This window comes from Cnephaeus nilssonii, assembly GCF_951640355.1.
Source record: "Cnephaeus nilssonii genome assembly, chromosome: 9".
Classification (NCBI taxonomy): domain Eukaryota; kingdom Metazoa; phylum Chordata; class Mammalia; order Chiroptera; family Vespertilionidae; genus Cnephaeus; species Cnephaeus nilssonii.
In genome coordinates this window covers 55,132,573-55,204,661 of record NC_137080.1, presented here as the reverse complement: position 1 = coordinate 55,204,661, position 72,089 = coordinate 55,132,573, and the positions used below count along the sequence as shown (strand labels likewise).

The 72,089-nt window shown below is 41.5% G+C and overlaps 1 protein-coding gene across 1 annotated transcript; it reads right to left on the bottom strand.

Moving 5' to 3' along the window:
• Positions 1-25,489: 25,489 nt before the first annotated feature.
• Positions 25,490-51,715, bottom strand: TBX18 (T-box transcription factor 18; the record flags this gene model as incomplete). The annotated part of the gene is made up of 8 exons (XM_079781579.1): positions 25,490-26,214; positions 27,720-27,814; positions 33,445-33,509; positions 36,571-36,738; positions 44,384-44,555; positions 47,807-47,908; positions 50,034-50,238; positions 51,418-51,715. 8 exons carry the CDS (start codon positions 51,713-51,715, stop codon positions 25,490-25,492), a joined length of 1,830 nt encoding a protein of 609 aa, XP_079637705.1.
• Positions 51,716-72,089: the final 20,374 nt, after the last annotated feature.

Sequence of the window (72,089 nt, the reverse complement as noted above, 5' to 3'; positions counted from 1 at the left end):
ATAGTGCAAAGTGATTACATGTATTTTCATAACAGAAATTAGACAAAAATGTCAATGGTGCAAGGCTAAGTTCTGCCTCATAGCATATGAAATTATGTAGGATTTTGTTACAAGTCAACCCTAGACAGGTAGGATATAAACTATCCCAAATTATTACATCCAAATATAAATATCTTTTATAATATTTTTGCTCTCTTTTCTGAGTTCTGCGGCCAAGTTAAGAATTGCTAAGAAACAGAAGGTGCTATACCAAATAGATTAAGTTACCAGAACACTGACAACTCAACTATTCCAATTAAAATAAACTTATTTTGGGGATATAAATGAATATCAAAATTACCCAGCATTTTAGCAAGCAGCTTGAGTCCAGTCACATTAAGGGGACTGATACCTTTGTGTTGCGTCAAGAAAAAATTACATGCAGCATCAGTCTGAAGGGACTGAAATAAATCAGTTTCTACTTGAGAACTTGCAATAAAATGGGAACTAAATGCAAGTATGGTGTATTTAAAAAATTATCTACAGTCACTTTCAGGTGAACTCCTGGGGGAGGCTGTAGTGACCCAGTCTACAGCCTCTAGTGAGTCACATTCTCGAAAAACTGGCAAGCAATGCTGAACTGTTTCTGGGAGAAGGAAAGGAAGCTTTTGCATAACCACAGTGAACTATGTGAAAGTGTGCCTCGAAGGAACTAAGGGGAAGTCTCTCCAGGGCTGGCACCAGCAGATAAACTTCCCATCTTTTTCCACTTTGTCACCAGTATCTACTGAGTTGGGCAGGTCTCACTTTTTGGTACTCTTAGTTTTGGCTTCTGCACCATCTCCTCTTTATAATGTAAGCTCCCAGAGATCTGTGGGTTGTTTGTGTGTTTGTTTTAATTTTAGCATGCTTCTAATCCAACACCAAAGATAAGGGTTCTGTGCAGAAATCTGAAAGACACAGGCCCAGTCCAGGGACTCAGCCTTCCAACCTGCATTTTGCAACTGACTCACTGTGTGGGCTTCAAACCATTCATCTCTACCCTTCCATTCATCTCTGAAGTGGGAGTAATATCAGCCATCCTCAATTACGGCACTGTTTCCTTTGTCATTAAATATTTATTAAGCATCCACATGCATGACACAATGTTGGAGCTATACAGGCTAAACCAGACAGGTGTTATTTCTGTTATTAGAGAGTTTTCATAAAGCAAAAGACAGGCAGGATCTGGACACATAAGTACAGGGTAAGAGTGCGCGGATGTGTGTGTGTGTGTGTATGTGTGTGTGTGTGTGTGTGTGTGTATGTGTGTACTAAAGAATAAAAGCTAGAACCATATCCCATTTGACATATTTCTAACTACATGTGTTTGCCTTGATTTTAGGTTAACTTTGGCCATTACTAAATGGAAATATATTTGAATTTCAAAAACTTTGGATTTCACACTAAAGCATAACTAGATTCGCCATCTTTTCTGTTTGCACCAAGGGGCAGTCACTAGCACATGCCCAGAAGGTATTCACATAGCAGGTACACAAGAAGAAAGAATAAGGAGTGCTCAAGCATTCACACCACCAACGAGTTCCCACGCGCTGGTGTTAGCTAAGTGCATCATACCGCTAGGGCATTATTCCTTTTGGTGCAGGTCATAATGAGAATGAATTATAATATTTTTCTGCTAAGAAAATAGTTTCTCTGGGCAGAAGAGGGCATTTAGAGATGTAGTAGCCAAGAGGGTGCAGAATGGAAGTGACTGTGTTAATATGTCTCCAGCTATGAAGCTCCAGTCCTTCCCATTAACCTTGTGTCAATCTGTACTATTAAGAGACAGTCAATTACGGGAGATACATTATAATTTTTTTACGCAAGCAATAGTTGGAAGTTTTCATCTGGGCCCTCGCTGCGTTTCCCTTGTTTGCTTAATCTAGGCTTTCGGTCTTCCTGAAAGATGAAAGCTTGCCATTTTAGCCCCAATGCCTCATAATATGTGCGTTAAACTCACCACCGCCTCATTATTTATTAATGTCAAGTTATTATACTTCAGTGGAGGATGGGGGCCGAAGCCGCAATGGTGACAGATGTTCCAACAGATCAGCTTATATAATGAGAAGTTGGGTCAAATCTGTCGAAAGGGGTGTTTTTTTAAAAAACACACTGACTTCAAAGAAATGAGTTGTGGCATCTGTAACATCTACGGAGCAGTGCCAGTGGAGGCAAGCGGGTCTGCAGCCGAGCGGTGCAAGTCATGCGATTATTGGAGCTTGCAGCGCAGTGACTGGAACAACATCTGGGCTGCAGCAAGCTGGCCAGGACATTTTAAAAGAGCTCCTGCGGTGCCTCAAACTTTGATTTTACAGAGCTGTGGGGAAAGAAACAGGCTGCATTCAAGAGCTCATGTGTTTTGGCTCACACATTTCTTCCTCGGTCACTGTGGAGGGCCCCACTCAGCAGGGGAATCTGAGGGACACTCTGGGACAGTCGTTCTCCATCCACTTTGCTAGCTCAGTGGGTTTGCGCTGGGGTCTGGGCAGGTGATCCTGAAAAGGGTCTAAAATAAGAAATACCTCTCACCAATCCATGAAAACTACTTATTCTTTCTCAGCAAGAATCTCTCAAGGGGTGCATCTGTGCAAGAACTTGACACCTATCAGTTGGTTTTGGATAGTGTTCGAATTGGAAACTAAATAGTGCAGTGTGTGTGTGTGTGTGTGTGTGTGTGTGTATGTATGTGAGTGTGTGTGTATGTGAGTGTGTGTGTGTGTGCGCGCGCGCGTGCGCGTGTGGTGAGGGAGTGAGGAGACTGTGTCCTACAACTGAGAATTAAGAATATATATTCCCAGTATCCCAGTCCCAATTCCCAGTATCAAGATGTTTAAAAAAACCTTTTCTCTTTCTAGAGTATACATTTATTCAACAAGTATTATGGTGAAATTACCATGTGCTACATACAGTAGAAAGTGTCCTGGGCAGAGAGAAGACCCGGGACTGAACCGCAGCCTGGCTGTTTGCCAGCTCCCTGCGCCCCACTTGCTGCCGAGATACTTTGGAAAGCATTTACAAGGTGCTTTGGAAACCCTGAAGTTCACTAACATAGACCAGGTGACGGGATGGCAGGGCTGAAGAACCCGGTTTCTGAAGCCAGAACCCTTGGGTGCAAATCCTGACTTTGCCTCTTACAGATTGTGTGACCTCCGGCACATTGTGCAACCTCTCTTTAATACTCGGCGTCCACCTCTATGGGGATGATACTAATAGTAAGAATAAGAACCTATCACAGAGCGTGTTGTTAGGAGCAAATGTGTTAATACATAGGATGCATTCAGAATTTTACTTGGCACACAGAAAGCATTATATAAATATTTGCGTCTTTAAAACACACATATGCGTGTACACAGCACTGCCCCCTACATACACATACATGAAAGGTGTTATTTTAGAACTGAAACCATCAGATGTGAAAACCAAAACTTTCCTCTCATTTCTGCATCCTTCTCTTCTCAGCCCCATTTGGCCAAACTCTGCCCTGCACTTCCTGACTCCCTTGCTTTTCCAACATTTTGTGTGTATCTTTTCATCAAGATAAGCTTCGTTTCCTGATTTTTTATGTATTATAAAGCTTGGAAGCTTTCCACCCCCAAAACACAAGCAGGAGCAGAACCCAAAGGGCCTGTTGTACATGCAAATTAGAAAAGGCAAAGGAAGCATGGAGCCTGGAGAGAAGCACTGGGTAGAGGAAGGCACTGGGGCTGAGGAACCTGAAGTTTAAGACTCTCACTTAGCAATACCTACGAACACTTAATGCTTGATAAAGTGGGCTGCGGGTGAATCAGACCTGGTGTGAGTCCTGGCTTGAGCATTCACTAACTGTGTGACTTTGGTAAATTATTTAATCTCACTGAGTATCAGTTTCCTCATCTATAAAATGGGAAATATTACTTCCCTCCCGGCACAGTTACATGGATTGCATTATTTAAAGTAGATAACGGACTTAATAGAATATTTGAAAAATAGTAAATGCCTAATAAAGAGCAGTTGTGATTATAAGCATTAGCTGTACCATTTCCAAACAGAATCCTTATCCCTAGAGAAATCCCTCCCCACCCCCCTCACTCCAAAGCCCATAACGGCACAAGTGTGACAGCCCTTAGTGGACTCAACTCACAACCTCAGATCAACATTAGGGAAGAGTTTGGAAAAAGGGATAAAGAAGAAAGAAAAAGGGAAACCTCCCAGCGCTCTGCCTGTCTTCATTTCACACCACAGATGCTAACGGTGCCAGAAAAAGCTGACTCCTCATTGCTTGATAGAAAGGAAGTGGGCTAAGAAGCCCTGGGCTGTTTACTCAGAAAAACAGAGACTTACCTATTATGCAATCAACATGAAGACCAAATTTCTAAGGATTTAGGAAAAAAGTATTGTTTTCAAAAGGTCAATGACCACACTTCTTTGTGAGTGGAAACACACACACACACACACACACACACACACACACATATACACACAAGTCAAATATGCCAACAGAGCAGGAGGAATTAAAGAACAACTTTTATAGGATCATAATCTTAGCTATCACATTTGTTCCAGTCTCTAACAGTGACAGTCCCTGGGACAGCAGCTCAGGTTCCCAGGCTTCAGGGCCTGCAGAATAATCCCAATGTGGACTCCCATAAATGAGTCATTTGGGGAACAGCACATTTTTCTTTTCTTCTTATAAATTCAGTAACAGCAGAAAGAAAGCATGATCTCTAGAAGCCACAGCGATAATCCTCCTTATCCAACCTATTTTCACTTCAGAAGGAAAGAGGGTGTCAGGGCCCAGAAGAATTTTTTTGAAGTTTATGATGGGTCAGCTAAACAGACAAGAGGTCCAGCTTCCCCTTTTTGATAGGCTCCCCTTTCCCCCACCCCCTTCCTAATGCCAACCCAACTTTACTTTTTATTGGATTTCCATTCGCTCAACATTCTTTATGGAGACTCACTTCCTGCGACTGACAGATGATGGTAGTTTAGTACTTTGAACATCACTAATCAACTTGCTGTATCACACAGGCTGGTCCCGTTTCATCAGAAGAAGTTACTGTCTTATCCTCCAGCCTGGAAACCTTGGCGTGAGACACTCTCAGAAAACCTGGATTGTATCTAAAACCATGTGGCAGAGAGAGAAGCCAAAGACAGGCCATCCTGGAAAACTTCCTGTCCAAGGGGCAGGGAACCAGCCGCAGGGAACAGCTCCATTGGCCAGCCCACTAGTGTCCACATTTCTCTGAGAAATTTCATTTGTTTCCATATCACTTGCCCTACCCTGACCCCTCTGCTTCTATTATAGTGACCAATAAATACAAAACCCAATCTCATATTGTATCTTCTTTCGAAAATGCATGCAAATCTAGCATACCAGATATACCTAATGCTTATTTATCATAAACCAGTAACCATTTTCATGGAGCATGAAAGAAACTCCTCTTTGGAATGGCAGCCCCTAGACACTGGTGGCTATTGAGCATTTTAAATGTGGGTAATGTGAGTGCAGAACTAGATTTTTAATTTTACTCAACCTTAATGAATTGAACTTTAAATTTAAAAATAAGCAATGTAAAATATTTTTTCAGTAAACACAACTTTATTGTTTTACACGAAAAGTTGGAAAATTTAGCATCCAAGTTGAGGCGTGCTACTGACATAAAATAGACAATGGAGTTCAAAGACTTAGTCCTCCCAAAACATAAAATCTCCTATGAATAATTTTTATATTAATTACAGGTTGAAATTATGACATTTAGGGTATATTGGGTTAAATAAAATATTTTACTAAAATTAATCTCCCCTGTTTCTTTTTAATGGGGTCACCAGAAAATTAAAACTACATATGTGGCTCTTTTTATATTTCTAAATGGATGCTCTAGAAAAAGAAATTATAAAGAGAATGTAAAGAGTAGTTTCTACATTGAAATGGGGAGGGAGAAGGATGAAGTGAGGAGAATGAGAAAATACTAATTGAGCCCATCTCACTAAATGCAAGAAAACAACTTTATCTGAGACTAAGTCACTGACTCCTGAATGCCTGCAGAGTTAATTTTCCATTCCATGTTTCTAATGAAAGCCTTGCACTGGCCACTTCTGGGTGATGAGAGTGCTCTGTGTGACAACTGACTACTCAGTGCCTAGACGTGGCACACTCCACTCCCCTTATCAAAGTGCTTACAACGGTGTAATAAACACACAGCTTACAGCAATGGAATGAAATGTTTCCCTACACGGTATCCATGTGGAGCTTAAATTAGATGGAAGGATTACAGGCAAAGTTTGTGTCGTAGCGATTCTTTAAAGTGAAACCGTAGATCAAAGTTCATCACTACCAAATATACAACTTGAGAACAAACTCAAGTGCTGCTATTAATCATGGTTTCTGGGGATTTGATGACACAGATTACACTGCTGTAAAGAATACTGCTGTGCATCACATTCTTGCAACTGTCATCAATGCTTCTGCCAAGTGTTCACAGAGCAGGAAGGAAAAGCTGTTCAGCATTGACTGTAGGTACTTCTCTCACTGAGCAAAAGTCTGGCAACAGGTTTATGTTCATGACAACCCCGCGAAGGTACCCTCAAATCCTCTGCTTTCTCAGAAGGAGAGGAAAGTCTTGGTGTGATTGAGAGGCAAAGTGGAGGGAGAACATGTGGGACAAGTAAATTGAGATCAGATATCACATTTAATTTCATTTCCATTTAACTCTCAATTGGGTACATCCTTCCACAAATATTCTACAGAATATTTTAAGTAAATTATAATAGGCCATATTTTAAAGATCCGAGGCTATGTAACGTTACATTTTTAAAATCTTCCAAACAGAAATGCACCTTCGAGTCAATGACATCTCACAGTCACTGCAGTACACAGGCATCATCCATGATGAGGTCATTGTCTCATGCACGCTGTGTGCCCATTCAGTCATGCTGGCCCTATTTTAATCACTGCCTTTGAGTTTTTTGCCCTGTCAGTGCAACAGGGGTTGAGTTTAACCACAAAATAAAATGTGTTTAAGAAGATTACATCAGGATAGGGCATTGAGACAAAAGGCTATTGTGCACATACAAAGACATGGAGAGAAAAAGATGGAGCATAAATCTGACATCAGTGAGGTCATCATTGGAGGAATGGCATCAGTTCCACCTTTTCTTATGAGCAACAACCAAGTGTTTTATGGGAACAGACAAGTAAAAGAAGTCACCATATAGATGGTTGGAGACATGTGCAGAAGGACAGCCTACTGCATATCAAACAATGCAATCAGGAATGCAGAAGAAATTGCAAAGCAGTGAAAGACTTGTGTGATTGGTTCATGTGTTGCACAGAATGATACACAAAGCCTTGCCTCAAGTATAATTAGCATCATGTTTTCTTCCCTAGTGGTTCAAAAAATGGACATCTTCGATTCCAAAAAATTCAATATGAAAGTAAATATACAAACTGAGAGTATTGAAGAGCGTGTGCCCTCAGTTTTTGGTAAATAATAAGTTGTCCCCTGCTCTCCCTTCTAACCAGGGGGTGCTTGGATAAAATTTATGTACTTCCTTTTTTTAATAATTGTTTTAAAATATGAATCACTTGGGCCCTGGCTGGGTGGGTCAGTTGGTTGGAGCATCATCCCATATACCAAAAGGTTGTGGGCTCGATTTACAGTCAGGGTCCATACCTAGGTTGTGAGTTTGGTCACCAGTCAGAGCAAATACAGGAGGCAACTGATAGATGTTTCTATCTCACATCTCCCCTCACCTCACACACACAAAAACAAAAAAATAAATAAAATATGAATTACTTGGGTTTTTATAGGTGAGCAACATTCAATTATAGAAATGATGAAATATCCCCTTGCCTGTATATAGAATACTCTTCCCTTTTTTCTTACTTAAGGTCTAATAGATATGGCCATAGAGATTTACTAAATAATGTTGATAGGAGGATGCCAGAAGAATTGATTGCTTGCTAGTTAGATGACAGATGAGACCCAAACCAGTTGCATTTGTGCATCAGGCTCATTAGTGTATCAGGCTTATGTTTTTAATGTCATCCTCTAGAGGTTTCACAAGAACCATTCTCCCGTCTTTTGTAGTAAAGCAGTATCACAAATACACTTGGCTTTCAGAAACGAAGAACTTGAAAAACCAGTGCAACTCATGTTAAATGAGGGGCAGCAGTATAGTGTGTCTAGTACACAAGTGTATGTGTTTATGGTTTAAACTTGAAACCAAGGCCAAGAGTGTCCTTCCTTTAATCACATCCCCCCTAGTACATGCTCTCATAGTACTATTCATGGACAACTATGGTGACTTTATATTTATTAGGGTTATTATTTGATTGTCCGTTTCCTCTGCTAGATCACGCAGGGCAGTTCTGTGACTTGAATGATGCCTTATTCATAAATGATGTTCAATAAATGTTTGTTAAAGATTGAACTAATAAATGCATAAATGATGGTAAGATTTATTTTTCTGAAAGCTATCAGGATTATTTTTAGTCTTTTTTTTTTACTAGAATTACTACAGTGCTATGAACATACTAACATTACACTTTTTAATTTTTTATTTTGGAAAAATATGTATAACACAAAATTAACCATTTTAGAGTACAGTTCTGAGGGATTTAGTATATTCACATGTTTGTACAATTAGCATCCATGTCCAGAACTACTCATCTACCCAAACTAAAACTCTGTACCCATTAAACACTAATTCCCCATATCTCCCTCTTTAGCTCCTAGCAACTACCACTCCACTCTCTGTCTCTTTGAATTTGACTACTTTAGGTAACTCATATAAATGGAATTATACAAGATTTGTACTTTTGTGTCTGGCTTATTTCACTTAGCATGTTTTCAAGGTTCATTCATGTTGTAGTATGTATCATAATTTCATTCTGTTTTAAGGTTGAATAATATTTCATTGTACGTTTAAACCACATTTTGTTTATCTGCTCATTTGTCAATGGACAGTGGGCTCACTCTACCTTTTGGCTATTGTGAATAATGTTGCTGTGAACATGGCTAAAGAAATCTGTTCGAGTCTCTATTTTCAATTCTTTTTTATATATATTCAGAAGTGAAATGTCTGGATTAAATGATAGTTCTTTTTTTTTTTTTTTTTTATACTACCATACTGTTTTCCACAGTGGATGCACCACTGTAACTTACAATGCACAAGAGTTTCAATTTTTCCACATTCTCACCAATACATTATTTTCTTTTTTTGTCTGATATCCATTTTAATAGATGTGAAATGGCATCTCATTCTGATATTGATTTGCATTTCTAATAACTAGTGATGTTGAACATCTTTTGATGTAATTATTGGCCATTTGTATATCTTCTTGGCGAAATGGCTATTTGTGACATTTGTCCATTTTTTAATTAGGTTGTATTTTTATTTGTTGTTGCTGCTGCTCAGTTGTGGGGAGTTCTTTATATATTCTGGATATTAATTCTTATCAAATATATGATTTGAAAATATTTTCTCCTAGTCTATAGGTTGCCTTTTCACTCTGTTGATGGTGACCTTTGATGCACAAAAGTTTTTAATTTGATAAAGTCCAATTTATCTATTTTCCTTTTATTGCCTAGCATTATGTTTCATAACACAATTGTTGTAAAAGCAGTTCTGGAATCAGATGGACTTGAGTTCAAATAGTACTTTTGCTCCTTTCCAGCTGGGTGGCCCTGGGTAGGTCAGTCTTATATAATGCATATTTATAAGATTATACTAAACTAGAGGCCCGGTGCACAAAATTCGTGCATGGGTGTGTGTGTGTGTGTCCCTCAGCCCAGCCTGCACACTCTCCAATCTGGGATCCCTCTCACAATCCAGGGCTGCTAGCTCCCAACCACTCTCCTCCTTGCCTGCCTGATTGCCCCTAACCGCTTCTGCCTGCCAGCCTGATCACCCTCTAACCACTCCCCTGCCAGCCTGATTGCCCCTAACTGCCCTCCCCTGCAGGCCTGGTTTCCCACAACTACCCTCCCCTGCAGGCCTGGTTGCCCCCAACTGCCCTCCCCTGCAGGCCTGGTTGCCCCCAACTGCCCTCCCCTGCAGGCCTGGGTCCCCCCCAATTGTCCTCCCTTGCAGGCCTGGTTGCCCCCAATTGCCCTCCTCTGCTGGCCAGATCACCCCTAACTGCCCTCCCCTGAAGGCCTGATCACCCCCAACTGCCCTCCCTTGCAGGCCATCTTGTGGCAGCCATCTTGTGTCCATATGGGGTCAGCCATCTTTGACCACATGGGGGTAGCCATCTTGTGTGTTGGAGTGATGGTCAATTTGCATATTACCTCTTTATTATATAGGATAATATTTGTTTGTATTTTGGAGATTAAAATATGTAAAGGCACTTTGGGATCACAATTCATGTTAAAAGAATATCAGGCAATGACAGCAATAATCATAAGATTTAGATCTCAAACTGGTAGGTTTTTCCTTGAGTGGTTGAGTGTCATCCCATGAACTAAGAGGTTACTGGTCAGGGCACATGCCTGGGTTGCAGGCTTGATCCCCAGTAGGGGGTGTGCAGCAGGCAGCTGATTGATGATCCTCTCCGATTGATGTTTCTATCTATCCCTCTCCCTTCCTCTCTCTCTCTCTCTCTCAAAAAATTAATAAAAACTTATTACATAAAAAAAAAAGATGAGTAAACTTTGGTATAAAGTAAACTTTTTCTTCAAGGAACAAGTTGATATAATTCGTCTCTTGATCTTCATTATGTCAACATATTTGTTCACCTTTTAAGAGGCATAGAAAAAATAATTCTCAAATGAAGACATGACTATTAGAAATAATTTCCCATAGCATTTTGACATTTTGTACACATTTTCCAGGGGGGTCAAAAGAGGGAAAGCTGACAATTTCATTTCTCCTCTTACTAATATCTTATAGAAAACTCTGTTAAATCAATTAAACAAGAAAACCATTAGATTGAGGGGGCTCTAATGCTGTGTTCACCTATATAAGCAAACTAAAATCTAAGCCTATAAATGTTTCAAGTTATGAAATCCAAAGTCTAAGGACAGCCAATCACAAATAGCCAGTTATGCTTTAGCTAATCAATTATTCTCTTACTTTACTTCCCTGTCTTTTCTCTAGAAAAGTCTGTCCCCAAGCTCCTGTCTATGGAGTGCTCAAACCACTTCTGATTTGGCATTGCCTATTAGAAATCGATTTTGTTCCCCCCAAAAAAACACAAAAACTCTTACAAAGTATTTAATATGCCTAATATTATCTCTTACCAAGTCTTAATCCTCCCAAGCCACCCATTCATGGTAGGGAGCTGTTCACAGGAAGCAGTAGGAAAGAAGGGAAGTTGTGTTGAAGGGTATCTTTTGGTGATTGGTCCTGCCAAACAATTGCTTTCCCTGGCAAGAGCTTCTCATTTTAATTAATAAAATTGGCAAAGAGCACCTTCTTTCTCCTTTTCTCTTCCTTCCCTTCTTTTCTACTCCCCTCCCCACCCAATCACGATTTCCCCGCCAGTCATTTCTATTGTCCAGTCTGCTTCCTTCCATGCTTCCAGACACCATTTGGGCATCAGAGGCTTAAGCTGTGCCACAGCTTGTCACTTAATGGCCGGATGATTGTGGGCAAGTCCTTAACTTTTGTGAGCCTCAGTTTCCTCATGAAGTGAGGGGGAAAGGCATCTCAGGATTGTGGTAAAGACTAAGTGAAAAAATGTATGTGAATATGCAGTATGTACTATGAAATACCACATAGACTCTAGCTGTTTTTTTTAATCCCTGATATGGGGGAAATTCTGCATTGATTTCCCCCCATATTTCCCTGGGAGGTATTGTCTTCTAATTCATTTAACGGGGGTAAGGCAAGAGAAAGAATCACATTCACCAAACAATGATTATCTAAGCTTTAGTTTGACAAAGGAAGCAGAGGAGGTGACACCAGACAACCTTTAAAAAAAAACAACTCCTATCTAATGAAAGAGTAATATGCAAATTGACCATCACACCAAGAAAAAAGATGGCCGCCCCCATGTGGTCAAAGATGGCTGCCCCCATGTGGACACAAGATGACCACCACTAGATGGCCGCCACAAAATGGCCTGCAGGTGAGGGCAGTTGTGGGAAGTTAGGGGTGACAAGGCTAGCAGAGGAGGGCAGTTGAGGGTGACCAGGCCGGCAGAGGAGGGCAGTTGGGGGGGACCAGGCCTGCAGGGGAGGGCAGTTGGGGGTGACTGGGCCAGCAGAGGAGGGCAGTTGGGGAAGACCAGGTAAGCAGGGGAGGGCAGTTAGGGGGGACCAGGACTGCAGGGAGGACAGTTGGGGGGGGCAGGCCTGCAGTGGAGGACAATTGGGGGTCCAGGCCTGCAGGAGAGAGCAGTTGGGGGGGACCAGGCCTGCAGAGGAGGGCAGTTGTGCACGATCAGGCCAGCAGTGAGGGCAGTTGGGGGGGAGCAGGCCTGCAGGGGAGGACAGTTGGGGGAGACCCAGGCCTGCAGGGTAGGGCAGTTGGGGGGACCAGGCCAGCAGGGGAGGGCAGTTGTGGGCGATCAGTCCAGCAGGAAGAGCAGTTAGGGGTGACCGGGCCAGCAGAGGAGGGCAGTTGGGGGAGACGAGGCCAGCGGGGGGGGGGGGAGGCAATTGGGGGGGGCCAGGCCTTCAGGGGAGGGCATTTGGGAGCCAGCAGTCCTGGATTGTGAGAGGGATGTCCGACCACCCGTTTAGGCCTGATCCCATGGGCTCGGGCCTAAACGGGCGGTCGGACATCCCTCAAGGGGTCCCAGATTAGAGAGGGTGTAGGCTGGGCTGAGGGACACCACCCACCGTGCACGAATTCCGTGCACCGGGCCTCTAGTATATACATATATACACATATATGTATATATGTATACATATATACATATATATATACACACACACACATATATATACACACACACATATATACATATATATACACACACACACACACATATATATATATATATACACACACATATATACATATATATATATATACACACACACATATATATATACACACACATATATCTAATCTAATAATAGACAAATATGCAAATTGACTGCACCTTCGCTACACCAAGCCACGCCCACCAGCCAAGCCACGCCCACCAACCAATCAGGACGAATATGCAAATTATCCCAACAAAGATGGCGGCTAATTTGCATATCGCGACAGCGTAGAAAGAAGCCAAGAGCTGCAGAAGGGAGCAAAGCTGCAGAGAAGCAAGCAAGCCGGGGGGAGGAGAAGGGAGGAGCGGAGGCGGGGCCGGGGGAGAAGGAAGTTGAGCAGGCGGGGCCGGGGGAGAAGGGAGGAGCGGAGGCGGGGCCAGGGGAGAAGGGAGGAGCGGAGGCGGGGCCAGGGGAGAAGGGAGGAGCGGAGGCGGGGCCAGGGGAGAAGGAAGGAGAGCGGGCTGGCAGAGAAGTTAGAAAAGCAGGGGGGCTGGCGGAGATCGCGGGGCGGGGGACAAGGGAGGAGAGCAGGCAGGGTGGGGTAGAGTGCAGCAGGAAACCCTATTGCAGGATTTTTCCTGCAACAGGAACGCTAGTATATATATATATATATATATTGATTTCAGAGAGGAAGAGGGGGAGAGATAGAGATAGAAACATCAATGATGAGAATCATTGATCGGCTGCCTTCTGCATGCCCTCTACTGGGGGTCAAGCCTGCATCCTGGGCATGTGCCTTGATTGGGAATCAAACTTTAACCTCCTGGTTCATAGATCAACACTCAACCACTGAGCCACGGTGGCCAGGCCACCAGACATTTTATCCTGTGGTTCAATGTTGGCTGCTGCAAGGAGAAAGTGAGGAGTAGGGAAAGAAGAAAGGGGCCAGGGTGTCAGAGTTGCCTCAGCAGGAAGGTAGCCACTGATACTGTAGATCAGGGGTCCTCAAACTTTTTAAACAGGGGGCCAGTTCACTGTCCCTCAGACCGTTGGAGGGCCATACTATAGTTTAAAAAAAACTATGAACAAATTCCTATGCACACTGCACATATCTTATTTTGAAGTAAAAAAACAAAACAGCAAAACACCCGCATGTGGCCCGCGGGCCATAGTTTGAGGACGCCTGCTGTGGATGGTCTTCCCTGCTTCAGAATTAACTGCTCTTCCCAAAGTAAACCTTGTCAAAGGGAATTGAGACATGTAAACTCCCCAGAAAGGACTATCTTGGCCTCTGCCTGACAGAAGGGAGTAGTCTGAGGCCTGGATCATCCTGGATGGTTGTGTGGCAGGACCAAGTATGTGGAGGACAAAGGAGAATTGCACAGGTCAGCCATTTTCAACCTGTCTCATCCCGTGGCACACATAAACTAAGTACTATAGTTCTGTGACACACCAAAAATTGTTATAGCGTTTGCCAAATATGACCAAAAACAAAAGGTATACTTTTGATTCATTCACATTGGATGGCTATTGGGTTGGATGTTGTCATTTTTTCATTTGATAATCTAAGGGAAAAGAGGTCACTGCCCCTGGCTAAATAGTCAGGTATAGCATGTTTAAAAAATTCTAGAAGTACACTAGTGTGCCGTGACACTGGTTGAAAATCTCTGGCATAGGTGATCAATAAACATATCTATATATATAAAACCCTACTATGCAAATAGACTGAATGGCGGAACAACTGAACAACCAAACAACTGAACAACCAGTTGCTATGACGTGCACTGACCACCAGGGGGCACGCGCGAAATATGGCGGGCATCGGCTGTGGTTGGACAAGGCGAGGTGCACTGTCATCAGGGCAAGCCTTTGGTGTTTACTGAAAATTCTTTGCTCCCGCACACCACGGTCCTTCCCCAGCACTTGTACCTGCTGCTGGCGCCAGCCCCGCTCACACCCGCCGCCTGTGCCCGGTGCTGGCCCCAATCACTTGGCGCCATCAGCTGATGTGAGTGGGGCTTTTGCAGTCAGTGCGTGGGAGCGGCGGTGGTGGGAGGGGGGCTGCCAGCAGACAGGGGGCTGGGGGGCTGCGGTGGGAGGGTCCGGGCAGGGGCATAGAGGATGGGCCAAGACCCGCCCCTGTGCCTACCGCAGCCTCACGGCCCACAGTTCCTTTCAAGGTGTACGAATTTGTGCACTGGGCCCCTCATACATCATAAATGAGTTGCCTGGCAGAGTCACACAGCATTAGTCAGTTTTCGTGAGACCACAGAGTCACTGCCCCCATGGTGCATTATCCGCACCATGGGTGCGGTGTGTATTCATTCTCCCTATTACCCGTTATCCATAACTCTCTAAGGACACACATTACTTTCTGCTTTGCAGAGTTTTTCTAAAGCTTCACGGTTCAACACAGTAGCTACTAGTCACATACAGCTATTTAAATTTAATATTAAATAAAATTTTAAATTCAGTCCCTTAATCACATTAGTTTTCATTTGAAGTGCACAATAGCTACATGTGGCTACTGAATTGGATAGTGCAGATAGAAAAACTTACACTGTTGCAAAAAGTTCCAGTGGACTATTGGAAAATTCTGTTCTAGAATACTCATCCCCCACTTTCACCGGGACTCCCTGGTCTTGGTCAAACAGTCTCATCTTCACAGCTTTCCTTGATTTCTTTCTTCTTCCCATATAACCTTAGTCATGTCCTCCAATATCTCACCACTCCCGGTACTACCTCCTCTATTTTAACATTTATTGCATTAGGTCATAACTACGTGTTTGCACCTGTGACCCTCTGATGAAGCTCTGAGCACCCCCAAAAGAACAACTTTCTCTTGCTCATCACCACATCCCCAGCAACATGTGGCATGTGGCAAGTGCTTAACAAATGCTAAATGCAGGGGTGCATGAATGATTGTGCTTCATGTAAATAAACAAACACATGTTAGGAGCTTAGGGTAGCATTCACACCCTTCTCCCTGGAGTTCTGACAGATGCATCAACCATACATGGAAGAAGAAAAAAAGTAGAAACAAAATACTGTTTTATCAATATGGAGAGATTTTGATCTGGTTTCCCCAAAGGAGAACTATAGTAAAAGGTACTCTAAGAACCCATGGGACCTCTAGTTTATGTATACTCCCTTTCCTGAGTCTATGCCTATTTTACCCCCAACCTTTTAGATGGATATTACCACTAGAATCTGAATAAAAATCAAGCCAAAGTACTCTCTTGTATCCAGGGGAAAAGAAATGGATAGCAAGAAGGAGCATGTGTGTCCCAATGTGCCATGCCTCACTTATCCAAGCTGCTCACCCCAAAGATGGCACCAGCTGCTGGGTCAACAGCCAACCTTATGGGCTTTCTCATAACAAAGGTTTTCTCCAAGGTGCCTTGGGTCTCCACCAAGAGAGAAAAATCTTTTTTTTTTTTTTTTCCTGACAGAGTACCCCTAATCCATGGGAAATGAAGAGATCTCTAGGTCCTTGTCTGTATTATAAAATAAGCAATGTTTTCTAGATAAAGTATTGATTGCAATATCAACTCTCTTGAACAAATGTACAACTAATAACCTAGAAGTGACAATGTTTGTAACCTAATACAACAACCCATTTAGATCCACTGGGCCCATAACTCCCATGATGCAATATGCCCATCTCTTATGAAGCCTGAGCTTCTCTATCACTCTATCTCACTGCAATAAAAATGTATCTGTGAATGCCCAACATATAGCTAGATGTCCCAGGATGTCTTCCTATTATTTCTAGACTGTAGGGGGTGCCTGCAACAGAAACAGTCAATTACTGAAACTATAGCTTAGCCTGTTGAAGCTCCCTAAATTAAATAATCTCCAAGTTGCATGTAATACATTTTTGCCTTAGGGGTATTTCCCCTTTGAATTCACAGAACATCCTAACAGCTTTCGAAGATCTTCATAATAAAATACCTACAGTTTGCGGGAGAAGCATTATTTTGGATGCCAACCACAATTTTCTGTTTATAAGACTTAGCGGGCAGAGAGAGAGAGAGAGAGAGAGACACTTTCTCATCTTTTCATGAGGAAGCTACATTCTTATTTCTCTACTGATAATGGCAAATTGGCAATTAACCAAGCAAAACCTTCAGAGCTACCCAATTTGAGGTTCCATCCTGAGTCTACAAAATTTACTCATTTTAAAAATGCAATGTAATACTTTCAGCAATAAAGAACTTTATTTAAAAAAATGCATTGGCCTGGCCAGCATGATTCAGTGGTTGAGCATCACTCTACACGGTTTGATTCCTGGTCAGGCCATATGCCCGGGCTGCAGGTTCAATCTCCAGTGTGGGGCGTGCAGGAGGCAGCTGATCAGTGATTCTCTCTCATCATTGATGTTTCTATCTCTCTCCTTCCCTCTCTCTTCCTCTGAAATAAATAAAATATATATAAAAATGCATTTATTCACACATTTATCCATGTATCCATTCTTTCAAGAATCACTTTTTATCTTTATCATATGCTGTGGCAAACATAAACAAGATACAGCTCCCTCCCTATGGATCTCCCATTATAGCTGGGCTGGTTGACTTGCATGAAAAGTTTATATTGAGATATATTTCTTTCAAGACAGGCATGTACAGAGTGCTGTGACAACATTTTAGAGGGAGAATGTATTTCCCTGGGGAAAGGAAGGTGGAAGAAATGGAAACTGGGAAAGATTTGAGTAAGTCCTCAAAAAGATGAGAATGTAGGTTTGAAGGACATTCAGACCAGAGGGAAAAACAAAGACAAGGAAGCTTGAAAATGTTTAATGTGATTAGTGGAGACTATCACTGAATTTGCTGAATATCTTGCCTGAAGCTTGTAGATGAGTCAAAATTGTTACCTCTGAAGGTCATTTGCTTCTCCACACACAACTCTCCTACTTGATCTCTCAGGGTCTTCTAGCTCTAAATTTTTATATTTCTGTTTCCCTGCCAGGATTATCAAAGTAAAACTGAGTACACGACAGACATTCACATATACTAGTATACAGATTCTAGTTCCTGTCTTCCCCACACAACAAAGTCATCAAATTCAGAAAATAAAATGGGCAGAAGCTACAAGGAACCCACCATGATGTTCATTCATTCTGAGCCAAGCTTCCCTGAGGCAAGAGACTACTGGAACTATGCAAAGGCCCTTGACAGAAATGCCTCTCTTTCTTGTTGCTGAGTGAGAGCTGCTATTTTGTTTTTTAAAACATACGATTCAACTAATTTTACCCTGAAATGCATTTAGGCAAATTAATAAACCAGAATCTGCAAATCTCTGCAATCCATTTCACCAAATACCTTTAACAAAAATGTGCACGAGTTTCCCAAAACCCTAAACAAGCAAGGTTTTCCTTCCTGCTATTAATAGAGAAATATCTTATTACAGTTCCGTAAACAGAGCCAAATTGAGAAAATTGCATTTAAATGATGTTAGGGTTTCCAAAAAAAACCACAAAGCAAACTCAGAGTTAAGGCGATAATGCATCCCTGTTGTATCTTGGCACAGGAGCAAGCATTTTGCAGTGACCATCTGGGATGTGTAACATCGTAATAAGGGTGAGGGCACCAACTCACAGAGAAGCCGAGAGGCAACACTTTTTCCTTGCCAACTGTGATATATTACATTATGGAGGTTTTTTCCAGGAAAACAGCATTTCAACTTTTACAAGGTATTTAAAGACACCAAAAGTTTTTCTCACTCCTATACCCCAAATGTCTAAAATAATGCCAAGCAAATAGATTCTCAATAAGTATTTATTAATTGAATAAATATTGAAAGTGCCAACTTTTTCTATGGTAATAAAAATTTGATGATGCTTTCAGATCCTTTTACCTTCCTTTCAAGACACTGAAAAATGTATAATTATTTATCCAAGAACATTTCAGGTGTGTTGGGAGGAGGGGTAATTTATCAAGTACTATTAAACTTATACACCTGAAAATCACCTTTAAAGTGCACTTCTGTTGTTGTTACTTCTACTAAAAATGAAAACTCAAACTCAAAAAGTCCATAGAACTGTCTTGACCCTCATACCAAAAGCACAAGCCACAAAAGAAATAGATAAATTGGATCTCTTTAAAATTATAAACTTTGGTGATGCAAAGGAAATCATCAATAAATTAAAAGACAGGCCACCTAATGGAAGAAGATGTTATGAAAATCATATCTGATGAGACTTGTATCTAGAATATATAAAGAACTCATACCTCAATGATAAAGACAACCCAAAGAAAAATGGGTGAAGGATCTGATTCCTTCCTCTAAAGGAGATATACAAATGGCCAATGAAGCACATGAAAAGATGCTCTACATCATCAGGAAAATAATATCATCAGGAAAATGCAAATCAAAACCATAGTGAAATACCATTTCATACCCACTAAGATGGCTAGAATAAAAATTAAAAAAAAACTGATAGTAACAACTGTTAGTAAGGACATGGAGAAATCCGAGCTCTCGCATATTGCAGTTAAGGATGTAGAATGGTACCACCACTTTGGAAAACAGTCTGTAATTTCCACAAAACATTATGATAGGACCCAGAAATATTCCTAAGCATATACCCAAGAGAAATGAAAACATATGTGCACACAAAACTTGTACACCAATGTTTTCAGCAGCATTATTCATAACGGCCAAAAAAAAAGGGGGGGGGGACAACCCAAATGTCCATCAGTTGATAAATGGGTAAATAAAATGTGTTATATACCTAAAATGGAATATTATTCAATGATAAAAAGAAATTAAATACTGATAAATTCTACGATGTGTGAACATTTAAAAACAGTATGCTAAGTGAAGGAAGCCACTTACAAAGAACCACATATTGTATGATTCCATTTACATGAGATGTCCAGAAGAGGTAAATCTAGACAAAAAGTAGACCAGTGATTGCCTAAGATTTTGCGGTAAAGCAGGGTGGAGGGAAAATGGAGTGTGACTGTTAATGGACATGGAGTTTTTTGCAGGGTGATGAAAATGTTCTAGAATTGATTATGGCAATGGTTGTACAACTCTGACTATACTAAAAACCATTGAATTGTTCACTATAAATAAGTGAATTTCATAGTTTGTGAGTTATATCTCAATAAAGCTGTGATTTAGGAAAATGTATTGGACTTAAGTTATTCTATTGAGCATCCTATATAATAAAGATGTAATATGCAAATGGTCGTTACACCGTGAAGCGTTAACGACCGACCGCGTAACTACCGGATCACAGATCAGCAGGAGTGTGGGGCAGCAAGCTACAAGTGGGTGGCGGAGAGCTACAGGAGCGGGGGAGGAGTGAACTACATGAGGGCAGAGAGCTACTTGAGGGCAGTGGCGAGCTACTGGCGCACAGATTCATGTGCAGGGCTACTAGTATTAAAATAATTTAAAACAGGGACATAGAATGTGTATATTGATTCAGCTTTGTATAAACTCAGAGAAATGCAGAGTAATCAATTATTTCATTTTATTGTATCTGAGCTTCAGCATGAATAAAAACCTTTCCAAATGACAAACACAAGTGTTTTTCTTGATGAAGATTTAAATGAATTTTTGAATGAACTTGGAATTATCTCTAGATATTTTACTAGATGCCATACTTATTATCCAAAGTAAAATAATTTTATGCTATGCAATTAAGAGCATCATGAAAACAATTTTATTAATCTTATTAATTCATAAACAATTTTATGAATCTCATTCACTAAAGGAAGGAAATATATTAGGTTCAGCTTCCTTTAAATACTAAATTACAATATGTCCTACATAGTGTAACTAAATAATGCACAGTTCCATTTAAAAGATCAATTATAAATAGGCCAATACATTTAAAATAAGCCTTGTGGTGCCCTAGCTAGGTTGCTCAATGGTTAGAGCAGTGGTCGGCAAACTCATTAGTCAACAGAGCCAAATATCAACAGTACAACGATTGAAATTTCTTTTGAGAGCCAAATTTTTTAAATTTAAACTTCTTCTAACGCCACTTCTTCAAAATAGACTCGCCCAGGCCGTGGTATTTTGTGGAAGAGCCACACTCAAGGGGCCAAAGAGCCGCATGTGGCTCGCGAGCCACAGTTTGCCAATCACGGGATTAGAGCATCAGCCCATGGACTGAAGGGTCTCAGGTTTGATTCCTGTCAAGGGCATACCTTGGTTGCATGCACGTGCAGGAGGTAACCAATGTTTCTCTCTGTCTCTCCCCCTCCCTTCCACTCTCTAAAAATCAATGGAAAAAACATGCTCAGGTGAGGATTAACAAAAAACAAACAAATAAATATAAATAAATAAAATAAGCCTAGTGGTGTTATATTCTTTATAAATACATATATTCTGTATTCCAAAAGGTATATTTTTATAAAATTATTTTCCTACTATTAAGCTGAATATTATTTTTATACTAAGGTCATATGAATTTGAAACTGGAAGAAATAATAAAGATTTTCATCCCAGCTACTCCTTTCACACACACAAAAAAATCTGAGACCTAAAGTGGCTAAGCTTTTGTCCAAAATCATATTGGGAAATCCATGGTTTGAAACCAAGTGTCCTAATTCCCAAGGAAATGATGTTCTCTCCATACCAAAATTCCTTTATTATTTGAAAATCTATCAGCATGTAGATGGAAACTAAGTTTATATATTTGTTAGATGTTTCTATACTTGAATATATATTATTTGTTCAGTTATAGCACTTACAATGTTTTTAAGCTTGAGCTCCTAGAAGGCTGCAACCATGTATGTCTACATTATTAACTGTTCACTCTCAGCTTATCTAAGAACCTCTTATAAAGAATGGTAATCAACAAGATTAAAACACAATGTAGTAATCCTATCTAATAAAGAGGGAATGTGCTAATTGACTGTCATGCCCTCACAAAGATGGTGGTGCCCACAGCCAATAAGGAGGGAATATGCTAATTGACCACCATGCCCTCAAAGATGGCGGTGCCCACAGCCACAAGATGGCGGTGCCCAGTCCCCTCAGCACCCCCCCTCCCGGGGTGGCAGCCATGCGGCATAGACGAGCCCGCCCCCAGACGGGTCCGGTCACTCCATGCACCTGCCTCCGGAGTCCCCCAGTCTCCTCAGCCCCCCAGCTGCCCAGGGCCGGCCTGAAGCGCCGGTAACCAGGGCCGGCCGAGGCTTGCTCTGCCAGCAGTGGCAGCAGCAGAGGTGTGATGGGGGCGTCGCCTACCCCTGATTGCCAGGTCGCCTCCTGCCCCTGAGGGCTCCCGGACTGTGAGAGGGGGCAGGCTGGGCTGAGGGACCCTCCCTCCAGTGCTGAATTTTCATGTACCGGGCCTCTAGTAATTTAATAAAATTATTTTCTTTCCAATGGAAGGCTTAAGAAAACCTCCATGGAGATGGTCCATAAATACCCCAGGAGGAAACTCAGCATGGTTTTATTTGAAATAAAAGATTCTTTACAGACTTATCCAATTAGCACATTAAATTAGCATCCTCCAACTCTACCATGACTCCTGAAAGAAGCTCATGAAATTATGACTTTTAATGGCTTTATACCCGGTTTGATTAGAAATCTCTCTTCTTACACCTTCTTCCCCCTATTCAGATCTTCCCAGAATTACCCTATTCCAAATATTACTCTTTTATCCTAATAAAACCTCCAGCTACCTATAAAGCTTCTCTTTTATCTATTTCATTTTAAAGTGTAAGTTGCTGATAGGTCTAAATATGAGGAGTGATGTCTCAAGAGGAATTCAATTTTAAAGTGAGGTTCCTTTTGTTCAAAATTTTCCTTAACTAATGTGGTGAGTGTCAATTAATGTAAATAGTGATCCTTTGCTATATCAGCAACTCTGTGCCCCAACCTCCTCTGGGGGCCACTGAAGTCTCCTGACCCCCTACATTCCAGAAATAGGGGTCAGCAACTGGGTGCCACACTTGTGAAAAGCTGTTGACCTCTGGGAGGGAGCTTGTATGGAAGCGAGTGTTAATTTTCAAAATGTGGCTGGTTGTGATAGCAGCAACCTCACCTCATCACAATGTCCCTTGGAATGTTTTCTCGTCAGGTCTAGAAGTGATCTGTCATCACTGGTCAGTGGTACAAGCAGCTCATTCTTGTATCTTTGCCCTTCTCCCCTGGACCTGAAACAAAACATACCACACTGCCTTCCTCACATGTGAATCTGCATGTGTTCAACCTCTGTCAGGGCTTCACCTTCAATGGCATGGTCAGAGCACCAAGAAATTGTATTTAACACATGAAAAATGAAAAAGGAAAAAAAGGTCATTCCTCCATGCCTTCTAATGGAAAGCTACAAAATTTGTGTTTGGGGTATGCTATGTGTGTGCTTATTTTGGAGCAACACTTATAGATCTTTTAAATGATTACCCTCTAAAGTCATAAAAGGGTTTAGTAACACACTTTAATATATAATTTCTTAAGCACTTTTTAAAATAAAATACAGATATATAATTATAATTATCAATGCATGTATGTCATTTAATATAATGATAAAAAGCCTAGTCATTGAAGTGACATGTGATTAATATTTACAGAATAATCAAAAGGAAACAGCATTTGTACAATATTGCTAAATTAAAAAAAAGATTAATAATACTCGTATTAAGGTTTCATCTCAAACCACCAACAGCAAAAAGGAAAATGCTTTCCTTATTAATGCATATGTGTATAGATCATTACTTCCATGTTTTCTGAAAATGGAAAACTCTTGTCCTCCTTGAATTATACCAGGCACTAAGGCTGGGATGTACTCATAGGACTTCTCCCAAGTCTTTGTCAATCTATCAATACCATACACAAATATCTTCTATAAATCTAGCTATTGGAAATATTTCATGTCCCTTCATGCTAATCTTAAATTTAAAAATCAAAATTAATTTGATGAACTGTTACAGAATGCATGAGGAAACTTATCAATATCTATAAACAGAGTCACATCCTGTGCAAATCCTGTTGAAATAGTAATCCCCGAAACATCTAACAGCTGTGCTGCTTTAAAGGCCATCAAGAGCTACACTCTTTCCCCATCTAAACTAGGGATGAGTTAAAGCAACTCTGTTTACCACTAAAGGCAATCACACTGCTTTCGCTTGGAAAATATATGAACTGCAATGAGTCGATGGACAGACACATTGTTTTAGTTTCTCAAACAGACATATGGTAATGTTTCTCACCATGCATTCGTAGCTTTTCCTATTCATCTCATAATGAGCTATCAAGGTTACTTGTTTTGAAATTTTAAACCATGTATACATTATTTTAGGAATTTTTAAAAAATTAATGCTGTTTTCATTTTTTAAGTTAAAAATGCTGTTGAGGTTAAAAGTTTTATGGCTCCTTTATCATAATTGGTATCTTCCTCCTTAGTCCTCCAAGAGGGCCTTTATAATACCGGGCTTTGGCCTTTGCACTACAGCCCCCAAAAGACAGATTGCTGGAGATAACCCCCTGAAATTCCTTACAGTTACTTAACGCCATCAAGGCCTAGAATCTATCTGTTTTGGGACTCAGACAGAGAGACAAGGTTAAGAAGGGGAGAGGTTTCAATTTGTAGGAGTTACAAGACATAAATAAGTAGCATAAATGCCTTTTCCTTGCTAATAGACTATGGGTCAGGAATCTCACAGCAAGATGGAAAAAATATCCTGAATGAAAATCCACACTATAAAAATCTAAGGGATAACTGATAATATTATCCCTCTTGATTTAAAAAGATAGACATTTTTATTGGAATCAAAGAACTTGAGATGGATTTGTTTTCTCTTTGCCATTCCACTTATATATCCCTTCCCCAGTGAAAACTGGAACTTAAAAATGTTTACAGCACATTCTTTAATGGTCTACTAAATAAAATCAGCAAAAAATCCAAAATAATGGAAATTTATTCTCTGCAAATGAACAGACACCTCTTATATGCCCAATGGAAAATGAAAAAAAAAATCACAAGCCTCTCTTCCACCTTCCTTAGGGAAATAATTATTATGGGTTATGGATTTTTACAGAACCACAGTCATATACTACCTGTGATAAGCAAACAAAAGCTAATTCTTCATGATTATAAATACTTCAGAACTAACACTAAGACTTCAACTGGCTTCTGCATTTTAGTTTCTCACACTGTGCCCAACAATAACAGAAATCACAAGATTCTGTGTGCTGGTTATCAACACTCAAGTATGAAACGGCATAGAGCATTTTTCTGATAAACTGTTATAAGTCTTAGTCTGGTTCGTATCATTGCCAAGTTTTAAGTTTGCTGTTTGGTTTTTGAAAGAGTCTGAGAACTCTGGTTAAACATACTACATTTATGTCAATACTCTGTGCAACTGGATGAAGTAGGGGGGAAAACAGAAAGAGGATGTGGTTTCGTAGACTTCAAAATTCCACATGCTATGTACAGTATACATATGTACCATAGATAATTACAATCTCACCATGAGTAAGTAAAAAAAAAACACAAAAACTCAGTGAGCATTCATTTTCTATTATATGTACATTTTACAAGCTACTCATAGTTTCTTTCCATATTGCTTTAAAAAAAAAAAAAAACAAAGACAAAAAATTCATTAGAGCGATTCGAATGTATATTAGACTTAAAGGCTTCATCAGACCATATGTGCAGACACTTGAGATGATGACAGAGTTAAACTTCCTAGGGTCCTAGAGTCAAAGAAACTCTGCTGGCCCCCACTGCTAAGCAGGTGCACTCCTTCCACAGGGGGCAACATCTGCCGGTCAGTCATGGTCCCACTCGGTGAGGACCCCAAGAAACTTCCTTGGGAAGAAACAATTTTCTCAGGACTGGCAGCCAGTTTGGGGGATGTGGAGAAGTTATATCCATACAAGGCACAGGGGCTGTGTAACCTGAAAGTGTTATAGGAACCCTGATGGGTCTGGTTAGCAGCAAAGGCGTTGCTGGAGGGTGAAGGCATGATGTACTGGAGCTGAGGGGACATCCCCGAAATCTGCATGGACAGGCTGGTCTGTGGGCAGCTGAAGGTGTCCCCATCAGCGCCACCCATCGACATGTTCACGGAGGCGCTGCTGCTCACGCCCACATAGGAGGGAGTCCTGGGCGGGGCGAAGGTCTCGCTGGTCTGGTTGGTGAGCCTATTGTAGGTCTCTGCCAAGGAGGTGCTGTATCGGTTGAGGGTGAGGCCCGACCGGGTGCAGGCGGAGTAGTCAGCCGGGGCCAGACTGCACAGCTGGCTGGTATTGGGCCCCAGATGGAAGGCCGGAGAGGAGCAAGGGGAACCAGACAGAAGATGAGGGTGGGCGGCAGCAACGCCATTCCCAGAACCTTGGAGTAAGGTGGAGGAACTTGTATTTCCTACAAGAGAAGGTGAAACGTAAAGAGCAATAACTCCACAGCCATCTTTTCTTCTCCATTTTATAAACAGGAGCTAGACACTGCCTGTTACAAGGGGGGCTACAAAGATGAAAAGGGGATGGTTTCGGCTCCCAAAGAATTATAATTTAATTGAACTCTGATGAAATATTTTAAACACAGATCCTCTCAATATTTTCATGGCAAGTTATTTCCCCAGGGAAGTATGTATTTTTTTATTGCAGAAATATTAGGACACCACCACACAGAAGTTTCACATTTTCTTCCTCAATTAGTTTTCTCATTTACTATAATATTATAAATACTGACTTTCCCAAGCAATTTTATGAAATATAAATTTCATCTTACTATGTATCTTGTTCCAAAAGTATAACTATTGGCTCTCTTCTAACCAAGCTTTTACCTTTTCTTTCAGCAGAGCGTGCTCTGGATCAATATATTTGCTTGCAAGAAAAAGAAGGAATTCAAAGGATAGAGCACAGCTTGCCTCAAACACATCTGCAACTGGCCACTGAAAGTTTGAGTGTGTCAATGACTGTACTGCGCAGAACTTCACATTTTTTCATTTCCAACCAGAAACAGGTTGGAGAATCACATGCTAGCACAAGAATAGATGGCCAGCAAACAAATAGTCCTGTGAAATAGAGAGGGTGGCGAACCCTCCGTCCAATCAATAATGGTGATGGTGGCTGAATCTCCTCTCTGGATTTGCTGGCAGATTGGTGTTTGCAAACTTGACAGAACTTAGGGGGAGAGAAGAATTCCAATGGAATGGACAGGTTGTAAAACAGTCATTGCACTAGCAACAGTGTTTTATATAGCTTCTCAAAATAACCTAAAAGTCCAATTCAACCAATGATAATTATCTAAAACAAAGCATGCTAAGTTCTCCCTGGGGATCTGGGCAGGATCAGGAGTAAATAGCCTGAGTGTGGAAGTGGGCTGAGAGTCCTACCTACCCCAGGCAGAGAAGGAAGCACATGGAAGTGTCATTCCTATCCAGGCAACTTCTTCTAAGGAAACACTACCCTTGAGCTTGGGAGAAATACTCAGGGGTGAGCCCAGGGAAGTCTTCCCCAGTGTGCCTGGCTTTCTCATCATAAACCCTGCCTAGCGGCAACTCTGGTGAAGGAAGACAAGTAAGAAGCTGGCAAGAAAAGTTGAACTAGAACCAGCAATGGCACTTTCTCGTGCGGTGTACCTGGCACCAGAGCCCCCTAGTCCACCTCTAATTTTAGTAAGAGATTTAAGGTGAGGTGAAGGTCGTGAAATATATAAACAGCCTAAGACATCGAAGACTTAACCTAAGACCACAACTGCTATTTTTTCTGGTCCATCGCCATACCACACAGAAAGAGTTGGATCCTGTAACGGGAGGATGCTGGTGATGAGGTCGCCACTGTGAATAATGACTTGCTCATTTTTCAGTTCCTGAGCTTCTAGGCAGGAACTGGCTGTTTATTTGACTGGAAGACTCTGTGATTTACCTTGCTTGGGAATTCCAGGAATATCTTCAAAGGTGAGAGTCCGTAGTGAAGGTCTCCAGAATGCATACGACTCCACAAGGGCTTCCAAACCCATTCTAAATGGAAGGATCGGGATGGGGATGGACAAAAGAAGCTGCGTTAGGAGCATTGGAGCCTTCCTCAGGAATAAGCAGCTCAGAAAACAGCGGCGGTGGGGACTTTGGCAAGTGAGAAGCTTGGCACAGGCAGAAAGAAATGCTTCAGAGATGGGCTACCATTCCGTCACTAGGGCACAAGAGGATGACCACCCAAGAAGTCTTGTTAAGGTTAGACAACTAAGCCGACCTTGGAGGATAAAAGGCTATCCCCTTGGGCTAAGTTGAGGTGAAGAACGGCCATCCTAGCTGATGTGACTCCAAGTCTATGCTGTGATCTGGAACCGACCCCCTTTCCCTGTTACATTACTTCCTCTCTCTGGTGAGGATGTCTCTGCCACAGAGCATGCCCTGTGAAGCCACCTCTTTCCTAAGAGATATTTCTGTCCATCTTTTGTTGCCTCAGCAGCCAGCTTAGAGGAGCACTCATGCAAAGAAAACTGATTTCTCTCTCAGGGACTTGATCTCCATCACATCTGGGGCAGCCAGGGTGGGCTCTCACTCCAGCAACAGGAGGTCTGAGGGCAGCACTGGCCTCTCAGCCCACGATGCAGGAGGATCATAGGAAGGTGGTCTCACAGGGCGGTAGGGTATACAGAGCTAGCATTAGCATCAAACGTTATGTTTAAATTCCTACATAACCTTAAAGGATGGACACTTAAAGAGAGAGAACAAATTGATTATGGACTATTTACATGATATATGCATATTTTAAAACAAGGGCAACTACTCTAACTACAGATATATGTGCATGTATCTCCTACCTTAAGTGATTCAGAGTCTTCCCCTCCTTATATCATATAACTAAGTCCTCTAGGTTCTGGAAATAAGGCCCTTCATTTAACTAGCCCATTCTCAAAACCTCACCACTTTTCCCTCAACCACCTCAGCCCTAAACAATTTATTAATGTCATAACATTGTGCTTTTCATGAAACATATAGCTCCACTGTAGGAAATGGCTGCTTCCTGGGTGTCAAACAATACTCAGACATCTCTTGTGATTGTTAGATACAGTTTTATTTAATATACATATGTAATCTGTGTTTAGTGTAGATATTAAAGATAGGTCCATCTCTAATAGTTTAGACTCAGTGTGCTACCTCCTCTGCCTTCCCTGCATCTCTAAGTCAGTAACTATGAAATAAGACTAAAGGACACTCCCTCCCCCCAGACAATAAGAGTGGTAAGTGAGGTGTGCAGATAAAATCATCTCACATGACCTGCCCTTCTGCACATTGAATTTGCTTCTTTAGAGTGATCAGGGTACAGACTCATTAATTTGCTGATTTCTGTCATGACTCCATAGGAGCATTACTACTTCATGGGAGACAGCTGTGTGTGTGTGGATGGGTGGTGTGGTACATGCACAGGCTCGCATACATGCCCCATCCTCATAGGAGACACACATGGACCTGACTCATCTCTGAAGTCCCAGGTTCAGGGGGATCCTGCTCTGAGGACACTTGCAAGAGCCATCACCAGTGCCACACAGGTGCTAGTACCGGGCACAGGGTGGACCTGCACAGACCTCACCTGGACTGCACTGAGAGAGAAGGGCAGACTCTGGCTCCAGCTGTAATCCGTGTGCCACAGAGAGCCGTGTTAGGGACCCTGGATTGAGGGTCCGGAGAATTGAATTGAGACTGAAACACTAAAACTCACCATGTGACCTTAAGCAATTACTCTAACCTCACTGGATGTCAGCTTCCCACAAAGTGAGGATTAGAATACAAAAGCTTTGAATCCTGTCCTAGCTCTAAAGTTGTTTGCTATTAAGTGATTTTTTCCCAAACCAGACATCATATCTGTGGCTGAACCACAAGCCAAATCCAAGACCACTCTACGGAGTAACATTTTGTGTACATTGAAGTATTAATTAGGGGGGAGTTTGGCAGCCTGTATGTAGCCTGCCTGTCATTTAATACTCTACTATCGAATGCTAGGTGCTGTTTAGCTGATTACTCTATATTTAGCTTATACTAATACTAAATTTGTATGACTTTCTAAAAACAAGCTTTTTTGAATGTTAGGACACAGTTTTGTATAAAACTGCTTTTTTATTACCAGATAGATGAGTTTCAGTAATCATAGTTTTAAATATTAAAGATATCAAAGTGGTCATGAAGTGGTCTCAAAGGAGATTTACTAAGAGATAATTAATGAGCAGCCACCAGACTTAAAAATTTATTAACTATAGAGATGAGCATTACTGCATTTCTTGCGTTAGCAGCATACTCTTTATTATGCTTCAAATACAAATCCATAGACTAAATTCTTGGGGGGGAGCTATTGATCATCCCAAACACAGACCCCCTAATTTTTAAAGAGAGGCTCTGAAGGTGACATATCTACAAGTGATCTAATTTGGAGCTATTGATATTTTTCTTGAGGCTGCTGTTTCACACTGCAAGTTCCAGAAAGGATTTGAGATATTTTGCAGGAAACAGTTATAAAATATTTATTAGCTGAATCTGGACTTTTTTTAAAAAAGCCTTCATTTTCTCCAGTAATGGAGACTTTTCCTGTCTAGTTAAAGAAAAGATAAAAGGCACCTCCTGCAGGAGTGTAGCCAAGGCGATAATTTATACAAGATGCCTTTGAACAATTTCCACATTTTATCACCACCCTAATTTATGCTATCAAATGGCCAAGTTTATTTAGTAAAATGGTTATGTTTTTCCTGAAGTATTTAAAGAGAAGAAATTTTTGTACCTTCCTGAGTAAAAAATTTTATAGGGTCAAACCTAAGGCCTAACTGAAGAATGAAACTATTCTCAGCACATAAATTCTCTTTCACGTAGCAAATGTCTTGCAGGAGAGCTTTTAAGGGTTGAAGCTACTGATTCCTATAAAATAGGTTGTACAACCGTAAATAGCCAGGAAGGGATAATTTTTAATTAAAGCAAATTGTTTTATAAAGTTTAAAAAATCACAAGTCCATGTTTATTTTTTATCTTGCTTAATTTGTTTATTTCATATATGGGGGAAATAAAAATAGAATTTGCATTAAAAATTAATAACAACAGCAACAGAACCAGGGATAGTAAAGAAATATATTGAACTTTTTCTCATGGGCTTTTTCTCTAATATATATATTAGAGATATATATAATATCACTCCTCCCTAAAGCCCTCCACACCAATGTACCCTCCAAGTTTTAAATATAACTCAGGTTCTTTTTTTTTTTAAGGAAAATAGTACACAAATTAGAAAGCTTTAAAGGTGATCAAATTCTCTCTTCTCCAGATAAGTGCCTTTTGCATTTATCAATGGAAAATGTTAAAATCAAATATTTTTAAATGGGGAATGAAGAGCTTAAGTATGAGAAGCAGAAGAATAATTTTACTGAGAAGAAAAGTGAAACTATTCATTTCACTACCAAGAAAGCTATGTATAGGCTCAACATGTTTGCCCTATACTAAACTATTGTTAAAACATTTGAAGCAAAATAAAATTTTTAAAGTTTTAGCAAAATTTAAAAAGTGTTAACACATAATTCATTACTTTATGTATATCCATTAAAAACTCTAAAAGTTTTAGAGTCAAGAAAGAAATAGTAGTAAGCACCATGGATGCCATGCTTCTGCACTTCTGAAACAACCAAAGGGAAGGAAAATATCCATCTTAAACCTAGCATTTTGACCTCACCAAACAATAGACTTAGTAGCTGGCTTTCACCAAAGCCACTGATTTTTTTCACTGACCAAATTAAAAACAAACAAACAAAACAGACGCCTTTGCATTATGCTGATGTTTATAGAAATCTTTCTGAAAACTTATCATATGCAGCCTATCATCTCACTTCTACTGTAGGTTTATTCACTATTATTATCTACCCAAAATAAGCCTTTGAAAATATTTTAAAATTTACTGTTCCAAAAATGAACCAACAGTGTAGGGTCACAGCAGTGAGGTCTTGCTTAGAGCTCGCCTACTGGAGAACGTGGACACGGTTCCTAGCTGTGTACTCTTCATTCCTCAGTGCTGCCCTCCTGAAGTTTCAGTGAATTTTAATAAATGTATTCTCTGCTTTTAAAAAAATTAATTACAAAACTGAAATATATGCAAGACACTTAACTGGATAAATACTATTCTGCTCTAACCAAAACCACAAGAAGATTCCACCAAAGTATTTGTCAAACTAGAAAAGGAGTCCTCCCAAAGGCTCCCTTCAGTCACCCCACCAGTAGCCATCTCCCTTTCTAAACTATTCAACTTGCAGAAACTCCTCTGACAAGCAAAGTTCATTAGGAGCTAATGTAACATAACAAAAGCCAAGCAAAGTTGTTCTCCACATTGAAACAGACATCTAAAAACACAGCATAATTTCAATACAGCCACATCGGAGCATAGGAACACATGCAAATCTTCCCACACAGTGAAGATTTTCAGAGGGAAGCCCTATTATTAGTCTTCTTGATCTTCCTGCACCAAGTTAAAGGCTACTCTCCAAGTAGTATTTTAGTTGCCTTTTCGTCCCCACATTGCATGGTGTTTAAACAACGCCATTGCATAGAAAGATGAAATCAAGTCTCTGCAAGCACGTGAGTATATTCTGAGAAAAGGTCTTTACACCTGCCTTGCCCAATTAATCAGCTGAAAGAACTAAAAATCTGGGCTACTACCTGAGTATCTTCTTTCCACAATTTTAAATGAAATTGTCCCTAAAATAAGATAATTGGGGATTTTGACTTCGTGTAGACACAACCTATCAATACCAAGTTTTCAAAGAGTAGTCGAATAATTTCTGGAGTAAAGTAATAAAAATTTCTCAAATACCTTTTAAAAAACAAAATGCTTTTAAAAACATTTAACTCAAAGCCTTACCCTGAAAAGGCATCTGGAGAACGTTAGTCTGTTATTACTCTCTACTACTATCAACAGTTATTTTAGAAAACGTTGCACTGAACTGTACTGGAATAAAATCATATCAATAAATTCAAAAGCTCTTGGCACACAGACTAGGGTGATCTGCTTTTTGATAAAAGTAATAAAGTGGAATTCATTATTGTAGCTCTCCCACTTAGTACAAACACCATAAAACACGACACAGAAAAAATAAACAAGTGTGTGGCTGTCAGCAGAGCCAAGACAAATTTGGAAACTAAAGAATATCAGCTCTCTTGGCAATGGGGAGTAGTTTCATATATGAGCTGGAAATCTGAGGGAACAAGAGACCTGCCATATTCCAAAGACAGAATCAATAGATAGTTGTGACATCACTAAGCAAATTTTAAACCAAGAGCAGATGCAGAGAGGATACTGACTTGGATATGGAAGCCCCTGGGCCGGTAAGAGCAGCCTTCCTTAAGGCCCCTTCAGAGGAACATGTGCTATACACGCTGAGAGCTCCCATTTTCACCCCGGCATCACACATCAAAGTTCACCTTAAGAATGGGCAGGTCACAACACTACACCCAAAAAGTAAGTTATAAACAAGGCCCAATAGTATTAACAAATTTAAACCCTCATCAGAAATGGTTTCCCAACCATGTCAGTAAATTTAACTATTTGGTTTGTAATGGAAAGGTAACCATAAAAACAATCAAATATATTTACCACAGCCAGAATGTTCTTCACTAAGACTTACCTGTTACGCCCAGAGTCTCGGAAGCCTTTGGCAAATGGATTCCTATCTATCTTCAAGCGAGTAATCTGCAGAGTGGAAAAAAAAAAAAAATCACATCGAATCTTACTATAAATGCCAAGTAAGGTTATTAAAAATGGAAATGAGGGCAGAACTACAAGTACTTCCAAAATTAAATGTCAGATGATTCTATTGTGTTCCTCTCTCATTTCCCATGTATTTTATTATCTTAGCAGCAAAGCTAGAAGAAAATTTCAGAAATCACCCAGACGTTTATCTGCTATGAAAAAGACATTCCCCACCCCTAATTCACGCACTGTGAATAAAGTTTGTTTTGCTGTTAATATGCCTAGAAAAGGAGATAACTTGCCCTTTGTTTTCCAATCTCTCTGAGCTAAAGTTCTTCCCTTTAACTCTGTGATATAGTTTAATCCTGCTTCTCTTACAATGGTAGTGATGGGAAACAGCTCATCTCCAACTTCAATTTAAGAGCCATTTATTTGCCTGTATGTTGTTGAGCTCCTGCACATTCTTCTCTTCTTCAGAGTTAGGTAATATACATTCCATTAACTTTTCTGCCTCTCTATTTTTCTGTCTCTCCTTGAACCATCTTTATGACTCTCATCGGAAAATTGTACTTGTTCCTCTTTTATCTATGGAGTCCTGAACTCACCAGAGTACTTAACCAGCAGTAACCACTATTTGAAGGTTCTAATGGGATTACATCTTATGCATGTAGTAGAAATAAATGATGTTTTAATTTTAACTACAGTTCTATAACTTGTTGACTCATAACCAGCTTTTTGCCCACTCAGACCCCAAGATTTGGGGGGGAAATGTTTACAAATAGTCTAGTCATCTCCATTAAAAATACTTTTTGTTATATCATCTTGCAATTAACACTAGTAAACGGAATCTCATCTATTTCTGTCCAGATCTCCACTTTATCCAGAGGAATTTACAGCCTATTTTCTAAGAAGCACATCATGCTTTGTTTCCTCTGTTCCTTGGTTGAGCAGAATCTACAAAGTTAATGAACATACTTCTGACTGTACCATCTTGGTTGAGGACAGACAAACACTAAGGCAAAGAAAGGCATCTTTGGGAAGTCATCTTCAATGTCCCTATATAGTTCTGTGTGTGCTCTCAGCCATCCTCCAATCAGCCATGTAACACCTGAGACATATGAGTTCCATATGACAGGCTTTTAGTATGTCGATAAAACTACATTATAAATTATATAACGTAAGGGTTTGCTAATTAATTTATTGTGTCTGCCACTCTCTCATTGAAGGAATTCTTTATAATTCATTATAGCTCAATTCTGTGTTCATTAAATAATGTTTTAAAAACATTAAAATAATTTAAATATACATTTAAAACAGTATTTTTTAAAAAGAGTACAGATTTATATATTGGTACCATGTCTAAACAAAGATATATAGCACAATTAACATTATCATTATTTTTATTACTAACATCACATCTATTGAGTGCATGCCATGTAGGCTGTACGAAGAGTTCTATGCATATTATTATGTTTAAATTCTCATAGCAACTCATATGTAGTTATTATCCAAATTTTATGTTTTCTTTTAAACTGAGGCTTAAGTATCCTGTGATCATAAGGTTTCTTGGTGGTAGAACTGGGCTGGGACCCCAGGCTTTAGAGCCGATGCTGTTAACCACCAGGCTAGGCTGCTTACCAATTTTCCATAAGTTCTTCAAAATAGCAGCTAGGAAGTTTAAAAATAAACATGATTGCATTTTATCATTATCACTTTCCCTTCTTTTAATTTTTCCACTCTCTTAATCTATTTGTCAGCATTTGTTAAGTAGTGTTAGTCACCAACATGTACCAAGAGCGCACTGTCTCTCATTTATTGTATCACAGAGGCTGGGAGAAAAACCACACAAAACATTTAACTCAGTTAATTTTTGTGTGTTTGAGAAAGAGACAGTGGCAGAGAAAGAAAATGAAATGGGGTTGGGTACTAAATGACTCTGCTCTTTTCCCCACATGCATTGTATGTTTCCTTTAAAAATATTCATTTTCTGCACCTAACATATTTTAAGAATGTCTTCCTAATTGTCTCTAGCCCTTCTAAGGGTTAATTTCCTGTTGCTTCCAAAGAGCCTGCAGAAAGGCCTGACAATGTGAGTGTGAGAGGGCGGGGGAGCCTTGGCAATGGGACTGGTGCTGGCACAGGGATGAGAGTGGATGAGCCTCTCAGACTTAAAGGAAGTCGCACAGGACGGGATCCACATCTCCTCAGAAGCTTTAAAACAACAGAAACCACAACAGAGATTATGAAGCCTTAAACTTTTAACAGAGATGTATAGAAATTGAAAGAGAAATGGAGATCTAAAATAATTCTGCTGACAACTGAAATTCTTTTTTAAAATGTACCACAAGCCACATCAGCCTCAACTACATCCCTATTTCTTATAAAAACTGACCAGAATTGCATGGATTAAATAATTGGTTTGATTGAATTCTCCACCTACTTAACACAGCCTTAAAAATACATGTATGCTTACCCATACAGACAAGAAATATTTCATTTATCAACTTATTCCCAAATTTAGGAAAGGATTACTCCACAATTGCTGATCTCTCAGACTATAAACATATGCATCACCTTCTATCACAATTAAAGTGCATCTTGAAAGAAACTGACCTTTTTGTATACATCCCCAAATAACTATAAAGGATAAATGCTCCTGAAATATTTCTCATTATACATGGGTTGTAGTTTTAAAATAAGGTGAACTACCAAATCCCATGCTCTATGATACAATTCACTTTTCATATTCCACATGTCTATTTCCTAGACAATACACACACTTTCTAATTTTACTATGACATCATGATTCAATATCGCAAAATGGAAAGTAAACCTACACTGTCAGTCACGAGACACATTCTTGTCTAAAAAAAAATCCTCAGTAGAGTAGCCTTACTTGAGGAATCATGGATAAAGAATTTTTACTACAATATACCCTGGACATCATCTATGACAAATGCTTTATGGCAATTCATAATGTTTAGGTACAGTAAAAGGATAGCTAGCTTTCTATTTACAACTGAAATGAAAGTCTAGAAGATACCAATTCTAAGAACAATACCTGCTGATTCTGATAGGCCGTGACGGTGGTGAATACAGTTTCGGGAAAGGAGAAGGCTTTCACTCCTTCCCCAGAAGGCACAGGCTTGATGGGAGAAAGGTCATCTCCACAGTCTTTACGGATGACATGGACGCGTGGTTGGTATTTGTGCATAGAATGAAGAATAATCTATGTCAAGGAAAGAAAAGCCAAATTCGTCAGGAACTTCTGCCCAATCTCAACACCATGACCAAATATTTAATATGTAAAATAAATCATAGTTGGAAATCAAAATTTCCAAGGATGCAGAAAAGCCAATTTAATTAAAGTATATCAAAATTGGAGAAGGAGAGCTAGGAAGTTATCTGTTACATGTGCATAAAAATACAAAAAAAATCATTATTTTGGTGAAATCCAGGGTATTTAACATCAAATTTTCTGTTTCTAAAAATACAAAAATAAATTCATAAGTATTTTACTTCTAATGAGCCAAATTAGAACATAGAGTTGAAACCAATAAAACTTAAAGTTAGATTGAAATGATTATTTAAATTCCACCACACCCATCCCCTAAAAAAATAAATATTTCACACCAGGGTTTTCTTCAGAGAACATTCTTCCCCTATTAATGACTGCAACATGTCTATTCAAAGGCAAAGGGAAGTTTAAGGATACCCCAAGGTCTGCCTTATGTGTGGTTCACGAAGTCTCTGGTTTGTTTAGAGAGCCCAGGGTCCATGCCTCCATCACAACAAGGCTTTCAAAACCCAGGTGCTGGGGGATAGAAAAACTGGTGCTCTCAGACTCTGCTGGAGGAATCTAATAATATGCTCCAACTGCCTTCTACCCAGGGATTCCACTTATGAGAATTAATCCTAAGGAAATATTCAAAATCCAGAAAAAGCATTTCACGTACAAAGATGTGCAATGTGCTGTTTACAACAGTAGAAAAACTATAAAGCACTCACGTAAGTAGATTGGTTAGGTTAATGAAAGACAACACAACTGGATATGGTTCTATTCAGCTATTACTAATACAGTTTAGGACATTTTAAACCACATAATAAAATGTTTCCTTTTAAATCTTACATGATAAAAAAGGACCCAAGTTGTTTACAAACTAATCAAAACTATATAAAAATAGACAGTAAAAAGGACCCATACCAAGATATGAACAGTGATCATCTCTGAATGATGGGTTTATGGGTGAATTTTTTTCTTCTTCTTCTTCTTTATATGCTTGCTTTCAAGGTTGAAGAAGTGGTGTAAAGAAATAGCCTCACCCAAGAGGATTTTCTATTTGCTGCTGGGACTCCATATTCATTAATGGGTTTAGTTAACAAGCCTCTATCTTCCCTAAGCTATACAATTTGAATTCAGGTTTGGGGGTGTTGGAGTTTGGAGAGGAAATGCTTAAACAAAAGTCTTGGAAAAATACAGTGGTTGACCTACCTTGTGGCTTTCAGGATTCAACCAGTTTAATAAGCCAAATTCAGGAGCTTTGGTCAGCCCAAACACAAAGAGCCCTCTACTGGGACAGTGTTTTGCTGCCACAAGAGGATGTCTTTACACTCTGGTAGGAACCACTAAAACTTAAAGTGAGATTGAAAACTAACAGTGGTTAGTTTTTGGGTTTTGTTTGTTTGTTTGTTTGTTTTGTATTTTTACCCTAAAATTTCCTTTCTATGAGGGGAGGAAATGTCTGGATGACAGACATGCCTGAGGGGGAGGCAGCCCACGTATGAGGAAAGGAGAAGGGATGGCAGCCCTCAACATCACCTGGGGACACCCTGCAACCTCTGGGAAAGGCTCTTTCCAAGTCTAACACAAGACAGTTTTCAGTAACCCATTAGTGGCTCACAAAATCAATTTTCTACCAGAAATTTTTAAAATAAATGAAATTATAAAATAAAGCAGAAAATAGAGCGCGCTGCTTGTAGTACGGGTAAGTATTGTTTTGCAAAACATTGTTTTCTTCATGCACGCGGTCATACTATAAAATGTATGTCTGACTATGAGTCAAGTAAAAATCTGAAAAACACAGAAGCAAGATTTAATTCTAATGATCAGCAACTTCCAGAGCAGAAGAAAAACTGGAGAAAGCTACTTCACATTAAAAAACTATTAAGTGCATAACTAATTTCAGAAGACTACAGTGAACTGACTTGAAATGAAGGAAATGAAAACTGATTTGAGTTTCTGTTTACCAGCCAATGAAAAGAAGGTTCCTGTTTTATGAAGTCTTTGTTCTCTCAAGAAGATTTCTCCACATAGCTATCTACATTTTAACTTTATTTATTTGTCTATATCCTTATCCTAAGTCATCAAAATGACTTAGGTGAGGTATACTGAAGCAGTGTACAGAAATAGCTGATCTATGGCTATGTTTGCACATTAAAGGACAACTGCCAATAAAAATCTCAAGATTAATTAAGCAAAATAATTTTCAATATCATCCATAGGAATTTAATATATCCCTGGAAAATTTTAGGGAATGCTAAACAAGCCTCAGTTCTTCTTTATAACATAGCATTATTTGATCTTTAATAAACTATCAAACTTATAATGATGAGCAGTCAATAATAGTTTGCTTATTTAATAGAACAAGTAGAGCAAGGAGAACCACTGGCCTCATAAACAAGGAGAACACAATGATAATGCCCATCACCGAAACTCAAATAATTACATCTGATCTGCATGTTCCATGCTCTCTGTTCTATTTAGCTGGAGGATTTCTTTTCTTTTTGGCATTACCTAGTAGTACAGATATCACGTGGGCCTATCTCCATAATACAGAGTGCAGCTTCTCAGGTTCATACACATTTTTCCCCATTTTAAACACACTAGGCTTGAGTCAAAAGAAGCATGATATTACTTATTTCTGATCTGATGGGATGAAAGTGCCTGTGGTTTGACAGACATGCCAAGCTGTACCTTATAAAACAGCTCAATCGGAAAATACTACCTGCTGACTCTGGAAATTTTCTAGATGACCTAAATTCAGTGTTGATACAAGTCTAGCAAAGTACCAATGAAGAGAGATAACAAAAACCTGGCTCCCTGTATTTTTGGTGATACCAAGTAATGGCTCACTTTAAATACTGGGGTCAATGCAGTAACCCCAAGTTGCCAGCTCCACAGCAAGGCGACCTTGGTTTTGTTTCAGGCATGAAGCTGTATATAAATCACTCCTTAGAAACATATACTTTCAAGTTTACCAGCTCATTTGATTCACTCAAAATTCTCTGGTTCCAACATAACCCATGAGAAAACTAAGCCTCAGAGAGCCAAAGTGACTTGCCCACGAACATGAACACGTTGGACCTCTAAGCTATTACAAGTTCTTTCCATCAAGATCTTAGAAATCTCCCCTGGAATACCTTGCTTTCCCACTGCATTCTCAAGCAGAAATGAGAAGATGGTGAGGGCAAACTTAGAGGTAGCGTTCCTCTATATCATTGAATCCTCAGCAGCTGGAAAACAGACCCTTTCACAGGTACCATGGCTGTGGCTACCTGGCCATACTTCCTGCCAAAGCAGGGAGGTATACCTGTTAAATGTCTTCTCATAAGGTTTCAGACACACCTGTTAAATGTCTTCTAATTCTTCAGGAAAATGCTCATCTAAATGTTTCCCTCTAGACAGCAAATTCCAGGAGAATAGGGAATCATGCACATGATAAGAAGGAAATAACCCCACCCAAGCATGCTAAACATCTGCACCGGGGTAGACCAGTCTTGGTTTGTATACAATCCAACATAAAGCTGGCTACAGATTTCCTGAAGAGCAAGTAGGGATTATAAAGTCTTCACAACATTCAAAGACGAGCTGTGGAGCAGTGAGACATTTCCACTCCAGATTCTTACCAATGTTCCTCTCTAAACAATTGGAAAGATGAAAAGTCACTTTGGGGGCAACCACAATGACACCTAATCTCAGATCTCAGGTAAACCTAGATCCAGTCACAGCCCTGTGAGAATTTGATGCCTACAATAACTATGGGTTTACTAAAAGTTTCAGGTCTACATGGAGTTCTCAGGTCACTATGTTGAACACTTGTACATCTTTAGTAGAATAAAACTGGGAACTGGGAGGACAGAAAGCAATTTAGAAAGAAAAAAAAAGCAGCTAATTAGAAAATCAGCTTCTCATTTGAGTCATCAGCTGGATTGGTTAGAGTTTAGTATCACTTCCTTACAACCATACAAGGGCAGAGAGGGGACTCCCTGAGAGTTCTCTGCAGGAGGACAGGGGCTTCTGAATTAGAAAGTCCTACCATAATGATGCTACTGTCTTCCCAGACCTGAATCGCATCAACAGTAGAATAAGAAACAAATTCCTAATCTCTAACCTAAACTCATTTGGGGCCATCAAACTGAGTAAATAAACACAACAGACACTCTCTTCAGGAAGCCTCCTCAGTCTCTCCTGGCGGGTATAAGGACACATCTGAACTCTGAGCTGACAGCATGATTATTTGTGTGTGGGACTTCTCTCCCCATTGAGGCTCCAAGACTATGGCTTCTTATCTTACACTAGTGGCCCGGTGTTCGTGCACATTGAAAGGAAATTAATTAGAAGAAATATTTTAATATCACTATTTTCCCTTTCTCTATAATAGAAGTGTCAACCAAATTCACTATAGACAATGACAGATCAAAACACACACGTGCGATTGGTGCCAGCGAGAGCTTTATATGTATCGTGCATGTGTGAGTCAACTTAGCCTTTTATAGATATGGAATAAACTTGCTTAATTAGACCTGCTTTCTGATTTAGCTAAACTTTTTCCAGCCCAGTGAAGCACCCCAACTTCTCTTTCAGGTAATTGTCAGCAACACAGCAGTAAATATCAACATAAAGCATGTAGATCACTCAGGGGGAACAGAGTAAAATATTTAATTGCAGCAGTGTTTGACTATATTCTGAGCAGTGAGAAAACCTGCAGTGATTTTCAAGTTCCACCATTTCTTACTTCTTTTCAGTCAGGTCAAGTTTCTAAGCTTTCTAAATCTCCATTTTCCGGCTAATGAAAAGAAAATAGAATTCTATCGAATCTCCTATCTACCTATTCCAGAACTTCTGTGAGGATCAAATGAGATGAGGCACGGGAAAACACTTCACAGACATTTGGTTAAAGTGTAAAATGTTTGCACCAGGCTATAAAGCAAGTCGTGTTCCTGGGCTGAAGAAACTCCAAGGAGGCTAGTCGCTAGGGAGAGGAAGCCGGGCATTGCTACATGACATTATGCCATGCCCATAGTGACAATTTCCGGGCTGGGCTGGGCTGTGGGCCGCATTTTGAGCCATGGGGTCTTGGCAATGTCAGCTGCGATTTGGTGGGCTGTCGCTCCAGCGTGGTGGCAGGACCTGTGTCCCACTTGGGGGAAGCTGAGTGTTGGTTTGTTGGTGCCAAGTCTGTGGTGCCGTTTCTTTTTAAATGGCCAGTGCGCGTCAAGGTAGCTCCTGCATTGAGCATCTGCCCCCTGGTGGTCAATGTGCATCATAGCTACCAGTTGGATGGTCGGTCAGATGGACACACTTAGGCTTTTATATATATAGATTTTACAAAGCCTTCAAAAATATGTTTTTACAAAAAGAGCATTTTCCCTCCTACATTCTCTTCTAGTATCAACCGATCCAATACATTTTTACCATTTGCCAAGGCAATTTCCTTGCTCCCAAAATGCATAAATATATATCTTTCTTTCCTTGTTCCCCACACATATTAATTGTCTCCTTTTATTAAAGTATTATATCTACCACAACTTTACAATAAAAATTTCACTGGTAGATGACACACTTATCTGACTATTTTGCCTATTTTCTGCTATGTTTTTGTTTTTCCTAATAGTGAAATACAATAATCATTTAGTTATAAACAACTGAGTTTCAATTTGTAATGTTTTGTGCTTTAAACAAATACTGTGTGATAATTAATTTTATGTTTCAACTTGGCTAGGCCATGGTACCTATATATTTGGTCAAACACCAGTCTGGATGTTGCCATGAAGGTATTTTTTAGATGAATTTAACATTTAAATCAGTATACTTTGAGTAAAGCAGATTGCCCTCAATATTGTAGGTGGGCCTTATCCAATCAGTTGAAGGCTATTAAGAGAAAAAGACTGGAGTCTCTGAGGAAGAGAGAATTCTACCTCCAGATTGCCTTAAGACAAGAACTACAACATCAGTTCTTTCCTGGGTCTCTAGTCTGCCAATCTACCCTGCAGATTTCAAAACTACCAGCTCCCAAAATGGCATAAGTCAATTCCTTAAAATAAATCTCTATATATACATTTATATAATCCTATTGGTTCTGTTTCTCTGGAGAATATTGTTTTAAAGTCTAGTAAAGTTACAAAATTAAAAAAAAAACATATAAATTACTAGATCTATATCTAGTATTATAGATGGTGGATATTAGATATAAAGCCACTAATCTGATTTGAAAGCATCAGAATTTTAAAATGATTTAAATTATTAAAAGGAGTTTGTACCTTATCTATGACAGTATGTCGCTTTTAGATCCAATTATCTCTTTAAAAGATATATTCTTAAACTGATAAACTCAGAAATGTAGAGTATATTTAAACTTTTTAAAACAAGTAACACAAATTTCCTATTCCAAAAAAAAAAAAAAAAAGATCCTTCAATGGACATGCTGGCAACATATCAGTCAGCTCCCTCAGTGAGACTGAAGTCAAGTGAAAAATAATTGGCATATCTCGACTGTGTAAATAAAGAATAAAAAGAAGAGAAATTAATTAATGCACTAAAATATAGGGCATGAAGTTGGATTCAGAAATGAATCAACCATGCTACCTTTCTAATTCTGTTTTAAATCATAAAAGGCAACCAATAAACAAAAGCACCAACAAAATGAGACAGATGTGTCTTAAAAGCTAGATACTGCCTTTGTACCACAATGAAATTTGTACTTGAATGCTTTCATTAAGGTCCGCTGCTTAAGTTATTGTCTAGCAACTTGCAAATCACATCCTGTCATCACAGTATTACTAGTTTAGGACAGTTTGCACTTGTGCTTTAAGAGATTTGCTCATAAATATGCTATCTTTATGTCACTCCTTTGAGAAATGAACTAGTTGGTTCATCATTTTATGTATGAAATACTAATCAAAAGGCATTTTAATCCTGCATCAATCAATCCCCTCTCAAATAATAGAAACCTAATAGAAAGAGCTATCTTTCAATGGAAATCAGCATATATCCAGAGTTACTTATTTATTAAAATAATAATGTAGAAATCTTGCTTATAAAAATTAATAAGGTGCTAAAATGACTATATTATTGGAATGGCTGGCTTTGACTTACATATCATATTTCAGCAGCTTTAAGACTAAAAGGAATTATTATTTTGACACATTAGATGTCATTACAAAACAATTGGGAGTTTGCAGATGGAACATTATTGAGAAGCAATGAGCCTCAACTGGGAAAAGAACTGGATGCAGGGAGGACACAATAAATCACTATTCCAGTTAAACCAACTGTATTCATATTCAGAGTATAATAATTAGTACCTCATGGGATTTCAAACAAATGTTTTGGCTAAATAGTCTGCCTGGGGTTCTTTCATTCTAATACAGATGTAGTATCTTGTTTTAATATATTTAATGCTTCATAGTATACTCTAGCTACAGGCATAGTCTCCGATGCAAATACCACCATGATTTTGCACAGCTTATGCATATGCTGATCCACAAGAAGAGTAATACTATGATCTTAGAAAAGTTCATTTCCTTCAGTCCAGCACAGTACGTGTATGGGTGTGCCATCCAATGGTGGCGAATTTTAGAGGCCATCTACTCACATGGCCTTGGTCATCCAGTTCATTGTTGGTGAGCTTTAGCTTATCGAAGCTGATCACTTGTCTCATCCAGGTCTCCCCCGAGGCAGGCGAGTCTGGATGAATATACACCCGGGGTGGCACAGGGGAGTCAGCGTTTCCAGCCACCATCCATTTAGAGCTGTGGTAAACATACCTAAAAAGCAATGACAAGGCATAGGATATAAACTATTGCTTTCTTGGAATTTCTAACTCAGCAGAATTAGACAAAATTTTAAGTCTAAAATACAATAATCTGCTCTTTACATCCAAGGCATTTAAAATGAGATTTTGACAACTTTAAAAAACTACCTGAGGCAGCAGTGGCCTACTGACCACTCAAGGTGGTGTATTAAGAGTTTAGAGAGAATATGCATGCTGCCACCACCATAAATGCAAGTATCCTAATACTTATGAATTATACTTATTCATGTTAGATATTTTTCATCTGGATAGTCAACTGATGTGAAAAACTATTACGTTGTCAAGCTCACCTTTAAGTAAATTTCAAAAATACTTAAGAGTTATACCTAAAAGTGTCCTGCTTCTTTATCATTTCCCCTTTTTAGGCTTATGTACAAGTTGATAAGATAGATGGCAGAAAGGCAAAAAGAAATTGTCAGAAGTTTCAGTAACTTTTATTTTCATAGCAAAAAGTTCTATCTATTATCATTTAGAATTATTTTTTCTAACTCTATCACACTACAAATTAAGGATAAAGTATTCAGTTTAATTTTTAGTTTGTATAATCATAAAATGTAGGGTTTTATCTCCTACATATTTCTTTTTTTATTGTTGTAAGAAAATGCTGCAAATAATTATTAAATACCACTAATTAAAATATGCATCAGCCCTAACTGGTTTGGCTCAGTGGATAGAGCGTCGGCCTGCAGACTCAAGGGTCCCAGGTTCGATTCCAGTCAAGGGCATGTACCTTGGTATCGGGCACATACCCAGTAGGGAGTGTGCAGGAGGCAGCTGATCGATGTTTGTCTCTCACCGATGTTTCTAACTCTCTATCCCTCTCCCTTCCTCCCTGTAAAAAATCAATAAAATATATTTAAAAATAAAATAAAATAAAATATGCATCAAACTTTGAAAATTATGGGATATCTAATTAATATTACTCTCCTAATTAAGAGATAAAACATTCTATTCTGTTTGTTTATATGTATCAAAAATAGTGACTCTAAAAATAATACATTTAAATCCCAATGTTTCAAGTAATCCTCCATTCAGATTATTATTTGTATTAACTTGAAACACACTAATTCAAAAACTAGAAACTAGTATATCAATGACTAACTTAGAAAGGTATAGAAAATAAAATTACTGTGCATACTTTGTTGTTTTTCTTCCATTTGTGTTTTAAAATATAACATACAATTTACAAATAGTCTCAGAGAAATCTACCTGTGTAGTACGCGATTTTTTTTAATAGCATGAAACATTTTCATAACATCTCTGGTGAGACCCTGTTTCAATTACAGTCACATATTTCACTCTATTTTGAGCTCAATATGTCTTCTATTCTTTAATTCCTTTTCTTGGAAAAAAACACAGTCACATAATTAAGAACAATTTTTTTAAAACTTCCTTTATTTGGTATAGTGTAATTTCAATAAATAAGTTCCTTAATACACAGGCTTTTGTGAATATTAATTTTACATTCTAGTAAGTCACAATTGTGTTTAACTTGATCAAATACCACTCTCTGGTAGCAGAGAATAAGCCAGAAAACTTTTTTCTATTAGTGCTGAAAAAGTTGGAAAATCAAATGCAAATCTTGGAAATGCAAAAACAATAATAAACAAAAAAATTTAAAAACCTGCACTATAGATAAAGTTATTACCAAAATAAATAGAGTAATATTCTCTATCAAAACCTTGAAAAAGTATGCACATTGAGTAGTTCAAAAATCCACACCCACTAAGAGAAGAAATGTTACATGCTACATATTCTTTGTGCAGCATTCTAAATACAAATGCTAAAAACAAATTTCTTGGGAAGCAATATAAATGAAAGCAAATTTATGTTTTACAATTTGATCATTTAAAATTTGGTGTCTTAATACTAACACTTGAAATTGTGCTTGCATTTTATGTAAAAATAATAAGAATCAGTTATGTAAAACAAACCGTCCAAAATATATGGAAGAGATCTGAAGAAAGAAATATGAGACAAACTTAGTTGAGAAAGGAAATAATTTCTAAGCTTATTAAGAGCTACATTATCTTTCTCAGCACAAAACCCACATAGAATATGAATTTTAAACCAAGTATATTTAAAAAATAAACTTCAATGCCTTCTAGCTTGTCATTCAGTAGATAATTTTAGCAAAACGCCCTAATGAGTTAATTAAAAGAAGCAATATAACATATACACAAACACAAATAATTAAACTGTCCCTTTTATTACCCATTTTTTAGTATTCCATATGTGCCTGTACTAATTAAATCTGTATACTTTAACACCATAAACCTGTTTCCAAAAAGCAACTCCTAAATTTTAAAAGATAAAAACCAAATCTGATTTCGTTTAATAACTTATTGAATGCTCTAGGTATTTATATAAAAGAAAAAAAGACAGAAACAAAAAAAACCCACAAAATTTAGAGCAATAATTTCTGATCTCTCACTCAAAATATCCTTTTTTATGTTAGCATTTTAACAGAAAAATAAAAAGCATAATCATTAAAAATTATTGATTTGCTTACTTGCAGGAGAAAAAGAGCAAAGGTTGGTTTGATACTGAAGAATGTATATATTTTCCAACTTTACTTGATGTCTGTATAAATATATTCTCTTTCAAAATCCAAATACTATAGATTTTTTAACTACCAAGCAAAAAAACAACACTAAGGTAATTAATTCATTACCAGTTTAAAGATGTCTTAATATCGTAATGCATTATGAGCTTTTATTTTTTTCTAAATTATAAAAATCTTCAATCATTTTCTCAAAGATGAAGAGCCTCCAAACAGGTACAATTTTTAATGTAATCAGATAAAGTGAATTTATTTAAAGATAAAAATCACAAAGAAAACAAAACAGTTTATTAAATATTGCATATATGTATAAATTTAACATTTCCTCTCAAACTTCTCATCAAAATGTGAATCAATATAAAAAACACACTTGGTTTAACATCGCTAAACTAGCTCCTATTAAAAGTCCTCAGTACTTAAAAGACATTTCTGTATCTATAAAAAGCAAAAGAAAAATTAAGTTTCCACATTTACTATAAAAGAAGGCATCCTCTGGGCTATTAAATCTGAAAGGTACTGGATTATGGTTCTGGGAATTCTACAGGCTTTTGGAAACAAACATCATAGTCACAAATCAAACAGACATAGCCTGTAAAATCTTAGTGTTTTCCTATTCTCCTCTAGCCATCCAATCACTATACCTGTATCTCTTGTTGTCCACTGGCACAATATCCATGGCAATGTAATATTGCTGGTGAGGATCTAATCCTGAGATCTTCACTCTCATTGCTGGAAACATGCGCCTATTTATAAGGGAGGGGAGGAAAAGGGGTTTTGGTTTGGGTTTTGCTTGTGATAACACATGGAGAATGAATAAGCAAAAGAAATCTCCAGAATCTGTATTTTTCACATGAACAAATTTATACCATTCACTTTGGTAATTTAATTCAAAGAATCAGAACAGGGGACATAGCAAAACTGAGGCTTTTAAATGTAATTGGTTGTACCTTATACTTGCTTCTGTGTTTACTAAAATGTCAGTATAGCTAAAAGCAAAATAGTTTTATACATTGAAGGAGTCAAGGCATTAAAGAAAGCACTTTAAAAAAATCAATAAGCAAATTTACTTGAATAATACAGATAATAAAATGTCCCAAATGGTAGAAATAGAAATTTTGAATTTCTGAAAGTGATAAAACATATTATAATGTGAAATTTTAAAAGGGTTATAAAAAGCCACAAGGAGCCAATGTGCCATGCTATAACCAAACAATATGTTCTTTATTGAGACAGGACTTCCTGTCTGCAGCATGGTAAAGGTGAAGTGCAAAAGTTGCTCCAAATTTGAAAGGTATAGTAAAACTTCTTTATTGAAAGCAGAAACTAAGCACAGTGTATATTTACCAAATCATTCCTTCCCCTACCATAACCTGAAAATACTTTCTCCTTTAACCACACTTACTCAAAACATTGCTAATTAAGAAAAATGAAAATCTGAATTTCTCTTGGCTTCCCACAGATGCATCATAGGAGATGCTAAACTAAATGCACCTATCTTTTTAAAATGGCACAGTAGCAAGGCATACAACAGCACATTATTGTATATTAAAAAACGAATAGAGCAGTTCTTTTTAAAAAAAACACTTTCATCTAATGATGTATGTATAGGATCCTTCCAATTAATCTAATTTTTGCTAATTTACCTTATAACACGAAGTTTGGTACTCTTATTTACCAATTTTTTTCCCTATAACAATGCCATTAAAGACCACTTGCACAAAAAAAGAAAGTCCATTATTCCTAACTAGGCATGAGAGCAGTTTAATATGCTGGTTGTTTGAGTGTTATTTCAGTGCACCTGTAAGATAAAGAGTAAAGGTCTTTAACTACATCCTTTATAAGACAACTGTTGCTTTGTGTTGTTGAAAACGGAATTTGGATCATTACTAATAGCTCTGTGAAAATGTAGAAGGTAGCATATGGATTCAATAAAATATGTTTTTGTAATTTCTAATAAGTTTGGATACTTTTATGCTATCCAGGTTTTTGCCATGTGTACTCCCTGAAAGAGTGGTGTGTGCTTTTTACCTCCCTTTTAAGGAAGATATTATTCATAGATTTCACTGCACTAAATGAACTGAAACTCTAAAATGCAAATATCTCTGTGCCTCCTTCAAATTACTATGATCTGGCCCCAAAATCCATTTATTTTACTGAGGATTGTGCAAATTTCACTTTCAACAAAAAACGGATATAACTTCTTACAAAATATTTTTTAGAGTTCTTCAGCAAATTTAGACGAACGTGTTGGGTTTCACTGAGGAAAAAAAGTTAGCTGCGTAACTGCGGATCTACAAAAGCGGTTTTTAAAAATCAAGGTAACCATTTTCTCAAGGATTAAGCATATATTACCAGAGATTCCAGTAATTTTTCATCCTAGTCTAATATCAAAATAGCACAACACACCACGTTCTCACATTGCAAGGAAATCTCTTGATAAAGAACCAATGGGTAAATTTCAAATCTGAAAAAGCAAATTAGTTTGCTAAAGGGTAAACTGCATTTGTTAAAAGACGAGGGGGGGTGATCTGTCCCACAGTACCAGAGGCGATAACTAGAGCCTAAATCAAATGTGTGGACAGATGTAAATATGATCACGAATCTGTAACTCCCCTGAACGCCGCGTATCCACAGAACCGCTAGCATGTTGGCGGCGACCGTGATTTTCTCCTGAGCATCCATCCAACAAGAGGGCGGCCGGACTGTGCCCCTCACTGACCGGGTAGGTAGGGAAAGCCAGTCTCAGAAGTGAACCACTACCCAGGGCCTTGCCCTCTCTATGCGGAAATGCTTACCAGAGACACCCCCCCCTTCCTAACCCACCCAGGGGGTGCGGTGAGGGGCCCTTCGCGACTGCTCGCCCTTTACCTGCCCGCCTTGGTGATGATCATCTCTGTGCCGATCTCGTGAAAGCGCTTCCAGAGCTCAGCTCCCTGCAGATCCACCCGCGGGGCCTGCAGTGATGGCAGCGGGGTCCCAGGCCTGGCCGGGGCGGGAGCCGGGGAGCCCTTTCGAGAGCCTCCCGGGGACGCCAGTGGGGGAGAGCCCTGCAGGAAGCCGTCCTCACAGCCTCCTGGGCAGCAAAGAGTAGAGAGGGGTGACCGGTGAGGGCCCAGAGAGGCATCTTGATGGGGAGATGGGCCTCGGGAGGGAGGCTGGGGAGAGGTAAAGGACCAGGAGAAAAGGGGAAACCTTCTACCAAACAGGTCTACCGTCCAACACCCGCACTGCCCGCCAAAGGGACGCTGGACGCTCCTGTGGGACCCTCTTGACCTCCAAGTCCCCGAGAGGCGTGCGGGCCGAGTCCACCCCACCTCCGCCCCGCCAAGGCCCCAAAATAAGTTTCGCGCGGCCACCGGGGCCTGGGATGCGTGCCCCGTGGAGCCTGAGATGGACTCCAGAGTTCACATCCCCATTGCAAACCCCGACACACCCGGCGCCCCCCGCGCGCACTCCGCCAAGGCGCCTAGTGCCGGGACCCTGGAGGTAAGCGCCAGGGCCTTGCTTTGCAATGGGCGTCCGAAAGCGCCTGGCTTTGGGCTGGGGCTGAGGCATCCTCCAGAAACATTTCGAAATATTTCTTGCTCCGCTCTCGCCAAATTCCCCGGCCGCCCAGAGCTTTTTAGGCAAACGGCTCGCTGAGGACAGGAGGAGAGCGCGAAAAGCAAGCCCACGGTCGTTGTCATCCTTGGCAGCGGGAATCGAGAGAGGAAGGGACGGGAAAGGTCCAGCTACCACTCGGGAAACCACGTTTGCAGCTACACCGCCCTCTTCCTGGTTTGCCCAAACGGTTTAGGGCGTTCGTTCCGGTTTGGGGGGATTATACCGTCGCTCCCTCCACCGCCAAGCTTTTAAAAGCTAGGAAGGAAAACAAGAGCACCCGTGGGCTGGAACCCCCAGTGAGGCAGATGCCCAAAGCGCAGGTCTACACGGCGGAGCGTCGCCAACAGCAGCCGCAGAGGGCGCGGACCGCCTCGCGGGCGGCGGCAGCCTCAGCAGCGAGGCTGGACGCGGGGTTTCGCCGTCTGGAGGGCTGCACGCGTTGCGCGGCGAGATCGACCCGGGCGGCGGCGGGCTTTGCGCCCCCAACACCCACGGCGAGTGCGTTAGTGGCTGAGTGGCCTCCGGCGCGCAGGAACACCGCACTCGCGCACGCCCACGACTCGCAGATTTCGGGTTCCCCGCGGCCGTGGGGGCGGGCGGGACCCGGAGGGGACGCGCCGCGAAGTTGGGTGGGAAGGGGCCGACTCACCCGCGGCTCCGCGGGAGCTGCAGTTCAGCTCCAGGTCAGCGCAGCTGCGGGCGGGTCCGCATGCCGCCCCAGCCGGCGGCGAGAGAGCATTGCCTTCGTCTCCCTCGGGGGAGCCCTTTTCGCCACCGCGGCTGCAGCCTCCGTCCTCGACCGCCGCGGCTGCCTCTTCCGCGCCCAGCTTGCGCCGCTTCTTCTGAAGCTGTTGCTGTTTCTCCGCGCCGATCAGCGCCTCCACGGAGAAGGCGTGCGCCTTCAGGCTCAACATGCTGCACGGCGAGCCCCTCCGCTTCTCGGCCATCCCCGCCGCCCGGCGCCCGCTCGCCCCTCGCTCATATACACTCACACGGGCACACACGCTCACTCGCTCTCCTTCCCCCACCAAAATCTGAACAACTGTTGAGGCCTCCCGCAGGCCGAGAACTGCCCCCTTCCCCGCCGCGGGCAAAAACAAATTTGGCGTTTCCTCTTTCTCGCTGGTGTTGGGATCCGAGGAACCGGCGGCGCGCCCGCCAAGTTTCCTCTCCTCGGTCTCTCGTGCGCGCTCTCACTGATGCACTCCTTCGCTCCCACCCCTTCCACCTCTTCCTGCTTTTCCAAGATCTGCCTCAAATGATGCGCCAAAGAGGACTAACAGGGGTAAAAAACACTCTGCGGACACAAATTAGGGATTGTAATTGAAATTTGTTGCCTTGATCTGTCAGCACTTCCAGTCAGGAGAGCGGTGGGAAGAACTTGCTCATTAGTGTCAATAAAGCGGCGGGGGTGGAGTACGGAGCCCTGTCAATCACCGAGAAGGCCGGCCAATCAGGAGGCGCCGACTCCGTGCAGCCCGCGCCCACTTCCTTACAAGGTTGCAAAAAACCTCGAGTGAAAAGCGCCGCCGTCTGGTTCGGACGTGCCAACCCCTGGGAGCTGGATCCGGTCAGTCTACTTGCTGCCAGCCCAGTCCAAGCCCCAGTCTCCAGCTTTCCTCACCGGGACCTGGAACCGCTGAGGTTTCTGACTTTAAACCGAGATGATCACCAAGTTAAACTATCAGGGATATTTTAAGAAACCTCACACTCCCTTATCACTTCATATTGCTGCAACTCTGAACATTTCGAGGAGTAGGGAGAATTCACATCCACCAGGCTTATCTTTTCTCATTTAAACATTCCTGCACCCACTGCTCCAGGCATGGCACTAGTCTTGCTTATTTTTTTGTTTGTTTATGTTTTACTTGGTGGACATTTCTTGGGGAGGGAGTGGGAGATGTATTTAAATCCTATATATTTATGAGAACAAAATAAGCTCAGCCCCTCATATGAACTAGTGGGTAAAAGTAAGCCCTTTCTTGGAGTCTCCCTTTTCTTATGAGCGTGATAATTAAAAATGTAGGTCGTGAGATTTAAATTCTGTATGTCTCTAATGATAAGGACTTAGTTTTAAAACCCCTAAGAACTTTGCAAAATGGAATGAGTTTTAAGATGCAATAAGATTTCCCATTGCCGTGTTTTTAAATGCGTCTGTGATTTAACCTGACTTCATTTTTGTCCTGCTTTAGACAATTTGCCATCCCCCCCCCCCCCCCGCCAGGCTTTTAAAGAGCAAACTTGTTTCTTTAAAACAAAATTTTTATGAAGGAGTGTTTTTAAAACAAACAATGCTGAACATATATCTGTAAAGTTGTTTTGTAATTTCAACACGACTTTTTGTCAGGATTAACAAAGAAAATGGTTTGATGTAAGTAGGGTAAATCTCTTGTGGAATAAAATTCATGATGCATAATACTCTTAAACATTTGCTATAACATAGACAAAGGGTTGTTTTCCCTCTCCCTCGCCCAATTTAACCTCCACAAATGTGCGCTGCCCTATTGTCTCTGACTTCTCTCTCAGCTGTCAGGAGAGTGACTCAGGGAGTCGTTTTGCCACTTTGATCTTTCTTTGGAAGCTCAGGGAACGCAACCGGGAGCGGCAACCCGGAGAGCGGGAACCTGAGCAGGCGGTGCCCAGGAGCATCACCTACTCCACGCCTGGTGGGGCCCGACAGCCTGGGGTCAGAAAGGACTCTGTAACAATCTTCAGGAAGAGGCCCCGTTAAAGGTTGGAGAAGAGGATTCAACTGGGAGGAGTTGTTTTGCATTTGTTAAAAAAAAAAAAAAAAAATCCTTGCAAAGGACCACAGAGTGTCTCAAAGCCCGGCGGCGCCCCAGGCGGGAATTAAAAGTTAGCCTGGGTGTCCGACGCCAGGCCGAAGGAAGACGCCTGGAGGGCTTGGGCCCGGGATGGGAGCGGGTTAGGAAGTCGGGGAGGCAGACTGCAGCCGACTCTGCAAAGAGGGCTCCCCAGGAGCTGTACGCGGCTGAGGAGTCTGCGGCCCGCAGCAGCAGCCCGCGAGGACGCGGGGCCCCGCTCTAGGCCCAAGCTCTGGGTGACCCGGGGCTCTCCCGAACTTCCTTCGGGGCCTCGGAGAGTTGGAGGCGCTGAGGTCCAGGGGTGGAGTCGCCGGGGCCCTCAGGCCTACTCGGCCCCACGGTAGGGGAAAGAGGAAACCGAGTCCGCCGGGGACCAAGGCGGTTTCCAGGGGCGAAGCCAGCTTGGTAGATAGGTTCTGGTCCATTTGTATTCCCCGCGGCTCAGAGGATAAAGAAGGGACTACAGGAGCCCGCCGGAGGCTCTCAGGAACACACAGGCCCAAGACCTGCTCTACGCCTCAGCCACTTCTTTCGCTTTTATCCGAGGCGGCCGGGGGCGCAGACCCCGGAACGCGCGAACGCCCGGGAAACTGTGTCCACATAGACGACCAGCTGGAAAGCCACGCCTCACAGACACCCACCCTCACAGATGTCAGACAGAATGTGTTCCTTAGAACTAATCCAGGTGTGCACTGGGCGCGGGGGCAGGACGAAGGCGTGGTTTCCCTTAGTCTAGGTCCCGTCCCGGCTGAACTTGGCGAAACCGAGGGACGCAGACGCCCCGTCGCTCGCCGCCTTCGGGTTGGCGTTGAACTAAGCTCAGGGTCCGGGACCCAGCAGGACCAGCTGCCCCCTATTCCGTGAGGCGGCGGGTCTCAGACCTCACCGCAACCCTCTCTTCGCTCCCGCCGAGGGGCCGTCAAACCTCTCCCGGGAGCGGGAGGGAAGGAAGGTCTGGGATGGCAAGCGGGCGGAGATGTACCTAACAAGGCGTTTTCTCAAAAGCGTGGCACTCGCGCAAGGGCCGAGCCGTTGCGAGTAAAGAGAGCAAAGGAGGCAGAGACCGGGCGCGAACTGGCAGGAGAAAAGCCCGGCGCGTGCGTGCGTTCGCACGTGTCTACCTATATGTCCACGTGTGTGGGCGCGCGCGTGTGCACCTGCGCGCGTGTAATCTTGGGTGGGGGCGTCAGTACCAGCGAGCGTGTGCCTCCCGTCACTTTGAGAGAAAAAGTCTTTTCTCCATATGAGCTACTTTAAGGAAATGATTAAAACTAAATTAAACTGTCAGGCCTCTGGCAAGACTAGCCCAGCTCCATTTCAAATAAAAGTCACCCAGGAAAGAACATTAACAGAGTGTGTCCCTCTCAGCTACTTGGGGGAAAGGGACTGGCAGAAAAGCCTCGCCTGTCCCATCTGGGCGAATGGTACCTAGCGGAATCCGTGTCCAGCCAGATAACTAACTGGGGCGGCGGGGGAAGGTGGGGGGAGGTTTTTTTTTTTTTTTTTTTTTTTTTTTAAGCATACCCGGTTCCTCTTCCTTATCTTTCTTGGTGCAGTTTAAAATTGGGCAGTTTCGAAAGATTTTTTTTAAGTGCATTCTCTGTCACCTCCCCCTGTGCTTTCTCAGCCTAGCCCTAGAGACTGAGAAAGAGAGAGCGAGCTTCCTGCTTAATATTATCTTACATAGGCTACTTGTATTTTCTTTATAAGCTATTTTTTATTTCTAAATTTAAAAATCATCGGCGTCAGGATTTCATTCTCCAGATAGTTTTTTTTTCTTATATACTTGACAATCGCCTTGAACGTTTTTAACCTTTAGGTCTGATTTCCCAGATTCAAGACCTGGCCTACAGGAGAGACTGTTTTTGGCCCCCCGAACTTGAGGCGCATCAAGTTGTCCCGGAATTTCCAAACAGGCAAGATTGGGACTTCCTTCCCACGCAGAAAAAGCCGTTTCCTATTAGCTAAAAGGTTAACCCCGGGAGAAATACAGAATAGGTGGAAGAGTGGAGGTGAGCAAGGACCCTGTCCAAGCACTGAGAGGGGTACTTGTGTGGCAGCGTTATTGGGAATTTAATCTGGGAAGGAGCTAGATCCTATTGAGGGGCCGCGGATAGCCCACGCCGCGCTGAGTCTCAGGGCCGCGCTACCCATGCCAGCTTAGGCTCCCCTCTCCTCCCTTCCTTCCCCTTCGGTTGCCCCGTTGTCTTCCTTCGGTTCGCACATACTCTTCTTCTCACCGCTCCCTCTGATCTGGGTTAATAAAAATAATAAATTATAACCTGTATAAATTTACAAAAGCTACGGGAGTAAATCGGGCGGCCGGGGCTGGACGCCTGCGCTCTCGCGGGCCTCCTCCCTGCCGGGTTGCGGGCTGCAGCTGCAAGCCCAGGCCCGGCGGAGAAAGCTATCCCGAACCGCAGTTCCTGGCTGCGGGCTTCTGTTGAGCATCCGCACACACAGACAGCACCTCCCAGGTGTTGGTGACTGTTGATTATCCACTTATTATCCACTTCCAACAACCGGTCTCTTCCAGATTCCTGTCCGCTGCAACCGAGTCCTGCCACTCTTCCGGTGGCCCACGCAAGAGCCCTTCGGAGCGCCCTAGCGCCCGAACTCGGTTCCGGCCGAGAGAGATTCTCTTTCAGTGTTGGTTTTTCAATCATTGCTTCATTTCACACTGGGGCTTTGGGGCGGTGCGAGGTTTGGGGAGAGCTAAAGGAGAGTGCACTTTGAAGGTGAGCCTGCCTTCCTTCTTTTCTCCCTCCAACCTTTAAATTCTCCAACTGGAGGAAGAGAAAGGAAGGGAGAGAGGGAAGGAGCCTCTAACTGGCCAAGTCTGGGGGCGGTGAGGAAGTAAGGAAGGAACCTGTGATCTGTCCAAAAGAAACCCCACTAGGCTGAGCGAATGATTTTCCCCGCTCATGTCCAATTTCCAGCAGTATCCGCGCTGCCTCCAGAGTGCAGACAATATCACAGTTATTTTTCACCCTGTGCGTGAAAATCCGCAGCCTTCAATTCCTCATTCACTTACCTACATTCCTCCCACAAGCCTATGCGTAGAGGTTACCAATAAAAACGTCCAGGAAGTCCACACTTGTGGCTATCACTAATACCTGATCCAACTGAATGATGCCTTGAAGGAGGTAATGAAATTAACAGCAGATGTAAATGAACACCCAAAGATGAGTAGGTGGACATTGCTGATACCAATGTTGCATAAATCGATTTGGACATAAATCACACTGACAATTAATGGGGAAATTAAATAATATTCTCAAACTAGTTAATGAGCAGCTGAATAGTTTGTGCTATATAATATGATGTTTACATTGATATTAAAATATGCAGCTTCATATTCTTTGACTTCAATATCTAATGCTGTTTTCCCCTATATTCAAATATTATCTTGAGTCTAGTGGTTTAATAAAATGAATTGGAAATGCAACTAAGTGCCCCTATTTAGACTCCGTTTAAGAATCACTAGGTATGGTGTTTAGCTTTTTATAAAAATCATTACACCCTCTAATTGGCTGTAAATTGGGCCCTGTTCTCGTATTTCACATCTGTAGATACCAACAGTTCTTAAACAGTGGAAATTCTGTGCACATTTATATAATCTGCTGAAAGTATAAACAATGAAGAATGTGGCTGGAATTTATTCATATTTTTGTACTGACAGATGAGGCATTTCAGTTTCAGCAGAATGAAAGGACTTTTAACAGATTAATTTAAAGCTAGAACTGTAACTGCACAAAAAGAAGTGAGCTATTGAAAAATATATTAGCATTAGGAATCAACCCTGAATATAAACACATGGACAAAATTATTGACAACAAACTATAACTTTTCTACATGACTTTTGGTTTGGTTTTCTTTTCACTTCTTATTGTGAAAACTTTCCCATCCTTTAAGAAAAGTGTCATAAACAAGATAAGTGAAAAGTTGAAAGGCTTAGGGGTTTTTCCTCTTTTTCTATATGAAAATCCCAAACTTTGTCTCAAAATAATCTTACTGGAATATACTTCTAACCTAGTTTTCAAGAAGAGCCAAATGAGAATCTTCAAGCAAAAGACCAAAGAATGGTAATAATAATAACTACTCTACCAAAACATTTAGACATTTTGGATATGTTGCTTGTAAAGAATCTTCAGCATAACAGTACTGCATTTTTGAATAACTGCATTTCCAAATTCAGTTGCCTGAAGAAAGGGGGAGGGAAAAAAGCTATCTCAATCTATGCATAATTGGTGATGTAAATTTAGAATAACTAGCATTTCTAGAAAGACCTGTGCTTTTTATGTTAACCTTTAGTCTTTGGTGCGGGTTCCTTCTCAAATTACATAAAATGTACTTTAAGAAGCACTCACTACCTGCTACAGATGTCCAAGAAAAACTGAATTATGGAAGTCGGAAACATATGGCAGTTGCCTATTGCACAAGGAAGGTACATATGAAAGTTATAAATTTCTTTCTTTAAGTCAGCATTGTAAACGCATTTTATAGAGTTCACAGTATGTATTACATCTGTAGATTTAATTTTTGAAATATATGTTTTTTTGGAGATATTTGTGGTTTGGGATTCTAAGAGAAAGCACTCATCTCTATGTGTCAGAAGTGAAGAAAAAAACAACAACAAATAAAAATAAATATGTGGAGAAGCAAATATTTTTAATTTCTCAGCTGGTTATACTGGAAAGGACAACAGACCATCTATTGGCAAAGGATTACTCACAACACAGGAGTTGCCCATCAGCAGAAAGTGCTGCATTTATTGAGTTCCCGAGAAGAAGCAGAGATGTCAACTTGAGCAAAGCCAGCTTGGGGCCCATATAAAAACCACCAAAGGAAGATTTGGACTAGGCAGATGTCAAAACCTCACCAGTTCAATTTGTTCGTAACAAAAATTTCCCACTACTTTTTTTTTCATCTTTCCCCCATCAAAATATTAGATTTAATTTTATTTCATTTAGTACCCTGAAACCATGTTTTGAATGCAATCATAATTTAATATTACATATTCATTATTATCAATGGATACCAAGTACTATCAAATACCAGAGTATCTTCCCTTAAACCTCAAAGTTATTTAAAAGTAATCCCTCCAATTTTCTACCTGAAGCTCCCTGTGGTATCTTTAAATTTAATTTTAATTTGTGGATTTTAAGAGTCACAGCTCTCTTGTTCCAGTTTATTTGGAGAAATGTTAGAAGCAAGTTATGTGCATGGTCCTGGTCAAAAAGGAGTTTAAACAAATATGTACTTGTTTCAATGCCCTGAGTGGGACAGGTGCCTACAGGTAAGGTCGCTGTAGGTTCATATCAAGAAAACCAACCTCAGATTTCCACTTGTGGTAGCGCAGAAAAGTGCAGAAGGCTTATCTCAGCTTTGTTGTACTGGGATATAATTTACTTTGGGAGGAGGGGGTATGCGAACTAATAACAGATGCGCCCTTCCCAGACACGTTTTATTTAGTTGTGCTTTGAGTTCCACTTGTGATCAGTTGCTGAGTGGTCCCCTGTGTGGGTTTTCTTTTCTCCAGTTCCTGCCTGACTGAAGGCGCGTCCTGGCCGAGTTTTTGACCATTGGGTCTATGTGGGACTGTAAGAAACTGAGCTTTCATTATTGGGGGCCTCTGGATAGATGGTGGAGAGGAATCCCTGAGGCGCAGATAAGACTATCCTCTTCTTTTACTATTATTTTTTTTATTATCTATTCACAGAAATCTGGGAACAAGGCAAGTGCCAGGGAAATTTCTGATTTCCTTCTTTTCCTGGTTTTAGATCGCTTCCAGAGCTCCCACCCTGACCTTCCTGCTCCCCCTCTCATTAACATTTATAACTAGAGCTTTTCAAGGGGGAGCCCTAAAATAGCATTTATTATTCATTATTATTTAATAACAAAAACAGCAATAACAGTAAAAAGAAATAAATAAATCAGTCCAGTTTCCAAGGGCACCCTAGAATCCCTGGGGCGGATCCGACTGGTAAAACATTTAGGTTTAGGAATTTTCATTCTCTATGTTGTTCCACGCCTAAAATTAAAATCCAGGCTGGGTTTCTGAAGCTCAATTTGTTTTGGTCAATATCTGCGTTTTCTTTCATTTTGTTTCCGTTGGGTTTGGTGCCTTTTCTTTCTTTTTTTTTTTTCATTCTCGAAGACAATCTGATTTACAATTTGACTGAGAGTTGCATTTCTGTTTAGAAGGTGAAACGTCCAAGTCAGTTAGCCAAATTATTCCCCGACGGCTCCAATATTGCGCCAGAGCCCCAGAGTCAGTTATTTTTATGTCTGACTGTATTTCAAATGTTCAGGGTGATAAATAAAACCCGCCTCAAGCTGCAAACTATCTTAGTGTGACGAGGAACAATTGACAAAAATTAACCTAGCCAAAGCGTTGGGGTTCCCGAGAGCGGCTGGAGCATAAATCAGCGTTGCCGCGGCTTCAGGAAGCAGCGCGCTCAGAGTCGCGCGCCGGAGGCAGCCGGGGACTTGCAGCAGCGGCTGGGCTCGCCAGCCCCGAGTGGTAGGGGACTGGCCGAGGGGATCCGATCCGGGATCGGACTAAGCCCCAGGTTCAGAGTCATCCAAGGAAGGGTCACGCTTGGGGAGAAAGGCTTGGCCACGCCTAAGCGACCCCTAATCCATAGTCAAGCATTCTCCAGTGGGATGTGTGAATGAAATCAAAGAGGGGCAAACTTGGGGGGGGGGGGGTGGAGGGAGGATGTGTGCAGCGGGGGTTGATTGCTCAAGTCACTTGAAAGGGAGATTCGTCTCAGCTATTAAGAATTAAACCCTTTTTACGGGAAATCAAGAAAGGCGCCCTGGGAAGCTTTCTGCGGCGGCGCTGTTGCCGCCCAGAGTCCGGAGCCCGGAGCCCGGAGCCCGCCGGCACAGCCGCTCCCCCTGTCACCCGCCCCCTATCGGAACCCGCTTCCCCGGAGCGATTGGCCCGCGCGGCGCCTAATGGACCTGTGGGTCACGCCGGGCGGGGCGGGGCGGGGGGTGGCGGACCTCTGGACCGGTCCCCAGCCGCAGCGGTGGTGGCCCGCGACCAGGTGCGGTCCGACTCAAGCTCAGCAGCCACTGGGGATAGGGGCCGCTGAGCCTGGAGTTTTGGTTGGTAAGTGCAAAGAACGGCCCTTTTGGTGCTAAGTGCACAGTAAGTGCGAAGACTAAATACATCACCTCCCAGGGCGTCTGCCTAGAAAAGGCCTCTCAGCCCCCTGCCGTGCGGACCCCGCTGGGGGTTACTGATTAGAGGGGGCGCCCGCGCCGCGCCTGCGCCCCCGCTGGCCGGCCGAGAAGGACGCGCAGCCCGGCCACTACGCGCCACTCGCACCGCTCGGCGCTTGGCTCCTCGGTCATAAAAACCATCAGAAACAACCCAGACTCATAAATACCGCACCGCCGCGCACGCCACGTCCTGGGCCGCATCCCGGGAGGCGACCGTGACCTTAGACACCGCGAGCGCGACGTGTGTGCAGTGTGCGTGCGCGTGCGCGTGCGCCGAGGTGCAGAGGCTCCTCCGGAGGTCGATCTCGGTTGCCACCTGAGAGCGGGGAGGGAATGGAGTTGCGGGGAGATAAGGCTATTATCGTCTTATCTGTATTTCAATTAAAAGTTTCCTTTAAAAAAAAAATAGGTTAAAGTGAGTAACACCTAAAGCCCAGGCGGGGAGCTATCGTTCCCGGGGGCGCAGGCCCCGCTTTTCTGCGGGCCGCACGGGGAACTGGCCGAACGCTGCTGAGGTCTGGCGGCCGCGTCCCAGGAGCTCGGCTGCACCCTCAGCTGCCGGGCCGGCCACCGTTGCCTTCCCCGAGGGCGAGGGCGTAAGTACGAATGCACCCGGGCCTCTGGCCCCAGCCTGCGCTGGCGCTCCTCCCGCTCGGTTTAGGATTCGGGGACTGCGGAGGCGAACGGAGCTCGCTCAAGACGCTGTTTCCTACGGGTTTGTTTCGTGATCCTGCCCACGTTCTGGCCTTTACCACCTCCGCATTGCAACGGGGACAATAATCCTTGCCCGCCCAGCTCGCCCGCCAGGGGTGGAGGCAGTTATATTCCGGTAGGGGACGTAGGGGGCTGATAGAGACCACTATCCCTCTAGGTGACTGTTCACTGACCGGTCAGGTTTGGGGGCAGAAGTTGGGGGTAATTCAGGCCTTGGCCTGCGAAAACCTCCCTAATGAAGGGAGCTCGTGGGCGTTTAGGTTCCGCTCAGCCCGCCAAGCCGCGGACGCTCAGAAAGGCCAGGCCCTGGGTGGAGACACTGGGCACCCTTGGGGACCGGAGCCGCCGGCCCCAGCGCGGCTTAAGGCGGAGCGGCCTCGCCGGCACTCCCCTCGGCTGGGCAGGCTCCGCACCCTGCATTGGGTTTGGTGCCCATCCCTCCACCTCGCCGCGGGGGCAGCAACGATGGGAGACTCCAGAACCCGGGGCCAGAGCAGGAGCTGAGTACCATGGGAACCCAGGCTGAAAGGAAAGCCTGGTAGATTGTGGAGATCTGTGGACACCATGGAGTCAACCCTGAGTCATGCAGTACCAGCCCCAGGGAAGACATCGGCCTCTCTGTCAAGCCTCTGCAGAGAGAGTCTCTATAAAGGAAGAAGTCTCCCAACACTTTATAAAAAACTTATTATAAAACCATCTGGAAGAGGAGGCATCCACATGGATGGAGAGCGACAATTAGAAATAAAAGGTAATTAGAAGGAGAAACCTGAAAGGAATAGTAATATGTGTTTTCTTTGCAATCAAGTGCCCCTTAACCCCAAAGTAAACTAACCCTCAAACAAAAAAATACTTCAGTTTTCCCAATTACCATAATCATCACCCCAAATAATGGTCTCTGAATAAGTTTCTCCCCCATTGCTCCATTTAAAGTCCCAGGACACTTTGCCTAATAACTTTCTTGACTTTTCTCATCAGTGAGGTTTTGGTTTGTTGTTGATTAGAAAGGTACCTTTCACAAGTTTATCAGTAGGTCATCTGTTTCAGTCTGTTCCCATCTTGAATCATAGTAGACAAAAAAATAAAAAAAAGAATGAATGCAAAATAACCTGTATATGGGGTCATGATCTAAGATGGTTAGGCTCTCAGTCGCAAAGTTATTTCTAAGAAAACTTTATTTTAAAAAATGAAAAACATTTTGGGGCAGTTACAGTTACATTAGTACATGTTGTGGAAATAAGGTTGAGTTAGAAAAAAATTATTAGAAACAGCTGTGATGTTAATATTTCAAAACCTAAAGTATTCAGTATGCTCAGTATCTACTTTTCATCATTTTTTTTTTTTCTGGTGCATCCACATAATGCACTACTCCTTGTGTGTAATACAAGACACTTGTTTAATAAAGCAAATGATTGTCTGTGTCAGGGAGATTTGGTCCTCTCTCCCTCTCCCAGTTCATGTGCAATAGATCAAAGACCTGAATTACCTCTGCCTTTCTAAAGGCAGCCAGATGGTGTCTTGATTTTTCTTCAGATTTTTTTTTTAGCAACGGAATTCAAAGGGCTAAAGAATCCGTGTGATGCTACAGATGAAAGCTCTACCCAGGTAAGTTATTTTAAAATGAATATCATGTATACCTTACTTTATTCCACCAAAGTTTTGTGCAGTCTCATGAGAATACATACAATAAATACATATGAAATGGTGAGTAAAAGGTGAGGATGGGGTAAAAAAAGAAATCACAATCCAGAGTTGATATGGGAAGAAAAAAATGAACTCTGATATGCACGAGGAGTATTAGACAGTTGTTGAAGAGAAACTTTAAATTTGTCTCTGAGCTCCCTAGCAGCAAGAGTAAAAGGTGAAATATGATCCTCATCTAGTACAGAGAGAGATCATATCAGTTTCATACAGTAAACAATACATTCCCTAAGGTGATGACGATGATGATAATGATGTTAGTAGTGATAATGATGATAGCAGCAGCAGCAGCAGCAATGGTGTGTTTTACGTGCTGCTGTATTTGGGAGACCAATTGCCCCCCTCTATGCCAAGTCTCAATACACTCACACATTCTTCTTGGGATATTTTTACTTTGTTATAGTTAGACTAGAGCTGCTTCTCTCATAGAGGCAGTTTAGTGTTCAGAAAGAATTTTGGAATCAGAGACCTGAATTTACTGCTGGCTTTTATACTTATCATTATGCTATAGCCCTTGGCAAGGCACTTAATCTCTGTCTCTGACACTTAGTTTTCTTTGTAAAATGGAGACAATCTATCCCATAGGCTTATAGAGAGGATATTCCAGAGCCTGAAGCTAAGAAACTTTTTCTAAGTGTTAGGCTATTGTTGTTTTTGTTGTTATTAACATAACACAAATGTTAGATTTCTTCCTTCTTTTCCACAGCCATGCAGCATTCAAGGGCACTTGTACTTTTGGGCCTCAGAGCAAATGAGAATGTCAAAGTTTGGACTTGAAGACCTATCAGTACAATTAGATGAACAAGATCTCTAAGCTCACTTATCTTCCCTACTTGCCCAAAGTAGCAAAATTTCTGGAGACAGAAGAGGATATTGTTAAGATGGGCCTTGTTGTGAACCAGGTCAGTGCCCAAGACTGCAGGTCTCCATGGGTGTTCTGTACAGCAGCCCCATCCCTAGTCACCAGCGAAGGTGACACCTTGATATTGAGATGAATCAAGGCATGAATGAGTTCTAAGAGGCAGTAGATATATCTCTGTCTATTATTTTGAGAGTGTCAGGAACACTGCAGTTTTGTAGGTCACTACAGAAAATCAATATTCCCATAAATATTGAGGATTTGAGGCAGGAGCTAAAAACAAGGTGACACTTTCCTTGCCCAGCCACTTATTGTGTAGAGCTTTTAAACTAAGTACTTGCAAAGAGCCCAGTAGTGGTTCTAGGTTTTATAGAGACAAGTTCTTGTCCTGGTTTCACCGCCTAAGGCAGTTGGCCTCCTAGAAGTCTTCTTTTGTCCCTCTTTCTTCTTCCACGTTTCACTTATTCATTTCCCACTAAACTCTCACCCTTCTCCTCCTACTAAATGTTGTGGGTTGATAATGGATTAAATATCAATCTAGTGTAGCTAAGTCTCTATATTTCCCAAGGTTAGTTATATCTTCGAGAAATATGGAGATGTATATGTACATGTTTGACCTGTTCTACTAGATTGTAAGCTTCCCAAGGTCATAAACTTCATGATGTTTATGCATTAATTGGCAGAATTTAGAACAGCAGATGATTTGTCTCAGGTTGAGGCTTCCCATGACTAAGCTGCCAAGAAGCAGCATGGCACAGCAGGATAGGCAAAGACTTGGAGTCAGAAGAAACTCAGGGCTTTGTTGATTCTATTTCTGACTCCATAATCTTGTGCAACCACCTAACATCTTTAGATTCTACCTAAAGTATTTAGATGAGATGATCCCAATGGTGCCTGCCACAGAGCACCAATATTTTATGACCCTCAATCCACTTTCCAGCTGAGTGTAATCTCATCCTCCTCTGAGTTAGCCCTCATGGCATTTTATTTCTCCCTCTTTTAGGCCTGTGACACATCCTACCTTACATTAAAATGATTAGAAACTATTTTTTAAAAATATATTTGTATTGATTTCAGAGAGGAAGGGAGAGGGAGAGCTAGAAACATCAATGATGAGAATCATTGATTGGCTGCCTCCTGCATGCCATGCACTGGGGATTAACCAGGATGGAATGGTGACTTCCTGGTTCATAGATTGATGCTCAGCTACTGAGCCATGCCAGCCAGGCTAGAAATTATTTCTTATCTTCTCTGTTAGATCACAAGCCCCACAAATGCAGGAATGGTGTCTACATTGGTGTTACAGAAAGACATAGTGTGTTTTGCACCACTCTACTCCAACATTTTTGAGTGAATCAAATTTGACCTGTTATTTATAGCATCCATTAATTTGGTATAAAAAGAGGGCAGGCTAACACTCTGCCATTTTGTGGGACTGGTGCACATAGGCCTGCTGTGTCAAGTCCTGCTGTCTTGTCTCCATGTCAGCCAGGATGCACACAGTTATACTTGTGCTTGTTGTGTGTGGGGTATAGGCCAAATGATCCTGAGCAAATACCCAGTTTCTTTCCGTACCAAATGCATCAAATGTGGCAGGAGGAAAGCAGGCTTTATGATGGCTTTTTCTAGTGGAATTTTCCCCACCCAATGAAGGTCAATAGTGGGTATTGAACAGTGTTCTGTGCAGCCAGCAATGGAGCTCCCCTGGTCCTGGGTAGGAGGTTCAGAGAGGCCTGCTGCTTCTTATGGCATGGTTTGCTTGGCCATGTTTGACAGCTCCCTGAATCTCTCTCAGGAAAAGGGAGATGGAAAGAAATGAGAAGACAGTTATACTCTGTTAAGGTTTATGCATCTGAATTCCTCTCCTGGCTTTAATGGATTTCTGAATAAGGCCGCAGGCAGAAACAATAGGCTGTCTTCTAGTACAGTCCTGGTGGGAGAAGGATACAGTAAATTCTCATAAAAAGGCATTTCCTTGTTTCCGCTATACTAGTAAGTTGGGTCATTGGGCCTACAGCCCTGCCTCTAGCTCAGTCCTCTCTGTTCACTTAACCTGGAGCTCCTCCAAGCAGCCCTTTATGTTGTGGCCCATCCAGGCCTTAGGCTGGACCAGCTGGCACAGGATTCCTGCACTTCATCCCTGGCAGACTGGTGCTTCTGGAGCTTCTGCTGCGATTGCTGGATGCCACCAAGTCGCTAGACTTGCTTGTTGCCTTGATTACTGATATGATCTCCATGTCACTTTAACTTCCTGTTTAACTGCACACATGCTTGGGTCTTGCATGTTGGAGGCCCTGCCTCCAAGTTTGCTATAGAAAGGGAAGAGAGAGTGTCTGGGGAGAGCACACTCATTCTAAATGACCTCAGCCTGGGAGTGACACTTGAGACTTCTGTTCATATTCTATTATTGACCAGAAATCAATCCCAATGCTCCACATACCTGCAGAGGAATTGGAAATATAGTATTTCTTTTCTTGTTTTCCCCAGGAAATAAAAATAAAACTATTTGATGGTTACCTAGCTTTTCCTCTGTCACAAATTTTGAAGGGAAACACCTCTCTTCTGTATAAGGGAATTTCCAAAGCTAGTATGCCCCAGAATCAAAGGACAGAGAAAATAGAATCTATTGTTTAATCAGGTTTGCAAACTAAGATGAGTATTGTAGGCTGATATTTTGATATTTGGTTTTTGCTCTTATGGAGTTGGGTCAAAAACAAAGTTCTCTTGGAGGTCAGGGAGAATTACAGTTCCTGGGATGGAAACATGGTGTCTGGAGAAAGATGAGGATGTGAAGAGCCAAAGGATATCCACTTATTGTGGAAACAGCCATCCAGTGTTAAAACCCTAAATGCATGTATTACAGATTTCCATTACAAGTCATTTTCGGTGACTTGGAACTTGGGAAGCTTTAGCCAACAAGCTATAGTGATATTCCAAAATCCAGGAATTAATCATGTCTTATCTGGCCTTTTACTTTTAGTTTTAATACCTGCTATCAGCACTCTCCTTTCCTTCTCTGTCTTTGTTAACATTTTATTTGTATCTTTAATGATTTAACAGATGTCAAACTTTGTTATGTGTTTGACAGAGGCTGATGTTGCTTGAATATCTTTGCCCAGGTCTGGCTCATTTATGAGGGAATAACAGACCACTGATGTCATTTTCATGTGCTTTGATGGAAGTTTTAGTGTCCCAATATCCCTGTGGAAGGAGTTTTACACTTCTAAAGTGGTTGCAGCCTTCTTGTTAAGTTCTTTTCCCAACACGCTTTTGCGTTTTACCTTCTCACTGAACAGTATATTGTAATACCATTTAGGATAGTTGTTTCAACACCAGTACACTCAAATTTTCCAGATGAGAAGTATAGTTAAGAGAAAAGCACTCAAAATCTTAAGTTGCTAGGAAAGATGATGGACACTGCTCATTGATCTGTATTTCTAGTCTTCAAAGAGACTAGAAAAACCTTTGTGTTGTCTGTTCTTAGAACAGTTACATTTATTGTTTAAAATAGCGTGACATATTATTCTCATTCCTGAACTTGTGTGTGAGAAGTTTTAGAAGTCTTGCCAGAATCTTAGAAACTGCACGATTGGTTAATGTTCTTTGGCCATATTCAAAGAACCCAAGGAAGGCTCTAGCCAAAGAGAGGAACTCAATGGGGTTACATTGAATGCCAGGAGACATATGCTATAAACTATACTGTCCACAGGGAAGACCTGGCCTTCACCTTAAAGAATTTAAAGCTGAGTCCTGGCCGGTGGGTATGTCATCGGCCCATGCACAGGAGGGTCAAGGTCACGTACCTGGGTTGAAGATCTCAGGGCACATGCAGGAGGCAACCAATCTATTGTCTCTGTCACATTGATGTTTCTCTCGCTCTCTCACTCTTCCTTTCACTCTCTCTAAAAATCAATGGAAAAATATCCTTGAGTGAGGATTAACAACAACAGAAAAGAATTTATAACTGAATGAACTGTGTGAAAATTCAAAAACAAATTAACTATATTAATAGGGCAGGGAAAGCATGGTTAGAGTCAAATCAGTGATAATATCTAAAGGACACTTAGGTAAAAATATTTGGACGATATTTCTTTAGGCAGAAATATTTTTAAAAATCTAAGGAGAAGTCAGGGCCAAATGAAGGAGTAAGAGTTGAGAATTTGCTTCTGGTACACTTACTGTCTGTGTGACCTTGGAGGAAGTTCTTTACCTTTTATGAGCCTTCATTTCCTCAACAGAAAAGTAGAGTAGTATGGACCTTGGCAAATACATTAGCTGATTATGTGGTTTGATGAGACAGTATATTTGAAAGTGTTTTAAAATGGGTACATGCTTCATCAAGGTAAAGGTGAAGAGAGGCCTTATTTTATACTCTCTCCTCTCTGCTTTCTGCATTATCTGCCTCCCACCTGGGCATCCAGGCACACACTGTTGTGACTCTTTGTTGCAGCACAAGTAAAGAATCCAACAGGAAACGACACTTTGGTAGAGGTGGTGTGGAGGTGATTGCTTTTTTGTATGTTATTTGGTACTTTAAGTATATATAAAACTGGTAATTTTGGTAGTGACTGTTCCCCCCGCCATCCCCCCCCCCAAAAAAAAGAGTTTGCTTCTAGCTGCTAAGATCATTTACTATGTAAATGGAAACATAATTTAACTACAGTAGGAGGTGATACTTCAGGTTAGTTCTCTGAAAATCAATTTGCTAAATTACCAATTGCAGCAAACCATGAGGCATATGTCTTTCACCAGGTGAAAGAGAATTTGTAAAGAGCCTTTTCACCAGTAGAAGGACAGACAGAGGCTGGGTATATACCTGAAGAAATAGAAAAGGCAGTAAAATGTATTTAAAGGAAAGCTCAGCCATTCACATCTTAAATGTTGAGTCCTGGGTAATTGCTTCAGCATCTGAAATGGGAATCACATGGGAATTTGATAATTGAGCTTCCCTATCAAATCACTATGAAAACTACTGGTGTGAACAATCACAAAATTCAACAATAACTCTGAATTGATCATTCAACAACTTGGTCAGACCAGTAAAGGATGACTGTTGATTCAAATGGGAATGGGTTGGGTCTAAACTGCTTTCCCCATCTGTGTGTGTGTGTGTGTGTGTGTGTGTGTGTGTGTGTGTGTGTGTGTTTTGAGGAAGGAGAGCATTGCAGTGGTGCCATTTAGGCAATGGACATTTTTACAGTGAGAGGAAGAGAGAGATAGAAACATCATTGATGAGAGAGAATAATGGATTGGCTGCCTCCTGCATGTCCCCTACAAGAGATCAAGCCTGCAATCCGGGCATGTGCCCTGACCAGGAATCAAACTGGCGACCTCTTGGTTGCTAGGTCTATGTTCAACCACTGAGCCACACCAGCCAGGCTAGGCAATGGAAATTTTCAAAGCTGAGTGAGAGTTAGGGTTATAGTTTATGCAGTTTGGAGCAGGATCCAGAATGATGTTGAGAATAAGAGAGGCAAATGCGGGAGGTGAAATGGCCCATGGAACCCAGGTGTACAGGACCCATCCCGTGAACATTGGAGTCTAGGCCCAGAGTGGCCAATCAGATTTCAGAAGTACCCACAGTGGGTTTAGAGCTCTGGTTAGGAATGGTTCTGGAGCCCCCTCAGGTGGTCAGAGATATGGGTTGGTAGCATCAATGCCAGCATCTTAGGCAGTGAAGGACCAAGGCAGTTGATGCTGGATCAGAAGTCAGGAACCCAAGTTCTGGTCCCAGTGCTTCCCTTAAATTGATGTAGACCCATGCTTCTTGAACTCTCTGTAAAGGACTAGTTTTAAAAATTTCCAACCCATTTTGGACTGACAGACGGTCATGGTATATATGACATATTCTTATCTTGTGCCGTATGTGACCTACCAAGTGAATGAGATGACAAGTGAGCTGGACTACACACAGTGATAAGATGAATTTACTAATCATAGGTTTAATGTCACAGAAATGTCAAATTACTGTAAGTTTCAAGTATTTATTCTCCATTTTTTATCTTACCTCTTTATGGATTAATAATAAGCAGTTTACGGACTGTCACTGGAGGATGTTCTCAAAGTTGTTTTCTACTTCGACAGTTGAATGCTGATGTGGTAGAGGCACAAATCTTTCAAATATGGCAATGCTTCCTTTATGGGCCATTGTTAGAGAACTAGAGGCCCGGTGCACAAAATTCGTGCAGGGGGGGTGTTCCCCTCAGCCTAGCCTGCACCCTCTCCAATCCAGGATCCCTCGGACATCCCTCTCACAATTCTGGACCCTGGCTCCTCATTGCTAACCTGCCTGCCTGCCTGATCACCCCTAACTGCCCCCCCTGCCAGCCTGATAACCCCTAACTGCCTTTGCCCGCTGACCTGATTGCCCTTGACTGCTCCCCCCTGCCGGCCTGGTCACCCCCAACTCCCCCCCCTGCACCAGCCTGGTTGCCTCTTACTGCCCCATTTGACAATCTGGTCGCCCCCAACTGCCCCCTCTGCCGGCCTGGTCACCACTAACTGCCCCCCCCCCCCCACTGCTGGCCTGATCACCCCTAACTGCCCCCCCTGCCAGCCTGGTCACCCCCAACTGCCCCCCCCACTGGCCTGGTTGCCCCTTACTGCCCCATTTGCCAAACTGGTTGCCCCCAACTGCCCCCTCTGCCGGCCTGGTCGCCCCTAACTGCCCCCCCTTGCTGGCCTGGTTGCCCCTTACTGCCCCCCTTGCCAGCCTGGTCAACCCCAACTGCCCCCCTTGCCAGCCTGGTCACCCCCAACTGCCCCCCCCCCCTGCTGGCCTGGTCACCCCACGCAGCCTGCTGTTCAGTCATTTGGTCGTCCCTCACTAACCCCCCTGCCGACCTTGTCGCCTATGCAGCCTGTTGTTTGGTCATTACTGTGAGGGTGTCCTGACCAATTTGCATATTACCCTTTCATTAGTATAGATGAGATTATGAAACTGCACATTGCTTCAGAAAATAGAAGCTTAAAATATTGGTTAAGAAGTCTCTGGTTGGAGGGCAGGGGCAGGCTGAAAGGGGTCATTGGGGGAGAAAAGGGAACATATATAATACTTTCAACAATAAAGAATTATAAAAAAAAGTCTCTGGTTGTCTTGCAACTTTCATTTCTTCTTCTTAGTTATTAGGACCCACAATCTTTAATTGGACTCATGATGCCTACAATAGAAACTACATTTCCCATCCTCCTTGCAACTAAGTGTGATCATTAAGTTCTAGACAATAAAATGTAAGGAGGAGTGATACAACACCTTCTGGGATGCCTGAAAGGGAAAGGCTTAGAATGTGCTCATGATTGCTAGGGCTCCTACACTGATGTGCTTTGCTGCCTTGGAAATGTAGGCCCTGAAATCACAGCAACAGGACAGATGGAGCCTCGGTCCTTTTCACTGTGGACTCCATGTGCCACCACAGGATGCCACGTCAGAATGGGTATGTGGGGGAAAAACAAGATTCCATATTCAAAGCCAAGGCTATTTTGGTATTTCATTTATTTGTTAAACCCAATCCTAAGCAATATAAGTACAATTTTAAAATCCTGATATTTTAAAATATATATTTAACAAAACATAGCTTATTTTTCTAATCCTTGAGCAGATGATTTAAATTATGATTTAATATTTTATGATGAACAAGCTTCACAATGAAGAGCTATGATTATATGTGCTGTCATCCACAATTACCTGCTTATGAGGACTGCGCTTGTAAGATTGTTTTCTTTGTCAGCTTCAGGTCTTGCGACTCCAGTGTGCCTGTGTATAGAAGTTAGAACAATCTTTCTTTAAAAATTTTTTCTGCTTCCAGATAGCTGCAACGTAGAAGCCAAGCATATTAAAATGGATTAAATCAATTTCACCTCTATTCATTAAGCACTTACTAATGTGCCAAGCTAGATGCCAGGTGTACACAGATGAATCAATATAACCCTTACTCTCAAGTTGTTTAAAACCCATTGTTGGTGACATCAACAAAGTATCCTAGGAGAGGG